The sequence below is a fragment of the Neophocaena asiaeorientalis genome, unplaced genomic scaffold (assembly GCF_003031525.2).
Source record: "Neophocaena asiaeorientalis asiaeorientalis breed wild unplaced genomic scaffold, Neophocaena_asiaeorientalis_V1.1 scaffold180, whole genome shotgun sequence".
NCBI lineage: Eukaryota > Metazoa > Chordata > Mammalia > Artiodactyla > Phocoenidae > Neophocaena > Neophocaena asiaeorientalis.
Genome location: NW_020173697.1, coordinates 186,199 through 254,646, shown reverse-complemented (window position 1 = coordinate 254,646; position 68,448 = coordinate 186,199). Strand labels below are relative to the sequence as shown.

Below are 68,448 nucleotides of genomic sequence, written 5' to 3'. Positions count from 1 at the left end.
AGCTGCTTGTAAATTTTTGAGATTAATCCTTTGTCAGTTGCTTCATTTGCAAATATTTTCTCCCATTCTGAGGGTTGTCTTTTGGTCTTGTTCATGGTTTCCTTTTTCATGCAAAAGCTTCGAAGTTTCATTAGGACCCATTTGTTTATTTTTGTTTTTATTTCCATTTCTCTAGGAGGTGGGTCAAAAAGGATCTTGCTGTGATTTATGTCATAGAGTGTTCTGCCTATGTTTTCCTCTAAGAGTTTTATAGTGTCCAGCCTTACATTTAGGTCTTTAATCCATTTTGAGTTTATTTTTGTGTATGGTGTTAGGGAGTGTTCTAATTTCATTCTTTTACATGTAGCTGTCCAGTTTTCCCAGCACCACTTATTGAAGAGGCTGTCTTTTCTCCATTGTATATTCTTGCCTCCTTTATCAAAGACAAGGTGACCATACGTGCATGGGTTTATCTCTCGGATTTCTATCCTGTCCCATTGATCTATATTTCTATTTTTGTGCCAGTACCATACTGTCTTGATTACTGTAGCTTCGTAGTATAGTCTGAAGTCAGGGACCCTGACCCTGATTCCTCCAGCTTCATTTTTGTTTCTCAAGATTGATGAAAGCTCCATTCTGCTCTAGTAACCAAATCTTTACTCTTTCTTAGAACTGGATATACATACTTAATCATGTGAGAGATTCCAAGGAGCACATGGTTACATGACACTTCTAGTCCCCAGCCGTGGGGGTAAGTTCTGAGATGCCGCATATGATTAATTTAAGAGGAAAAGATGGTAGCCAGCCAAAGTTATTAATTCCACATAACTGGTGTGAGATTTACGTGCCCATCCTGAGACTGAATGCAGGGCATGTATGTGTCTCCTGTTTATAAAAAGGTAATTCTGAGGAAAGAACCCATTCAGTGCTTAAAGAGTTACCTAGGAATCGATTTCCTTTATTCTCATTTCTCTTCTTGATTCTATTGCTACTATGTCTTCTAAAAATCAATCATTAGAAATTTTAATTTGATGTCCTTACGATAGCTCTTACTTTATTACAGTGAAGGGAAAAGGCAGAAGAAAGCCTGTCTTCAACTTTCAGGTCATCATGTTCAAATATTTAAGACAATCCAGGTAGCAGAAAGCAGCAAATAAGTATTTTTCTGCTTGGTATTGACAGGTAGGCCTAGAGCAGCCATGCTCCAGTTCCCACCTTTATGGCTACCAGAGTCTCTACATCTAAAAGTACCTCTTTATCTTTCTCTAGTGCCTAGAATTCTTACCTGTAGGATCATTCCTTGTTTGCTTTTAGACCTTATCCCAGCAGGTTACTTTTCAGAATTCTTAATACAGACTATTAATAAAACATGCTGTTCATATGCAACTTAAATCACGTGCCAAGCTTAGAATGTAATATGGTTGGCCCTTGCCTATCTGGCCCTGGCTGTGTGTCTTTTTTCATTGGACAGGACATACCTGGACCAGATCAACTGGAATCCTTACAACAGTTTTAGAAATAGAAATGAAGTTAATATCTTTCAGGATGCCAGACATGTAGGTATAAAGGTAGAAGCATGGGAGCTATTAGTGGCCATATTTTTCTACTCTGTGGACAGGACAAGCCAGGATGCAGTTACCACTGTGGTATTTGAGTCAAACAAAAGCATGAAGGATATGCAAGCTCCAACAGATATACCTGGATCTAAAAGGAAACAAACAAAACAATACAAAATCCAATTAAATGGTGAAAAAAATGCAGCTAAAGCCTCAGGTGGTAAAATTCCATTTATCCAAATCAGATGGAAATATATGCTAAAGGAATGTCTGAAGCCTGCTTTCAGAGGCAGGAACGGTATCAGTCTGTACGTCTGCTGTCCCAGACCTTTCATCCTGACCCCAAATCACACAGGTCAGTAGCAACGTTGACACACTGAGATGACAATACCAGTTCTTCTCTGAATCACAAAACAATCTCCTTGAAGAGGTTTAAAGTTAAATATAGACATGGTTAAGTACATACTTTGGTATTAATGTAGGAAAAATATGCTCATATTTGGTAGTAAATTATTTATAGTTTTAATATGTGTAAATTATTTATTGATGCTATGATGGTTGATTGCATATGTCAGCTTGAGACTTGGCTCGGGTGCCCAGCTGTCTGGTCAAACACCAGTCTAGATGTTGCTGTGAAGGCATTTCTTAGATATGATTAACATTTAAATCAGTAGACTTTGAGCAAAGCAGAGGACCCTCCATAGAGTGGATGGGCCTCAGTTGAAGGCCTTAGGAGAAAAGACTGAGGTCCTCCAAAGAGGGTGGAATTCTGCCAACCGCCCCACCCTCAACGTGCTCCCTGCCAGACTGCTTTTGGACTCAAGGCTGCAGCGTGAACTCTTTTTGGAACTACCATCTGGTCAGTCTGCCCTTTGGACTAGCCAGTTCTCTCTGTCTCTCTTTCTCTCTGTGTACACACTGCACACACACACACACGCGCACACACAAGCTATTGGTTCTGCTTTTCTGGAGAACCCTGACTAGTACATATTTATAACAAATGACTCCAAAACTTTGTGGCTTAAAGGCACAAATATTTATTATCTCACAGTTTCTGTAGATCAGGAATCAAGGTGCAGCTCTGCTGAATACCTCTGCCTCAAAGTCTCTTCAAGGCTGCAATCGAGGTGTCAGCTGGGGCTGCAGTCTCATTTGAAGGCTCAACTGAGGGCAGGGAGAGGGTGGTTCTGCTTCGAAGTTCATTCACCTGGTTGCTCACGAGATTCAGTTCCTCATGGTTTGTTGATCTGATTGTCCCAGCTCCTCGCTGGCTGTTGCCCGAAGGCTTCCCTCTGTTCCCTGCCACATGGGTCTGTTCCCTGCCACATGGGTCTTCCATAGGGAAGCTCACAACACAGCAGCTGGCTACCTCAGAGTGAGCAATCAAGAGAGGTAAGAGGTCACCAAAGACAGAAGGCAGTTTTTTCATAACCTCATTTTGGAAGTAACATAGCATCTCTTCTCTTGCATTCTGTCCACTACAAGTCACTAAATTCCAGCCCTCCAAGGGGAGGGTATTGCACGAGAATGTGAATACCAGGAGGGGAGGGTCATGGGGGGCCAGCTTAAAGGTTGCTACCACATTTAGCTTGTTAGAGAATCTGACAGTTGAGGTTTTTAAATTCTAATTTAAAATCATAATTAAAGAACTGATTTGAACTTGGAATGTATGTTGCAAAACGAGAGACTTTTCTTCTAAGATTGTAAAGACTACTGAGATGCTTGAGGGGACTTCAGATTTATCATATTTACGAATTTAATATATTAGGTTTACTACAGTAGTGTAAATACTTGAGAAAGTACTTGGGGGAAACTTCACTTGTCAGGTCGGATCAGGCAACAAATGTATTAATCTTATGGATGCATCTAAAATGTTGAAGGCAATTAAATTAACTCATTTGTGAGAAGCCTGTGTGTTTACTGAGTTCTGTAACTTGAGTGACTCAAAGAGCAGTCAAAGACCAATTTGAAAGTTATTGTTAAATTTTACTAAATTTATAAATAAAAGTATATGATGTATATACATATATATATATATATATGATTAAGGGCTTAAGGGAAACTAAGTTTTAGAATTTTTTACTTTAGTAAATTGAATATCAATTGAAGGGAATCCCAGTAGCTGTAATTTGTCCTTTCTTTGAAAAAAAATTAATGCCCTCAGAGAAAATGAAATCCGACATTGATAAAAGCAAGTCTTCAGAGAGAGAAACAGAGAGAAGATTCAAATAGATGAGAAGAAATGGGCAGTGACGATATTTTGGAGATCTTGGTCCCAGGTGTTCCTGCCTGCCATCAGCTGCATTCCTGCCGTCGAGTTCTGGAAGACACCTTGATGTCCTTATAATTGTTTTCTCTTGAAACCAAGAGCCCAAACTCATGTTTTTCCCTATAATCTCTTCTGCAGAAATGTAATTTGTGAAACACACACTGGAGACACTATCATCTCTAATAATAGTAACTATGAGAGTCAGAAAACCTCTCCAGGATGGGAATGATGAGACACTGTTTCACTCTTGATCTGCCATCCTTTCTTCCCAGATCTGTCCATTTCCCTGTTTATTAAAAATAAGTAGATTTGATAGTTGAGCCCTGCCTCATGTGGCTGTGGAGGAAATAATCAATTTCAAAATGTGCTGAAAAGAATGATTCTGGTTCAAGGTTGCTGATGTTACTGTTGCATTTCAGTGATGCTGATGATGCTTTTATAAACTCTGTGGTTTTTTTAAACTTTGAGCTGTCTTCCTTGTCACTGCTCATTTCTCATGTGGCACTGCTGATTCTGATTCCTAACTGTGCCCCTGTCTGTGTTTACCTCTTCATCTCCATGGTTACTGCATGTACTGAAGCCTCTATCATCTCTCCTATGGAATTTTGTGATATTTTCCCACTAAGTTACCCAGATTTTCAGGTCAGCTTTTATCTATTCCATTCTGAAACCACCCCAAGCTCATCTTCTCAAACACAAATAAGTCCATATTACTTCTTCTCAACGTCCAGGAAAGGTCCCCAACTGCCAAAATAAAGTGCAGACCTCTTAGAATGACTCACAGGATGCTTTACACCAGCTTTCAACCCTAAGTTTTATGCTGAAATCATAAGGAACTGATTTTAGTTTGTTGAACCAATTATGCACTTTCCCTCTCCTTGGAACATCTTCCTCCAAATTCTTAAAAATCTGTCAAGGCTGGGCTCAAGTGTCTCCTTTTTATGAAGTCTCTCCTCCCCTGACCCACCCAAGCAGAGTTTCCGTTACAATTTTCCCATCCACCTTGTACAGAAATCTGTTACAATCTTTATAGCATGGAATTGTAATTTTTTCCTCTACATGTTTGCTTCCCAAACATGATTGTGAGCTCCTTGAAAGCAGACACATAACTTATTCATCCTTGGCTGCTTGGTTTCTAGGGCTGTGCTTGAAACAAGGAGGTTATTCAGTAAACGTATGTGAACTGAAGGTAGATCTATTACTATTCTTGGAATTTACAACATTAAATGTAGTTTAAATTAAAAAATTCACTCAGGAAATACCCTACTTCAGAGCACTAAGAAAATTATTTAACTTTCCTTACAAATTTCTCTTCTATGGGTAGAAAGGACTGGTTTAGACTGTAACAGAGCACTAAATTAAAGTAAAGCAAGATTGTCTCTTTCTTGAGATAGAGGGACAGGGAAGAATAGAAAAGTACTTTATTGCTTTAGTTTTTTACATGCAGGTCGAAACGTCTCCAAAGTAAGATTTGTCACAAATAAGCTGAAACACAACAGGGTTGATTGACTATATTTAAGTTAAACAAGGGGGAGTTTAAAGAAGGGCTAGTTTGCCCCTTTATTTACATTTTGTTTCGGTGTAAAGGGGGAGAACACAAGCAGGGATGGACTCAGGGAAGCTTATGACTGAGAATTACTTGGGCTGACTCAACTTCTTCTCTCTTCTATAAAATGCTTAAGGAGCCATGAAGAGGTGAATGAAACAAGATACTAGCATTTGCCTTAGAAACATCTAAAAGTGAGGAGCCTATTAAAGGAGAAAGTCTTAGAAATAGAGTCACAGGTATAGAAAACAAACTTACGGTTCCCAAGCGGGGAAAGGGGGAGGCAAGGATAAAATGGGAGAACTGGGACTGACACATACACACGACTATATATAAAATAGATAACTAATAAGGACCTTCTGTAGAGCACAGGGAACTCTACTCGATGCTCTGGGATAACCTATATGGGAAAAGAATCTAAAAAAGAGTGGATATATGTATACGTATAACTAATTCACTTTGCTGTACAGCAGAAACTAATACAACATTGTAAATCAACTAGACTCCAATAAGAATTATTTTTAAAATGAGAAAGTTGTATTGGAAATCCTCTTGTGTCTGCATTTCTACCCAATCAAGTTGTGCGTTTGCGTGTCTGTGTGTGTAGAGCTCTCCAAATAGTGTTATCCTGCTTAGTTTTTTGTTGTTGTTGTTTTTTTTTTTTAAGTTTTGAATATTTTACAGCAATGACAAGAAAAATAGGATTGCTCAGAGTTCAGCAATCCTCATTAGTCACTCACCACAACTGGTAGTTAGATGAAAAAGATAATGGGAAGCAGGGACTAAGCAGGACTCTGTCATCCTGTGTGTGAAATGATGCTGAGAGACCGAGCAACCCAGCAACCCTGGTGCCTGACTTGTTTTGGACGTTTTAGACGTAACACAAAGAAAGAGTTTGGCAGGGATAAAGCCCTATGGTGGACGGGCCGTTTTGGGTTATGACTGATCACCCCTCACCACTAAGCAGTTCAGGTGAACCAACATGTAAAAAAGCACTTAACTATGTGATAAGCACTTAACCAGCGAGGTATTGGGCACCATGGAAAGGCCTGCTTTTCTGTCTTAGGTGCTGTGATTATAATAAGAAAAGCTTATTCATTGTTCAGTTGCATCTGAATCAACAATGATTACAAACATCTGTATGCAGATAATTCAGAAATCGATTCCTTATGCTTTTATACTAGGCTAAATATGAAAACCATGTTTCTCTGAAATTTATCCAAATTTTTTTCCTAGCATCTTTACCCTAAAACTTGCATCATCGCCACCCCCACCCCCCATTTTAATTTTCTTCCACTTGCAGGGATTCTATCCAAAACATCCCCTGGCACATTCTCCTTCTCCTTTCAATATAGAGAAGATTTATAGATGAGGATAAAAAGGGACGAGAATAAGCAAAAGCTGGGGTGGGGTGGGGCTGGGTTTGGGGAAGCCTATAATTTGATAAGGATGAGCTCAGATAAGGCAGGACTGGTGAGTGGTGGTCAGATTGGGAAAGGTCTGGAATGTTCGGCTGGAGGTCTGGACTTCATGCCTCTGGAAACAGAAGGCAGAGGTTCTGAGCCGGGGAGTGACCCAGTTAGAGCATGTGTTAGGTTACACCACATCAGTATTTCGGGTTAATAGACTAAGACAGATACTGGGGACTTAAGAGCAGTTAATGAGAAAAGTAAAATTACTTTAGCACACGTAAGATGTTATGAGAACTTGATTTGGGGCAGTAGAAGTGGGTCAGAGGGATGAGGAAAACAAAAGATCAAAGACCAGAAAGATGCAACTTTCTGACTCAGTTTCGTATAAGGCAGCACGTTCATCCCCATAAAACCCTAGGTGTCTGCTTGTGTTGTTCCTGTGAACTTTCAACATCCCCTCACTGGTAAGACATAGGAAGTGACCAAAAAAATCATTTTCACCATAATACTTGAGCAGCCATTAGATAAGGGTGATAAAGTTTACTTAAGAAAACAGTGCTCAAAACATCCTCCTTGCCAAGAAAACCTCCCCCCCTCCCATCCCCATGGGCAGGAAGAATGGAGCAGGCCATTAATCAACTAACATTTTGTGAACCTTTTGCCACGCAATCTGAATAAAGTAGTCTTTGGATTTATCCAAAATTAGGCAGCCGCCGTGATTCATTTGAAAAGGTCCCTGCCGTAGGCTGGAAGTAGGCACCTGACTATACGATGGGGAAGCAGCAAAGTAGGTACACAGTTCTGGAAAGCCTCCTACCAAATACTTCATCTATTAAATAGATAGGGGAAACCAGACATTAAAAAAGTTAGAAAGGAAGCAAAATAGTGCAGGAATACCATAGTGACCTTTTGTGACTAAGGAAAAGTATCAGCATTATCATGGATGGTATTTACTTTGTATAAACTAAACTGCAAAGACCATTATATAGTGCATAGAATAGAAACAAAAGTTAAAGGAGATTTAAAGCGCTTTTGGTCCAATTTCCCACTTAGGTAGAAATGCTGTGCACGATATCCCGAATAGGTGGCTCACTGGTACCAGCCTCCATCATCTCAATGAGCAATGAATTGTCTGCTTCCAGGGCAAACGTATTTCATGTGGAGTATCCTAATTCTGATGGTACCTTATACCACATCCCTTGGACCTCCACTTATTCACAGTTCTGTTCCTTGGAGAAAACTATGTCTATTCTGTCTTCCTTACAATAACTCAAATGAGAATTTTTGTCCTAACTGCAGGGGGAAACCAAGGGGGTTGTCAAGAGAAGTGTGGGATGACAAATTACGATTTGCTCACTCAAAGACCTATTTGTGTTCTATTGGGTCCACCATTATATGTACTGTTTTTTCTTCTTTCCTTTGGACTCATCAGCTAATTATTATTATTAAGATCTCTTCTCAATTAGCTTACTGGTTATACATGATTTATCTTATATATTACCATAGGCATGCTTGATTTATTGATATCTAATATTAATTAGTGGTTTTTAACCAAATTTTAGAAATTACAGATACCTTAGAGCACCTTAACTCTATTTACTCTTAACTTCTGTGCTTTCATATATGTTAAATCCTGAAAGTCAGTAGTTTCATTGCTTAATAAAATAAATACTTATTTCTATTTCCTCACTTCCCTTTCCTTTTCCAATATCCTTCATATCTCCCTGCATTTCTCTTTCTCCATCTGGGGATCCTTTCCGCTGCCTGAAAAACTCCTTGATTGTATTTCTTTGAATGTGGATCTGTTGTGATAAGTTCTCCCAGTTGTTTGTTTGTTTGTTTGTTTTTTCTGGAAATATCTTTATTGCACCTTCAATTTTGAAAGTTTTTTTTTTTTTTCTGCATGTAGAACTCTAGGTTTTTTGTTTGTTTTGAAACTTTGAAACATTATTTCATTGTCTTCTGACTTAGGCAGTTACTGGTAAGAAGTCAGTTGCCAATTTTATTTTTGCTCCTTTGCTTCCCTCTGGCTGGTTTTAAGATTTCATTCGGTCATTGGTTTTCAGTGGGTTTTACTATCTATTTGGCAAGGCATGCTTTTCTTCTTGTCATTTGTATTGATTCCTGAATCAGAAGCTTGAATTACTTTTGGAAAATTCTTGGACATTGGCTTCAAATGTTGCTCCTACCTCAATTTCTGTTTCCTTCTTTTCTAGGACTCTAATTGCACCCATGTTAGACTGTTTGAAGGTCTATATTTCCTTTATACTGTTTTCCGTATTTCTCATCCCCCTTCCTCTTTTTGTTTCCGTCTAGACATTTTCTGCTGACCTATTTTCTTATTCACAGATCAGACTCACAAATCCTCTCTTCAGCTATGTCTAATCTTTAATTTCATCTATTGTTTTCTAAATTTCCGTTATTGTATTTTCAGTTCTAGGACTCTTATTATTTCTAGTTCTTTAGCAAAATTCCAAGTCTTGTCATCTAATTTTTAAATATACTAATCATAATTATTTTAAAGTCCGTTTCTGATGACAGCCCTTAGGGACTGTCTTTTAAAATACATTATTATTTTATCACTATCTGTTTTTATGTATATTAATTTGTATTGGAATGCTAGAAATCGTGTATGAAAAGTTATGGAAGCTTTGGCTGATAATTTTTCTCCAGAGAAGGTTTTTAATAGCGTATGGCAGACCAGGAGAATAATATTATATCAGTTAAATCTAATATGATATTAAGCTGATTTGAGTCTGGGTTTTCGTCTTCATAAGGCCTGGTCTCTATTTCTGGTTTGCCCTTACTTATAAAGTATAACCTTTTGGGGGCCTCAGATGAAAGCCTGGGCTATTTTTTATTACCTCACCACCATAATGGGAACTGGCTCTTACTGTTTTCTCCCTCACGTAGTGATACTGATGAGAGCTATGCTTAGCTTTTCACCAAGTTTGCCTGTCTGTCAAACCAAGCTGCGAATGGCTTGGGGGGAAACTGGCTCAGATCGTTGGGCTTTCTTTTCTGTATATCCTTTCTTTCCACAATCCTTTCCTCCTAAGTCCTGGCTGTTTGATAGTCCTAAGCGCCATTTCTCCGCGCCATGTAACTCTTTTAAGTCTGTTCTATTCTACTTCTCTGCAGTTTAGCAACCATGCTCTGCTCAGTAAAAGCATCTCTGTGCTTTTACAAATCGGTGGTGTCTCAACAGAAAAGAGCAGAAACACCATGCTCATTTCAGTGGGTTTATCTTCTCTCCAGCATCTTGGTCCCTTAAATTCTGATTGCCTGGATAGCTTTCCTATGCCATCAGTGAGACGATTTTTTTTTTTTTTTTTTTGCATTCAGTCAAGCTTTTTTTAGTTTTCTTTCTTTCTTCCTTCCATTTCCCCCTCTCCTCTTTTCTTCTTCTTCTCCTTCTTCTCCTTCTTTCTTTCTTTCTTGAAGCCCATCAAAGCCAGAGGCTACTTGGTAATTTTTATGCTGTTGAACATACTATATATATTTTTTTTCTGGTTTTAGGAATTTCTCATATTTTTCTATACTCTGTTTTTAGAGACTTCCTGCATTAGTTAGCATTTGTTGCATAACAAAGAGCCCATACATTCATGGATTAAAACAACAATTTATTTATCTTGCAATTCTGGAGGTTGGTGATTTGGGCTGGGCTCAGCTGCTTTGAGTCAGGCTTGGCTAATCTTTCAGTGGGGCTCACTCATGTATCTGCTGCCGGCTGGGGGGATGGCTGGGAACTGGCTAATAGGAGGTTTTGGTTCTTCCCTATGTGATGTTAGCTTCAGGCTTGTTCATGAGGTGGCGGGATTCCACGCACAAGAGCAGAAACATGCGAAGGCCTCTCCCGAAATCACACAGTATCGATTCTCCTGCACTGTTGTGACAAAGGAGGTCACAAGGCCAACCCACATTCAGGGTTGGAGAAATAGACTCCACCTCTCATTGGGAGAAGCTGCAAAGAATTGTGGCCACTTTTTGGTAGTCTACAAAGCTAAAGTCATCATTAATTCTAATAATTTAAATTTCTTAGACTTTTGCTCATTGATAGTCACATCCATTGCAAACAATGATAGTTTTATCTTTTCCTTTCCAATGTTTTACAATGCCATTTCCCTTCATTGCCTGATTGCACCGGATTGACCATTCAGTACAATTTAAAATAAAAGGAGAGAGAGTGGACATCCTTGATTTGTTCCCAATTGCAGAAGAAAAGATTTTGAAAAACTTTTCAATATTAATATGCTGTACTTTGTGGATACTTGTTTTTTTTCTGCATATATTAAAATGATTTTTAAAGTTATTTTGTTAATATGATAATTTCACTGATTCAATTTGAATATTAGACCAAATTTAATTACTATATTAACCAATTTGTTAATTTCTGTTATTTTTTGATGTGGAAGAATTTTTTGCTAACTTATTTAGAATTTTTGTGTTTATTGTGGCACAAGTGTTATTGAACTACACTTTTAAAAATAATGTCTTTGGGGCTTCCCTGGTGGTGCAGTGGTTGAGAGTCCGCCTGCCGATGCAGGGGATGGGCCCAAAAAAAAAAAAAAAAAAAAAAAAAAAAGTCTTTGGAAGGTTTTGGTGAAAATTAATAAAGGAAAACCTCACTAAGATGGAGTCAGGAAGCCAGAAGGGGGAGCTCTCAGGCAGTACCACCTGATGTCAATTACAGGAAGCATTGTCAATTGCAGACCCCAACAGAAGAATCATCAACAGGAAAGAATCATCCATCACAGGAAAAGATGTACTTGGTGTCTCCTACAAGAAATTGACTACCCCAGCAACTCAGCCAGTGAGAAACCGTCATCACCCTGAACTCTCACTTTTCTCCGATGGACTTTTTTCAAAATAACCCCTTCCATTTTGCTCCTTTTCTCTCTAGAAAATAACATTCCTCTTTGTTGTGTGTTGGACTTGCCTATGGCTTTTGCCATAGCTTGCTTTTCCTGAATTGCTATTCCTCTGCTATTCCCGAATAAACCCATTTTTGCTGGTAAAATAACTGTTTTATTTTTAAGGTCCGTATTTGAAATCAAGGTTATAAATTGGGAATTGGCTTCTTCTGTATTCTGGGAGAGTCAGCGTAACATTGGAATTGCTTCCTCCTTAAATATTTGAGAGAATTAACCAGTGAAGCCATCTGGGTAAAGACTTTCTTTATGGGAAGTATCCAATTATAGATCAAATAAATTGGCTAGTTTGCAATCTCTTTAGTAGTCATCTGACTAATCCAATTTTCTTTCTCTACTTGTGTCCATTTTAGTAAGTTGTATATTTCTAGGTATTTTCCCAGTTAATGTATTTACTATTGCAATTTGTTAATAATATCCTTGTACTATCTTTTCATTTTCTACAGAACCTGTTTTTATTCCTGAAGTTGTTATTTGTGAATTCTCCTTTTACTACCAATAGTATGAGGTGTTTTACCCCCGTTTCACCTAATTTAAACTCTATCGACAGGGTGCTACTGAGTGAAAGAGTAACAGCTCTAGCTAATAGTCATTTGATAAGTTTGAGTTTATTAGTTACAGTTCTGGAAGGAGAGAAATGGCACTCTCAAACTGGGCAATTTGAAGAGAGCTGAGTAAAACATTTATTTATAAAGTTACCTGTGGTGTTCAGGGAAATAGCAAGGGGGAGTGTAGGACCCTGGGGTAGTAACTGCAGGAGATTATTACCACCCAAGGACCTGGAGAAGAGAATGGTTACCAGGCTGTAATGTGAGTAGCTATAGGGGAAGGACTCCCAGACAGATGCTGATACCAACAACTCAGGAATGAAGCCAAGGAAATATACCCTGACCTCACTTTCCTCTGGTCCTCCAACCTCTTTTGAGAGCCTCCTGTTGACTGAACCAAATCAGGTGCTGACAGGCAAAGGAGTAGTTAGTCTTTATATATCAGCAGCCTGGGAGGGCAAACACAAGATATTCAACACATTTTGGATAGCCATTTTGTTATACTTCTCAGCAGTGTCATTGGCTTAGTAGGTCAGTACTCAGTGAGGCTACAAAACTGGAGGAACTTGTTAAGCAAAGATGAAACATTTGACAAGTATATTGTCTCCCCTGCCTACTCAGGCTAATTTCTAGATGAAGAGGTTGGAAGACAGAAAGCTAGTGGTTACATTTAGCAAGGAATAGAACTAGCAGTTAAGCTTAGGCTGATATAGGTTAGTTGGCAGTAAAAATGGAAAGAAAAGGAGAAGAGAGAATCCAGAAATTTGGAGCCTTTTGGATTGAAAACTCAAATGGTTTTAGACTCCAAATATGAAAAGGTAAGATTCAGAAGTGTTTTCTGCATTAAAGATCCATTAAAAAAAAAAAAAAAAAAAAAGATCCATTAAAGCAGAGTTCTGCCACAAACTACTAGTGTAGAGTTCCCTCCAAGCTGGCTTACCTCAATGTAACTACCCTTATGTTGAAAGAAGAGAAGGAATGGGGGGAGGAGGTTCAAAGAAATATATCAGCCTGAAGGATTATGACTAGTAATTATGACTATTCAAGATATCTGGGTGTTTTTCAGGCAAATGAAATCAACTGGAAGCAAACAGAGCAGAAGCCTACTCGTTTTTTTGAATTGCTCAGCTAAAGAAATCACACGCCAGACTGAAAAAGCCTTTAACTGTTTAAGACTTAAAGTAAACCTTGGGTTTTGAAACTTGCATTGACAGGATAGCATGTGTGAAAACTACATCACTTCCCAGAAGATCTGGTACCAAAAAAACCCCTCAAAACCCAAAAAAACAAACAACCCACAGAGCCAGAGTCCCCCTCCCGCTTAGGGCAAAGCCAGAGTCCCCCTCCCCCTCCCCTTTCCGGCACAATGGTGAAATCATTAATCCCAAATTGAAGACTGTAGGAAAGTCAAGAAAGTCCCCACTTCAGGGCAGAGACCTCACAATGCCTACTTGTAGGGTTGTACCATGGCTATTGACCAGTGATCCCATTCTTCCCTTTTCTAAATGAGAGATTTGATTGTAGATTTTCTCTCTGCTCATGACTATAGAGTGTGTGCTCAGGCCAGATAAATCATCCCTTGACCATGAGAAGCCACAGTATCCTAAAGGAGAGGGCAGTGCCGCTATTGGAGATCTGGATTTGAGTTGGGTATAGTAACTGCATGGGATTTTAGGATGTTTCCCTGGAGTGGGAGCGAATGTATTCAGTGTGAGGAACACGGGATTTATAGAGACAGTAGATGTGGCAAGGACAAAAGATGTGTTTGTCCCTTGAAAATTCATGGGCCCTTTCTGTTGTGTAGAGTTGTTTCTGGGAGGCATGTATGTGTCTGCATTTCTCAGCATCTAGATAGGACTTTTAGACTAGCTCTCACCAGTGGGCTATGAGTAAAATAATGAATGTTATTTTTGGGCTGAAATGTTTAAGAAGCAGGTATACGTTCTCCATTTTTTCTTCTCCAGTCCACTGCCTGGAATTGAATGACTGCAAAGGTCTAGACGGTGGAGCTACAAGGCAAAGCAGGCTAAACCACCTTGTGGAAATATGCTCACTGTATACCAGCATTGGACTCTGTGAGCAAAGAAAAACAACTCTGTTGTGTTAAGTCATAAATTTCAAGGTTTATCTGAATCCTCTGCTACTCATACTCAATGATTACAAAGTACACAAAGTTCTATAAATTACTTTGTGGGTCCAGGAACAAATCTATATCTATATCTATATGTTTCTCTCTACATATCACACATATATAAATTTAAGGGCAAAGAAATAAAAATTTACTTAAGCTTATACATTTAGATTTTAGATAATGGTGTCTGATTAGCATGCAATTGCTTTAGGGCAACCTAAATCTAGGAATTTACCAGTTTATCCTCTTACAATTTAAACTCAGGAGGTTGAACCCAAAAATGTGATAGGATTTAATAAGACAGTCAACGTGTTTTAATATCATTGTATCCTTCACAGCATCTATACAGTGATGGAGAGACAGTATTTCTTGAATATAAGACAAAGAAGACAAATGATCTTAAGGATTAGTGATAGGAATTAATAATAAATCCATGCATCATTATGCCTAAATGCATAGGCTGTTACATACATGCAAGATGACTGTAAGGTCACTAGCTATTGTGGAATTAGACCCCAGAATATTGCACCATTATATTATTATGGAGTTAGAGTGATATCTTTACTCATGACTTTTAAAAGCAAGTTGGCGCTAAAGCTCAAATCTATGACTGTAGCAGGGAACATATCCAATGTATGTCATGCCTGTCATTTGCCTGTTTATTCTCAAATCCATTCCTTTCCACTCCACTGCTTGGCTCTGTATCACGAGGGGCTGACCCTGCAAACTACATTTTCCTGACCCCCTTCTCAGCTGGGAGACACTGACAGGAATACTGAAGGGCAGGCAGATGGGAGATTTCCTCTTACCTTCATTTAAGGTGGCATCCCTGGCAGGGCAGGTGGCATCCCTAACACCCACGGGACAGCCCCTGCTCTGTAGTCACAACTTTGCATGGCAGCCTCCCTGGTGGTTCCTGGTGGTACTGATATCCTGCATCCCACCAGTTCTGGAGGTGGTGGTGCCTTCCTGCTGCTGCCGGATTACTTCATCATCCCATGTTTGTCTCCTCAGTTCTTCCAGTACCGTTGTAACTGGTTCCTCATATTAGAGTCCTTCAGACTTGAATGCTGTTCTCCAGAGAGGACCCTAATCAATATATGTGTGCACTAATGGCTACATAGAACACAATATGTAACACAACTTGCATATATAAACTTATCAACAAAATAACTTTTCAGTGATTATTTGTTATATGAGTGAATATATGTATGGAAGGGTTACTTGAAAACTGGGGGTAGGGGGAGACATTTTAATGTTTCAAAGTTAAACCTAGAAATCCCTATTAATATTTTGTGTAACTGTTACCAAGTCCAAGCTTGTACTGCTCACCGCAGGACAGGCCAATAAATCGAGAGACGACTTGTTGGGGCAAGGAATAGCGACTTTATTTGGAAAGCCAGCAGACTGTGATGATGCTGGACTAGTGTCCCAAAGAACCATCTTACCCCGCTTAGATTTCAGGCATCTTTTGTACTAAAAGGGGAGGGGGTGTGGTTGGTTGTTGCAGACTTCTTGGTGCTGGAATCCTTTGTTCTTGCAGCTGTCCGCAGAGGTCAGCTCGCGATGCTCCTATAAGCCTCCAACAAGACAAATGTTATTCTCTGTTCTGCAACTTTTTATCTCTAAATGAATGGAAAAGTGTTACACCTTCAAAGGTCGGAGCCTTGAGAATGGGCTATCCTGTATATTCTTTACTAAAAGGTGCAGAGCCAGCATGACTAAGCACAGGCAATAGAACACAAATGTTAGAACTAAACGGAAAGACTTAATAAGGAGTCAGCTTTGCTCTTCTCTGTTACATAACTATATGCCAAGGAGGAAATTTTAGTAAGAGGTATTAGAAATCGTGCTAATAAATTTGAATGGAGCCCTAGAATTAAAATGGTAATGCAGTCATAAATTCAAAAGAGAAGGAAATCTAGAGGCAAAGATTACAGCCTTTATTAAAGCAAGTATCTTTTCAACCCTTTTCCACTTTGATTCATAATAGGAAATATATTTTATATTGAGAATGAGTGCAATCATATATGCATGAGATTCCTGCTATATTTCCTATTCATTTTCCTCTAGCATATCCTACCCAGTGTGACACAGTTTGAAAACATGGGTCTCGGCATATTACAGGAACCGTGATCATCTTTGAAAGTGTATCCAAAGGATTAAGGCATCACTCATCCTCTGCTCACTCTTTCTTTGTCTTCCTGCATAGTGGCCAGCTATTGTTTTGGTTATCTCAGCGTGTGTTCACCTGCTGTCCTCTTGGAAACTATCCCTCTCCTTTTCTTAGTCCATAGGGTTCAGGTCAACTTCCTGCCCACCTCTCCTGTCCCCCCGACTCTCCAACTTGACCAGCTCTGGGGGAAGCATGTCATCTAGTTTTGGTCAAGCAGAGAAGCCATCTCTGTGACCACAAGGAATGTCTCAATAGTTGGCGCATAAGCTAAGATAGGCCAATGGACTCTCTCACCAAAAACACTTTCTTGTTTGGCCAGACTGGAAGCTGGTGAGAATCAGGGATGGATCCTGGGAGCCATCAGATGGAGAGAGCTGCCTAACAGAGACGCCACCAAGAGGGAAGGCATGGAGGGACGATGACATTTGTGATCCTGGATCCGCTCATTTTTCCTGAGCACCGGTAAACTAAGTTCTGAAATTCTAATGTAAGTAAAAAGCTATTTACAAATGATACTTAATTTGTGAAATGACTTAAATTAGAAATGTATACTTTCAGACCTCTTCAGTATCCCAAATTTATAAACAGGGCAAAATTAGACTGAAATCATCACATAATCACTTGTATTTTAAACGGTACTGCAAATATTTAAAATTATGTTTATAATTTTGTATAGTTGTGTTGAATATTTCAATGGCATTATCCAGTCTCTTAATCTTTTTTCAGTGCCAACATATTTTTAGTTTGCTGCTTCATTTATTAAGAAAAATAGGTATTACATTAGGGTTTTCACTGAAAAATTCGATTAAGGAAATTAAGACTCCCCCCGCTGCAAATTTAATATTTATTTTTTTCTCAGCCAGTAAATAGAGGTACCCTATTGTTGTGGTCCGTGCGTGGGTTGGAAGAAGAGTTTCCAGACACAAAGTATTTTAGATGAGAGTGAGTTTATTGAGAACAAAGAGCAGAGTTAGTGAGGGGCGCTGCGAATACAGGGGTCGACTTCCTGATGGACCAGGGAGAGCCGACCCCCTTTGTGGGCTAGTAGCCAACTTCTATAGCCTCAAGACAAAGAAAATTCCTGCTGGCGGGATGGCATTAGGTGATTGGTCAGGATGCTACATGGTTGCTACATCGTGAATATTTTACCTAATATGGACTCGAGGGCTGTCCGGTTTAGGTCCGGAGAGCCCATGGCAACAGTCGCTATGCGGGCTCAGTTAATTCCGGAGATTTTTGTCCTGTGCCCTTGATACAGGGCTCTACACCTAAAACATTATAGATTTATTTAAAGCTATTTATATAAGATACATTTTAATGTAAAAATAACTTTTAAAAATGTAATGCATTTTTTTTCAGTTCTACTCAGTATGTGGTTTTAAATGTCTGCATAGTTTATTGATTTAAAAACAATAATTCAAAGCACAAAGTATATTGAAGGCCGGCAGTGCAAAGACTTATCCGCAAATGAAAAGTTTAAGCTATAGCTTTGAACATTACCGTGGAAAAAAAGAGTTGAGATAAATGATATTCCTCATACCTATATCATCGACTGGTTAGTTACTGCCACAAGGTATGAACAAGTTTGTGCCTAATTTTACAACTCCTCTTAGATGTTCACTACTTGGTGTTTTTCAAAGACGTTATGTGGACATCTAGACAACAGTCACTCATATTCAATGCACTCCTTAGAAGTGAAGGCAGCAGTTCTCTGTGGCAGAATTAAAACAGAGCAAGATCTGACAACCTGCCAATATCGCTGGGAAATCCTTATTAATCTCACGTGGATGGATTTTGCTCCCACCTGGGAGCTTTGGAGTTAGCAGGCAGAATGTGTTACTTCTACAATATTTCTATGAAGAAATGATTGATTTGGAAATCTTGTGCTTTCACTATTATTAGCATTAATTATTGCTTGCAAATCGTGTTACCCAAAGCAGGTGCATTGAATGAGCCTATCTTAAAATACCTGACAGGGAAAATGGCAAAACATCACACCTATTTTTACCTCTTGTCATTACCGCTTTGAAAACACAAAAGCATCTTCAGTTGAGGTGTTGACAAAATTGGTTTCCCTCTCTCAGTAGCTATACATAGAACACTAAGTAACTTCTGAAGATTAGAAAAAAAAAGTTTTATTGAAAAGTAGGCATTTTTGAAATTGGTACAAATAAACAAAGAAGTAATCTGAAAAAAATTACATTTGTATTTTTTTCTTAACAAGCTTGTTTTAGGAGCACTAACTATCCTTTTTGCTATAACTATTAAGAGTTTAATTCCTGAGATTTTTGTAGTCAAAATTCTTAAAGTAAGCAGAGAGGAAAGAAATGTTTTCCCCAGATGGGAGGCTGAACTGTGGATTAACATCTCAGCCAGTTCATTTCTGTCACTTTTCCATACATTAGATTTTTCATTTAGGATATATTCACACTGTAATTTATTCCTTACCTACAGGCCCCCAAAGGTGGCACATCCTCAAAGAGCTGAAATATTCGGCTGAAAGGTGGTATACAAGTAAAAGTTATTGTTACTAAATATTTGCCATCGTAGGTAGCTTCCTTCTTTGAAAGTGCGAACATAGAAACAAAATGAGTTTTTCACATCTGGCTTGATATAAATAACAATTCAAGTATCTCCTTTAAAATGATGTTCTGAAAAACATTAACATTTATGAATCACAAATTTAAATATATTTTCTGCAAGGCAGAATATTCCTGGAATATCCTTTGTTTTAATCATTACTTAGGCTATAAAGGTCAAAACCTAGCTTTGGTCCACGTCATATTTTTGATAGTTCCTCATTTTTAAAATCTATATACTTAACTAATCGTTTAGAAAAAATGAACATCACGTGCATGAAAGGAAAGCTTCAAACGATAACATTTCATTGAAAAAGCTGTATTCAAATGAAGATGTGGTCTAAGTCATTCGTGCTTATTTTCGGTTAAAGCTGACACATAAGATGTTCACTGAGCTTTCGTGTGAAATGGGGTTGTATCATAATCTTGAAAATGAATTCCCTTAGCAGTTGTTATCTTCATTATAGCCCCATTCAAAGTGTCATCTTCAATGAGTGTTATTAATCCACTGGCAATCATTGATGGGCTAAAAATAAAGGAAACATCAGGGTTTTAAAATTAAAGAATGAGGCATAATTATCACATCGTCTTGAGTTATTTTTGAAGTATCTATCACCTTTAACATGTAATAGGGAAATGTATATCATGCAGCTATTGCTACTTTCATTTTTTATTCAGTTAGATGACTAAATTATAAATTTAGTGGTAGATTTCCACACCCACCCTTCTGTTATTTTATAGGAAGGATTCATAAATTTATATTTATTATTTACATTGAGTAAATGATTATTTTTCCATCTTTAACCTATCAGTAGAATTTAGACTTATCAGAGAGAAATGTTTACTGGGGTAGAAATTTGAAGAATTGTAACTAACATTTATTGAGTGTCTATTATTTATCTGCTACTGTTTTAAGTACCTTACATATATCAACTTATTTGTGGACTTTCCAAAGTCCCCTAAGTTTGTTTTAGTATTATCCCCATTTTACATGCAAGAAAATCAAGGGAAGTAGAGGTTGATGGATAAGTTCATGGTGAGTGTGGTGGAGTCAGGATTAGATCCAGATGACTCCGTCCTGTGAGATGCCAACTGCTCTAACTCAGACGTGGTTCCCCAAACGTGTGTTGATCAGTTGTTTCTTAGGAAAGTGGTTGAAGTTAGGGGGGCATATTTAATTTCACAAAGGGTATATATGAATATTGCTTGGAATTTAGGCAGATAAGGTATCATTGCTTCCAAAGACAACTAAACATCACCTTTAAAAAAAAGTATCTGGGGGCTTCCCTGGTGGTGCAGTGGTTGAGAGTCTGCCTGCCAATGCAGGGGACACGGGTTCGTGCCCCGGTCCGGGAAGATCCCACATGCCGCAGAGCGGCTGAGCCCGTGAGCCATGGCCGCTGAGCCAGCGCGTTCGGAACCTGTGCTCCGCAACGGGAGAGGCCACAACAGTGAGAGGCCCGCGTACCGCAAAAAAAAAAAAAAAAGTATCTGATTATGGTTGAAGGTATTAATGATGCATTCTTTATACCTAAAAGCAAAATTCATGATGTGTCATCATATTCTATTCGGAAACCCAGAGAAAGTATTTTTTTTCAGAGATTTTGTCAAACCAAAACTTTGAAGCTTGCATGAGTTTCTCAAATTTAAAAGCTAATTTTTTTTCCTTTCGATTGCTTATGTCTAGATAGCACTTTGCTCCATTGTATAAAGGAAGATAGGTATAGTTTTACTTACTCCAAAATTCCATAGTATTTCATCATATCCTTGATATGATCCGTGTATTCTATATATTGTCCCATGTTTTCTTCATTTTCAATGGATTTGAGGATGGGTGTATTAACAAAGCCCGGGCAAATGGCATTCAGTCTCACACCACTGTTCATGAGATTAGCAGCCATCTGCCAATTGGAAGTAGAAGGTTGCAGATTTCAGGAGTTTTGTAAATGTATAACAGGATAAACTGATAATTAAAGCTCGTTAAAAGTGCTGATGTGAAAAGTACTAGACAGCTGTCCTTCTAGCTATATAATGATGACAATGGTAAGGCTGACTGGTGGCAGAAAGTGAAAGAATACATAACTAAAGTGCTGAACTAATTCTTGCAAGCCTCACCTAATTACTTTTTTAAAATATCAATATTACTGGGCGACTCCTGAAAATACTTGATTATCTAAAGTGCTCTTATCTACTGAACACTGCAGGCAGCTGAAGGTAAGAAGCTGAGGCTTAGGATTGATATCCCAAGTTTCCTTTGAAATTGGGGTTGTATTTTAAAGAGAATACTTACTTAAAAAATACTGTTAGTGGAAAATTTTAGGACTTTGATTGATTCTAAAGACACTCTTAGTAATTTGCACTATCTGGAAGACAATTTTAATTATTTTTAGACTAACCTTCTTTGGCTTTTATTTGAACTATTTATAAAACAAAATGTAAGTCAGTTATTTGTGGATTCCATTTGCTTTCTTGCTAACATTTATTCATAATCCCCCTAATCAATACTTGTGGTGCTTTCAAGGTTTTCTGTGGACAAGCACAGAGTAATAAGAAATTTGAGTTGCCCGATGTGGACCAAGGTCAAATAAAATGGTGCTCTGCTTCCTTGTTTCAGCTCTTACACCATGAACAAGTGTCCTTTTCGCGGTACTTGCCCATGTTTTTCTCATCTTTGTGCTTGTGTTGGTGATTTTGCTATCTGAAATGTCTTCAAGGCATAGTGCTGAAGTGCTGTCTAGTATTTCTAAGTGCGAGAAGGCTGCAATGTGCCTATGGATAAAATACACATGTTAGAGGAGCTTCCTTCAGGCATGAGGTATAAATGCTGTTGGCTATGCTAATACAATACATATTAAACACAATGCATATTAAATAAGGTGTCTTTAAATAGAAATATACATAAAACTAGGCTATGTGTTGATTGGTTATTCAAAATGTTGTAGCCAGAGGTTCAAAGGAACTTAACCCTGAATTTCCCCTATGAGCAACAGTTTAGTACCCTCTAATTCAGTGTTTGCAAGTGAATTTATAGAACATAACTAACAAATAATGAGCATCAACTGTACAGGTGTCCAGTCTTATAACTGTAAATGCAACAGTTCTGGTCTTCGCTTTGTGTTCATTAAAAGTTGAATTAAAGATTAAGTCTTTGCAAATTAAATTAAAATTTCCAAGCAATTTCAATTAAGAGTGTGAGAGCTGCCAATCTGCCTTTTTGACTGAACATTTACCGTTCACCATCTGCTTTCTCTATCCCTAGCGTTTCTTGTTATCAATGATTTCCTGTTCATCTGGCCCCTCTCTCCATTTCACCTAGACTAACCACTGTAGAGGTCTCCCAACTGCTCTTTCCTTTTCTGCACTTGTCCTCTCTCATACATTCTTTCTGAATCTCTCTTTTTATGTCTTATTTTGTTTTTTTTGGCCATGCCACGCAGCTTGCAGGATCTTAGTTCCCCGACCAGATATTGAACCCAGGCCCTTGACAGTGAGAGTCCTAACCACTGGACTGCCAGGGAATTCCCATACATTCTCTAAAGAGCAGATAGAATGGTCTTCTTCAAATGGAAATATAATCTTGTCAGTCCTGTGCAAAAAAAACCCATTGACAGCTGTATTTAGAATAAAATCCAAGCTCATGACCCTGACTCATAAGCCGCCTTTCGTCTGGCTTCTGCTTACATCTCCAGTCAATCACATGCTCCGTTCCCCTTGCTCATCAGGCTCCATTCAAGCTTGCCCTTTTTTTTTTTTCAGTTATTATAAAAAGGCACTTCATGCTATCAATGCATGTGGTCAGTAAGTTCTAAAATAGTTTCCTAAGCTCTGTACACTTTCACCCTAGGTCTCCATGGAGACAGCATCCTTGACAACCCTATCAGGTAAACTCTGGCCGCACCCCTCCTTCCATTCTCCACGCTCTCCCTCATTTTTACCATATCTTCAGGGACAAGTAACACCTGGAGCATACTGTATATTCCATTTAAGGAAGTCTTAAGTTAATGATTTTTAAATTTGGAGTCAATTTCAAAAAAAAAAATAAGGAATATCTTTCCATTTTTTACCCTTAAGGATATTTTTCAGTAACCTATGTTTAGAATCTACTTCATTTTAAAATTATCTATTCTAGGGACTTCCCTGGCAGTCCAGTGGTTAGGACTCCGTGCTTCCAGTGCAGGGGGCACAGGTTTGATCCCTGGTCGGGAACTAGGATCCCACATGCCGTGTGGTGAGGCCAATAAATAAATAAATAAAGTAAATAAATAAGATGGCTAATTTCATGTTAAAGTAAAATAAAATTATCTGTTCTATATTTAGTCCTTTACATGATCTGAAAACTATTTTTTAATAATAAATATTGAAGTAGAACTTATTTTTCTATCTTTAATCCAGATGTATTGAATTCTGACCCTGTTCCCCTCTACTTCATAGAACTCATGCGTCACATATGCACAGAAAAGAGAAAAAGAGACACTGCGGTCGTTGTATCCTCACCGCTGCCGAGCGTGTGAATCCAATTATGCCATGTTTGGAAGCACAATAAACAGGCTGTTGTGCAACAGGCATCAGCCCTGAGACAAACAAATAAAAAACAAAAACACTTTTATTAAAAAAATGAGCAGACAAACCCCAATACTTACTATGAAAATGAATAATTTGTGCCTGTTCCATTTTAAGATTAATCTAGAAAATACACTAAGGTAATCACTGGACAGTTTTGTAAAACTCACTAGTCCAGGCATAGTTTATTCCTCCTATAACCTCTACTATACTGTCCAAAACTTATGGTCAGTAAGCTACCGCCTAGGGATGTAGCCAAGAGTGATACATAAGTTTTTCTGCTTCCCTGATGAAGACAAGAGAAGTCAGTGTTATCTAAAACACCGAAAGAATCATCTTGAAATCCAGTAAGTTACTATCTGATTTTCAGTGTTTATGTCTGGATTTTTAAAAAGTGTATATTCTTTATTTTTTAAGGCTTCCAAATGGCTGAAGGACTTTAAACTGCTTAAGCGGGATCTGGAGAGTATTATTTGTCTTCGTTATAAGTTAGTAAGCATTTCCCTGTCACGAATTGCACTGAACAATGCCGCTAAGTGTTTAAGAAAATTAAAAGTGAATTAACTTCTTTTGATTCTGATCTGTAGCAGATGCCTAGATCTTCTCATCCCATGACTTAGGAAAAGAAAGTCAGAAATAAAAATGTTTGATCCTATTTTATTTCCTTTCATAATTATGTACTCAGTAACAGAACTCAAGCAGCTTTAGAATTGGCTTAATTTTCCATTTACACACAATAGTAACTGCTCAAAACTATGATTAAATCCATGGTGTGGAGAAAAAGTGGTACTGCAGCAGGTATGGCATCTTTCCCCCCCTATCTCCCAGCCCGAAGTTACCCACTCCCCGCTACCAGAAGAAACAAAACAAGAAAAACTGATTTTTTCTGTAGTTATTATCACTATCAAGCTTACTTCTCATAATGGTCAATTCTCTGTCTCAATCAACAGTGAAACTTTTAACTAGAGCCATTTGTACATCTTGGCTTTTAACTAATTTCTTGAGTTAACACGTTCTACCATTTTTAAAATTTGTGATTTCTCCAAGGAAGAGCGATCCCTGATTACTTTAATGTTATTAATGTCAAATGTCATGATTCTACTAAATGATTCTGCTGAGATGTGGTCATCTCCACCCAGCTAACTAGTCCCAGAACCCCACCGATGGTGAGCGTGTTGTACCAAAGTGCAGTAATAATGGCGGACCTTAACCACTCCCTGGGTGCCTGCCAGGTCTCAATTTATGAAGTACGTTTGCTCAAGAGCAGTTTAAATCCCTGGGGATGGTAGATGGCACAGAGTGCGTCCTCCCAATGATCTCAAAGTACATAACGTGGTTCTCTTTTTGTTTTGTTTTCTTCTTCTGTTCGTAGCGAGTGTAAGTTAATTAAGTTTGTCAGTGTCAGTCAACAAGAATTCAGGATGCCTCCACAGGGTGAACAGGTGTATTAGCAGATCGAGATAAAGACGATAAACAGGTGCAGCCAGGCGTTGCTGCTTCTTGTTCTTGTAAGTTAGTCACTATTCTACCCGCTCCTTCAATGTTTATGAGACCAAGGTAGTGGTTGTAGGTGGCATTCACGGACAGCAGGAAATGCAGAGTGAACCTGAGTCAGAGATGAGCTGTTGACAGCCACAGAAAACACAAGGATGTCAAAGATGAATGGGAATGAATTTCTGTTACGCATGTGGAGGCACTGAACTTCTGAACCCAAACTGGTTCAAAGTGTCACAGCAGCAAAAGAGAGCAAATACTGTTGTGTTGGTTCTGTCTAAGAAGCCAGCTGCAAAACACATACTTTCCTTTAAAGGGAGAATTGCAGATGCAATCAGAATTTGTTTGCATTTTTAGAGTGGCGCTTAGCTTTATGACTCCCATGGCATTCCAATGACATTTTTCACTGCAGTCCTGCAGAATGTTTCCTCTTGCATTGCTTTCACTCTCTGACATTAGATCAAAGGCTGCATAAATCCATTTCAGACATTCAGAAATCAAGCATCCTTTTAAGATATTTTTCCAGCTTTTTGGTATAACTGGCATACAATAAACTGCATATATTTAAAGTGTGTGGTTTGATACGTTTTGACATAGGTCTACACCCACAAAACCACGACCACAATCAAGATATGAACACAGCCATCCCCTAAAAGCTTCCTTGTGCCCCATCATCCTGTCCTTCTGCGTTTCCCCTCCCCCTAAGCAACCACTGATCTGTTTTGTGTCACTATAGATTAGTTTGCCTCTTCTAGAAGTGTACATAAATGTAATCATACAGTGTACACTTTTCTGTCTGACTTCTTTCACTCGGGATAATTCTTAGGGGATTCATCCATGTTGTAATGTGTATCAATAGCTCATTTTTCTCTCTTTCTTCCTTTTTTTTTTCTTCTGAATGATATTACACTGTAAGGATATACCTATCAATTGCATATGCATTGCTCTTTTGATAGATATATTCAGTTTGGGGGTCTTATAAAAAAAGAGAATTCTGTTTTTCAATTATTTTATTTAGGCAAGTTGTAGTTAATTTAGTTAAGTAGAGAGTTTTTCTTTATCTCCCCAGTACATGTAGATTTTAACTGTGGCTCCTTATGTTTCAGACAGGCAAAGATGTGTGGGATTTTGTCCCCAACTTGCCAACTGACTTTCAGTGTAGAAGTTTGCTCTCTCTCCCTCAGTTTGCTGCTTTGAAAAGGGAGGCTAAAGGGAGAGAGAAAAGGGTTTTATTTTTGTTTTTTTTTTTTAAGGCTTTTTTTAAGGTTTTTCTTTTTGACAATGATTTTAGTTGGGGTGGAAATTTTTCAGAAATCCAACATTTTCTATTGGGTCTCACGATCCATTTCTCCCTTCCAAGTATAACATTACTGCTGTTGTGGTCAACTTCAGTATCGTATTGTTTAGCCATACCTCTGTTACCAACCTTAGACCTGCAGCACCAACATATAATGTTTCCATGTGCTTCAAATAAAAACCTGTTCTGAGGCTAGTAATAAGGGTCAGCTCAGAGAATTGTTCAGGGTGTGTCTGATATGACTCTGGGGACACCACTCACGTGGTAGTTTGTGGAGATTGTGCCCCACAGTGTTCCTGCAGTTTACAACCTGCACAACTATACATGGCAGCCCTCCATGGTAGAGGAGGATGATGGGGCAAGAGACTAAGAAGGATGAACCAGTGGAGGTAGGAAGAAAACAAGCTAAGCATCATGTTGCAGAGATTAAAGATGGGACTATTTTAAGAAGCCTAGAGTGGTTACTTTTATCATGTGCAGAATCAAAAGAGAATGGCTTTTCTTTGGGATAGTAACATCTCAAAATCACTCATCTAAAAATAGTAGCCTTCTTGGTTTCACTTCCTTCTCCAGCTACCTCTCCACTGCTCCACAGCTCCCCCTAACCAGGCTTTCCTCTGACCAGTCCAGTGCAACAGATCTTGTGGCGGTTGCCAGTGACGGGCGTCTGCTAAGGCTAGGTCTTCATCTTGCTTGATACTTTGCTCACTAGCAACCAGCACAGTTCATGATGTTCTCCTTGAAACACCTCCCTCCTTACGCTGGTGTCCTGCCACCTCACCCTCACTAGCATCTCCTACTCCTCGACCAGACCCACAAAGAGGCTGGGGGCCCAAGAGCCCATCCTGCTCCTCTCTGCTTTTCTATGTGCACTCTTTCCTTAGGTGACCTTATCCCCTCCTATGGATGAAATTCATTCTGTCCATGTCTTCTTCATTCTCATTCTCTCTCTCTCTCTCTCTCTCTCTCTCTCACACACACACACACACACACACACACACACACATAATTTTCAAATTTAAATTCCAGATGTCCAGCCAAGATCTCTGTCTTGAGATGGGAAATTTAGTTTTCTTCCCTTAAAATACAGTGTGTGCTAATTCAAAAGGTTTTATAGGAGTGAATTCATTTTAGAAATATGTGTTTGGTACCAAATAAGTGCCAAATATAATGAAAATATGTTTTAAATAGTTAGTTGAAATGTATAAAACCAAGGGGAGGATCACCATTTGGCCAGAATGTTATTTCTTATACTACTTAACCATTTTAAAATGTCCTTTTAATTGAATTGGTCGAGACAGATTATAGCACAGTAGTTTGGATTTTGGGTGCCAGACTGGCTGATCTCAAATCTTGAATCCACCACAATGAGCTCTGTTACCTTTGGAGGGGTTACTGCTGCCTACCATGGTGTTTTTCCTCTGTGAAATAGAGTAGTAATAGTAGCTATTCTGAGTCCTGAATGAGCTAATTTACATAAAATACTTAAAACTGTGCCTGACACATAAAAAGCATTACTATTTGCCATTATCTTTATATAGATGTAATCATTTTTCCTAAAGATGAAACATCTCAAGTCTTATTTATTGTTTTATTTACCTGTTTATCCACATCGTACCTTTTTATGAAAATGTGTCTTTTGCACTAAAATGCCACAAATCTGGTTACAGCATCCTAACTGGGTTTGGTTTCTGAACCTTGGCAAACTGTGGACTCTCGCTAATCCTAATTCAAAAGTATTACAGAAGTGCATCCATTTAAGAACTATGTATTTAGTTACTTTAAATACAAAGGATATTGATGTAGTATTTTAAATCTGCTCTATTGAGAGCCCCTGGCACAGGGCTAGGGTAGAGCTTTGATATCTGACCATCCAGATCACCCCGTCTGACTTCACAGGGAGTTCTGCCAGGATAGTGACTACAGGCCCAGTTGTTGGAATTAATTTGGATTTTTAAAAATCTTGCAAATTAATTCCCATATGCACAGCAACATGATTTTGTCTTCATGTTAAAGGATTTAAGAATAACACAACAAAGGACTGAGACCATGAGAGAACAGTCTCTAAAAAAATGTCATTTTGTTTGATGTGGGGAATCCTTAATTGTGCTTAAAAATGGATGCCTTATATTTAAAAAGTTAAGAATAGATTTTCAATACTTATTTATTCTGGGCCCAGCACTCTGCAAGTTTACTTAAAGAATTGTGAAATGGCTCTCTCCAAAATACAATACGTGTAATTTAGTTGCAGGTTTATGTCCGTCCTAACTGTAGATTAAGAAAAATAATATCAACAGAGGGAGAAAGTCTACCCACGAAACAGAGAAATATTTTCTACAGCCACTCAGGATAATAACACCAAATGGCACCGACTGATGGGATAATTATGAAAAAAATTTTAAATACTTGAAAATGACACATGTAATTATAGAACAAATAAAGAAGGCATTTGGAAAAGTAAAATATCATTTCCCTTTCCACATTAGTTCCTCTATCTTTAATATTCTTTCTACCTGTATTTACAAAAGATAACTTTAATATCTACATTTCACAGGAGGTAAATCGCTCAAAAAGTTTTTGTGCAAAAAACTGAAATCTGCTCGGATGGCAGTTGTACTGAATCCTTAAACATATTTTCATTTAAATGGATAGAAACTAGGTAAGATAGACTATACAGAAGTGCTAAAGAAATTCAACTTAGGAAAGGAAATTGAGAATCTAAGGATACTGATCTTTGCATGATAAAAACTTGAGTTCAGCAGCTGTGCTAAAAAGCAGGGGTCGAAATTCCTCACATTTTCCTTAAAATCAAAAAAGAAACGGTCTACCCATCTTTCTGTGGTTAACCAGCACTTCTCTAATAAGGGAAAAAAAGAGAACTGGTGAGAATCCGTTTATCTATGTTTGTGCAGAAAGTGGACCAAAGTAACTGGTGGACTTCCTTATTAGATGCGTTTCCACACAGCAGAACACCTTATCTGATGCTGCTTTTTCTCCCCAGTCACATGCTTGCCGATAACAAATTATGTCTTAAAGTATGACCTGACATAAAAAGTGGGATAAACTTCCACAGAACGACTACATCTTTCTACCTTCCAGAAAGGTAACCCCAGCAGCACTTTCCAGGGATTGTTAATTCTCAGAAAGTTGTCCCTAAGGTCCCATCACAATCCCCCTTCCTAAAAGTTCAGTTATCCCCTAGGCTGTGATCAGAGGAAACCAAGATGAGCTTTCTCAGCCACTCAGAGAATGTCCCTGTGCAAACTAGAGGCTGGTTCCTCAAAGAGTGGGTCAAGGATCAGCATCAGAATTGCGGGATCCACCCCAGACTTACTGAGTCAGAAGAATCTGCCTCTAAACAGAGCCCGCAGGTAATGTCTCTCATGTTGAATTCTAGAAGAATATTCATTTTCTTAATAGTCTTTATGGCTAGGAAACCCTACATCTTTTATCCATTCCTCAAAAGGCCAATTTATAAATATTTAGCCTTTCCTACTGATTCCTTTTAGTATGTGTCTTCTTAATAATTTTAAGCCATAAGACAGCAAAACGGACACCACGAAGACTTTCGCTGGTACTAAGCGAGGGAGGTGGCCCACGTACTCAGAGCCGTTGACATCTGACCAGTTAAGATCCAAATAATGCAGACTCAGCCACTGTACGATATACACTAAAATAGAGCAACATACAATTGCTTTTATTACTACTGCTAATCGTCACCACCTTTCCCACGTACGCAGCTTGTTTGAGATGAGTGGTTCCACTGTAAATTGGAGATAATTAAACAGACTTCTACTGTAGGGATTTGTAAAAGTTCAATGTGATATCACAGAGCCAATAGTTTATCACAGTGCCTGGAACTTGGCACTTGCTAAATATGTTACTCCCTCTTCTTTAAAGCAAAAATAGTTGCAGAGGGTTGTACCACGTGATTACCTGAAATTTCTGGCCTGCTGTGACATTCCAGTCCAGCTGCTCTTCAGGTCATGTGAGTTCTAAAGCCTTGTACCTCTCATCGTGCTTCTGTTTCACCTATGCCACGCTGATACTGCCATGTTGACGAAACACTGACGTATAGCTCTTGGGGTAGAAACTTTGCCAGTTACTTTCATAGCCCCATTTCCCTTCTGTCCACGTTTAACACGTTTGGTTAACTTGAATGTGTTATTTAAAGTGGTAACTTGAGCTCTTCTACTGTAACACAAAGTAATTACATAGTTGTCGATACAACTTAGAGCTCAAGTGAGTATGTCACTGGGCTGGGTTTAAGACATGCTAAACAAGTTCTAAGATTTTCAGGTATTTTCTTGAGACTCTAATGTTTTCAATTCAGAGCAGATACAACCTTCGTGGTGTCACTCACCAAATGCTACTGAGTGACTTATTTTTGAGGCATAGCAAACACCAAGACCTCAGTAGCTGAGCAGGGTTGGTGGGCAGACTCTTTCTGTGATGACTACTCTTCCTTTCCCACTAAGTATAGAAGCAGCATACTCGACTCCTATGGGATGCCTCATGGGAGCAGAGCTGTTTATCTGCTTTAAACCAGACTTCACTCTTCTCTCTTGTTCAACTTTTTCTTGTTTGACAGTTAAGGATGGATGTGGTAAAATGAGTGCAGGTTTATATATTATATTTATAGACAAAAACTTGTACAGAAGAATCTATATGGTTAACAGAGGTTGGAACAACTTCCAGGGCTTCCAGGGACAAGCACACCCTTCCCTCAATACACCGAGGAATCACTCTCCCCCGTAACTACTCCTCTGTTTGTTAAACTTATTAATTGCATCTGATACTCGGTCTGCGTCAGCGGTTGTTACTCATTAACTTCTCTGCCGAAACCAGTGTGTCAACTTGAGGTTTTACTATGACACTAAATGATTCCACTGGATCTGTGCAAGAGATCACGGGATGGACTCTGGTTGGGTTGAATATTACCCACCATTCCTTCAACAGAGTGAGCAGTAGGGGGAAAAGAGGGAAAGTCTGTAAGGAAGGAATATTTGGAAAACACAGAGGAAGCAAGCATGAGCTGTCTTCCTACAGATTTGTCAATTATACCTCATATAAGCTGAGGACTCAAAAAAAAAGAAAAAGAATTACTTCGACTCCAGTAACCCCTCAAAGATGTTTTTGGTCATCTGACCTCTGCCGACATGCTCCAACTTCAAGGGAACAAAATTGTTGATATTATTTCTGAGGAAAGTATGAGGATGTGAGACGTCTACATTTATCTTCTGCTACTATTACAAAATCCTGTATTTTTATCAAACTGATCTCATTATGGGAAGAACAGAAGCTCTTGGTGAGCGGATAAAATTCAAGACAATACATTTTAATTCTCTTTCTGAGATGAGGACACCTCAGTGACAAAGCCCAGGGTCAGAGGAGGGGTAGCAGGGGCTGTCTGGATTGGCCAGAGGCAACAAGGAAATGGTGTAGATGCCACAAGTATGGAGGACGGGCATTAAGAAGGTACCCAATCAAGTATAATGGACAGAGACGAACTACTGAACCACGATCAACAGAGTTACCCTGCCTGTTGGGAGAAATATCAGAGGGAGAACCACTTTGCTTTTTTTGTTTCTTTGTTTTTTTAAAAAGTAACTTTATTGGAGTATAATTGCTTTACAATGTTGTGTTAGTTTTTGCTGTATAACAAAGTGAATCAGCTATAAGTATACATATATCCCCCTATCCCCTCCCTCCTGCGTCTCCTCCCACCCTCCCTATCCCACCCCTCTAGGTGGTCACAAAGCACTGAGCTGATCTCCCTGTGCTATGCGACTGCTTCCCACTAGCCATGCATTTTGCATTTGGTAGTGTATTTGTGTCAGTACTACTCCACTTTAGACTGTTCTGCTATTCACTAGACTGTAAGAGTGTCAGAAAGGTAATTCAAAGCCAAAGTGGTCTCCTCATTGAATTTATATCCATTCATTGTTTTATCTGCACGATTAGAGAAGGATCCACACAGGGTTCCCAGTACTGGCTCTGAGATAGGTTAAGAGGAAAATTCACACCCAGGATGGGTACTGTGACAAAGCAAGCTCTTAGCCAAGAAAGCCAAGTGGACATCTAATTGTAATCCCTAAATTACTCTTCTCTATGGCATGTTTTGACTTGTGATGTTGGTAAGCTCCCCAAATGGTTCCAGGGCTTTACTCTGTGTGTGTCAAATGGGGCAATAGCTTAAGCTTTCGCTGAAGGTTTAATAAATAGTCCTGAGATTCAAGTAGTGCCCAGGAGGCCTGAAGATACTAGCACATCGCATTGGCTTAATCAAGTTACAGGAATTCAGTTTCTCTTTCTTCATAATTAGGCTAAGATAGACACAGAAAGAGACAGAGACGGACAGATTCATAGATAGAAGAGAGAGAAAATCAAGTGGTTAAGAGTAGGGGATCGCGTATCAGGCTGCTAGCATGAGAACTGCAGCTCCCCCGCTTCCCTGCATGTAAGCTTGTGCAAGAAACCTACACTACCCAGGCTAGGTTCCCTTATCTGCAAGATGAAGGTTATAGAATCTACTTCACTGTGGTGTTGAGAGTATTAAATGAGAGAACACATACGCAGTGTTTAAAAGAGTATCATGCAAACAGTGAGCGCTCAGTGAAAGCTAATTGTTACTATATATTTAAATATTTTTATTGGATAAAAGGCAGTACTACCCTGCATTTCTCTATTCATGCTCTTTGGGGCAAGTAAGCCTCTTCCGGTACAGAGGCTCTCCCAGAGAGTCCTATATTGATTCAACCCCGAGGCCTTCTCTCTTTCCTGAGATTGAAACCAGTGCCTCCAGTGATACAAGGTCAAGAGTCTCTGATGTTCATGGTTCTGCAGTGTCACTAGCCCCCTTAACTTTAAGAGAGAATTCATGGAATTATGTCTTAATCACCACCCTAGGTTCTTTTGTACATTTATATTTGTATTAACCTATTAAATATTTCTTCTTAATTCTCCAATCATTTATATATTTTTCTTATGATTTCATTTCAAAATAGTGTAGATTTAGCCGTGACAATTTGCCTTTTGGGTTCCAGCCTCTGAGAATCCAAACTTCAGCCCTCTCTGGGGCTGAATATCTCTTTTAAGTATTGCCCATGCTTTCATCTTTTATTGTACTCTTGGACTTGAAATGTTATAATTTATAAGTAGATGACATGTTAGGAAAAATAACCAGATTACCCTGAACCATTTATAGAACCAGGGCTATAATAACTCTAGGGATGGGATTTTTGTCTTGAAGCAACTCAAAATGAGATGCGGGTTTATTTTTGAGAACTTCTGAAGAGGGAGATGTCTAAGTTTCCACTCGTGCTAAGTTCACAGTGGTTTAAAGACCATCTGACAATGATTCCTGGAGGAATGAGAAAAACGCTGAGCCTCAGACACTAGTGTGGTCACCTGACTCCCCCAGTGCTACTGCAGCCAGGAGGTGGAGGACAGGATGGGGGGTGGGGGGCAAGGAACACCGATTCTGCAATTACCACAATAACTGAAACCAACCCAATGACTGAAGAAAGTCTCACTGTTTTTTGGACACGAATAGTTTAGACTTGCTGTCAATATTGGTCAGTGTTCTAAAATTTCATGATTTCACTTTAACTATTCAAGACCCATTAATGATTTTTTCCTAGAATTTTCAAAGTAAAGTCTTTCTGCTCCAAAAGTTCCTGCCAAAGGTTTATAGCTAATACGGAGTAAGACGACATCGGCTGATCGTAAATCACACTGCCCTGAATAAAACACATTTTGGATTGCCCTTTGTGGCAAGGATGATCAGCTCTCCTCTGACATCCACCTTTAGACACACAGCTAGACTACATTTCCCAGACTCCCTGTTGTCAGGTGAGCCATGAGGTCAAAGCCTATAGGAATGTGAACAGAGTGAGGTTTGCCATTGCAGGGCTGGGATTTAGAAGAGGAACCACACCTCCTCAGGGTTCTCTTGCTCTTTCTGTAGGAGAGAAAGGAGTCCCCCAGTGCCAGCGTAACCCTGGAAGCTCCACGCTGAAGAGCTTCTGCCAGCCTGGTTTCCCAAAAGACTGCGTACAGAAGAGATTCCCTTGCCCTGGGCGGATATATGAGTGAGGAATAAGCTTACGCTATGTTTAAACCATTACACCTTTGGGTCTATTTATTATTGCAGTTTAGCACTGAAGGGAGGTGGAATATGCCACCCCAAAGTATGTCACATGGGCATAAGGGTGAATTTGAGCTAAAGGCACTTGTAAAACAGCAGATGCAAAGGAGCACTTTAATCTCCCTTTTCTTCCTGAAAGCAGGACACAGAATCCCATGTAAAAGATGCTGTCCCGGTACCAGGAGAAAAGAAACCTTATCGCTGGAGATAGGAGTCAAGGCCAAGAGACATCTGTACAGACGTTGTTAAAATAACTTTATCTTTCTTTAGTCTCCCCATATATTTTAGTTACTTTCCCCCAGTTGCCTTGCTTTGTTCAACCTAGTTTATAAACAGCGAGGCCTTGCCATTTCTTTGGGTCTTCATTTTCCTGTGGGGACTCTCATGGACGTGTGAAAACCTGTACGCTTTGCCCTTGTTGATCCATCTTATGTCAATTTCATTCTCAGGCTGGGCCAGAGAGGCTGAGAAAGTAGAGATCAAGTCTGGCTTCCCCTACAGTTTATCCCAACTAACTATATATGCCATATTTTAAAATGAGGCATGCTTACTAAAATCACACAGGACTAGAGATACCTTAACTTTGTTTTAGTCCTTTTTAGTCTATCAAAGGTGCTTTTACATGTTTTACTGCTTAGGAATCTCACAGTAACCTTTGACAAATAGCAACTCTAGGAAAATATCTATACATTTTTTTAAAATAGTACTGCAGAAAGAGAAAGTCACAATTTAAGATAATAGGAATAAACTTAGAGTTTGAACTTCTGATATCATATAACAGAAAATTCCATAGAACCAGTAAAAAAAAAAAAGTAAACCAAGTTTCAATTTCAAACCTGAGTTGATAATAAATACACTTTGAAGAGTTACTTTTGTGGTCCCAATTACCAGTAAGAAATCATTATTAACATGATAATTGTCCTTACCTGCTAAAGAGGACATATTAATAATGATGCCACCTTCACCTCCATTTTGCTTGCTCATGTAATCCAAACCCAGGTAGGTTCCACTGATGACAGAAACCTAGTCCAGGGGCAGAAATGGGAAAAGCAACAGAGCTATTATACTCTGTTAAAGAGTATAGCTCTGATAAATAGCTATTATACTTTATCATACTTTATCATATGGTCACACACCACAGTTTTTATTGCTATCCCAGACACCGAGGGAGACTCCTGCACATGTTATCAATGAAAGGTTTTGAAGTGGCTGTGTTTTTTTCCAAACGCACTGACTGGATTCTCTTTTATTTGCCTAAACTTGTAGAGCTCATCACATCTCTGCAAAACTTCACTTAGTTGCCTGATCTGAGATTTTATGATAAAGGTTATATTCCAAGTGTCTTGTTACTTTCACTAATCCTCAGCATCTTCAAGAATTCTGTACATTCTTTTTCTTTTCTAAATACTGGATACAAAATGTATTCACCCTTCTTAGCACATGGTTCTCTTGTCCAACTATTCTACATCCATCTGCTCTGTTTCATTCTCTTGGATCTTGGAATATGTAATAGTGGATACCCTTGATTTCCTACACAGTTTTGATTTCCTTCTTCTATTTTGCATTCGTGTCTACTTCTTCTGCATGTAATACAGAGGAAGGTGATCTCCCCTGTTTTAGTGCAGAGAGTGATTAATCTATTTCAATCACAGAAATCCCATTCCCCTTGCCCGTGACTGGTTTAGGAGCCAAATGTGACCATTTCTGGCGAGACCTGAGAAGCAGTCCGCTGGAGGTGGAGTCTGGGCTGGGGAGGGTGATGGCAGAGGACTCTGCGGAGAAAATTGTCATCGCTCTTAAGAAAACCAGGAAGAAATGATTGCGTTACTCCTTTCTCATTGCTTCATATGGGGGCGATGGCTGGAATGAAGTTATATTGATAGCATCTTTAAGAGGAAACCACCATGATGGCTGGCAGACGGGAATGAGATCTGGGAGCTGCAGCGTCAAGCCATCCTGAACTCTGTGTCGTATGAGATCACATAGCCGTTGTACCCAGTTTGAGCAAAAGGGATTTCTGTTCCTTGGACATATGGTCTTCAGTAATGAAATCACTTAATTTTGTTCATCACTCCTGCAGCTGTCCTTTCGAAAGCTTACTCTGCTTTGCTACTCACATCCAGGTATAGGCACCTTTTCGGTTTTATCCTAACATTTAAGAATTAACCACTGTCAAAATCAACTTGTGACATGAAACGTATTTGAAACCTTGCATTCCCTTTTAGATTTAAGAACTCCTCTCCCTTCCAACTCAGACTTTTGAAAGGTGAAATTTTGCTTTTGACATCTTAATTCCTATGTCTCTCATTCTTTATAGCACTGCAAAGAAAATGATACAACAGATAATGAGATAATGAGTCTGAACCTGAGGGTATATATTGGTGGTTACCTTCTTCTTATTTTAAAAAGTCCTTTTGGAGTCTTTTTGACAAGGATCCAGAGTTGCCTCTCTACCTAACAGTAGTTCTAGCACAAAAAAAAGTAAGCTGAAGATTCTATTCACTTAAGCCATGCATCAGTTTGATATTAAGTAGGCTTAGGGAGAATGAGTAAAACCTGCACATGATTCCCTTTAAAAAGGAAAAACAAAACATTAATGGCTTATATAAGAAGGAAAAGAATGTAGATGGCTGAAATTACTGAAGTCAGTTAAATTCTGTGTGTTTCTGCCCAAGTCTCCAGCATGTCTGAACAGAATTTCTGTTTATGTGTATTGGCGCTACGCTTTTATTCTCAGGTATTTACAGCTTTGCTGACACCTGCTTTTGTGTTTTCAACATCTACAAGATGCAGCCAGATAGAAAATTTGGGAATGTTTTTAATTTTTTTTAAAAGCCAGGTTTATTTCCTGGTTTTTGATGGAGAAGGCAAAGGATTATCTTGCCATCCATTATCAGGTTAAGAACTGAGTAACTTTTCAAATAAAAGGCTTCTTAGGATAAACCTGCAAGACAAAGCCTAAGGTTTTAGCTATACATATAAGAAATTTTCACCTCTTTTCCTTTACTTTGACAACCTCTTCCATATCCCAGATCATATATTAATGGAATTGTTAGAAAAACACAGAATAAAAATGTTTCCTAAATATATTTGTGGCCTTTTGGCAATGTTTATACATTGTATAGATTGGGCCATTGTAATATCCAGGGAAAAAAAGAAAACAAAAATTACAGATATGTTCTCGCTACAGATACAAAAAAAAAGCTGGAATCTATAGCATTATTTTAGTCCATTTTGTAAAGGTATTAAAATTTTTTATTTGACTCTCAAACAAAAAAGAGGAAAATCCAAAGTCTACTTTTACTTAGTGAGGATAAATGAAAATTCAGTTATTGACAAAGTGATATAATTAACACATGCTTACTCAACATTTTTAGTTACGAAGAGACAGTTTTTATATGTAATACTGAAATTGTATAGTATTCCAAATGTTAACATACTTTTTTTTTTTTAACAAGTTAAAGCATTCTATAACTTAAAACCACTCTCATGAATTCCTCTATCCTGGAAATAATTCTCTAGTAATACAGATAAATGGATAAATGAACGTGTTTAACTCCTCTTATTAGGCATAATTTCTTCCTATTATACACACATATATGTATATATGCTTCTATAACATTTGTGTGTATGTGTGTGCGTGTGTGTGTGTATCCACTACGGAATTTTCCTAATCTGTCATTTCCTTTATTTAATTTCCCTCCAGTCTGCAGTTGCTTTTAGTTTATTTATGGTTCTTGTGCTACACTGTAATTAAAGCAATTTTTTAAAAGATTCTGTCATCTAAATCATGAAACTCTGCCTTTCAGGTTTCTTGTTTTTTTCTCCAGCCAGTTCTCAAGGGATACTAATATAGATGATCATTTTTTTCCTGAAACCTTTTCTCATCTTTTATTCTTCCATGTTCAATCTTGTAAAATTTCTGCGTATTTAGGGGGTAGATGTGATTGTCTTCCCCCTCGCAGAAGCTACTTAGAAAATTTAGCAAGCTTTCCCTAACTATAACATTTCAATGGGATCTTTAGATATGGCAGAGTAGTAGTAACAGAAAGTAGTTACTAATTTAAGGTGTAATCAACACCCTGGGAGCCAAGAAAAAGGAGTACACTTGACAACACTGTTTCTGTCCATTTCCTCAACTCTTCATTAGAGACAGTATAGAGCAGAGGGACCCACCTCGTTTAGAAATGAGATAGTGCGAATGAAGAAAATGTAGGTTTTTAGTCTCTGGACGAGAAATGCAATTTTTTGAGTGACTGCTATGTAGTAGCACCGTGCTGGATGCTTCATACAAATTATGGTTTATTGACACTTAACCAACCTTAGAGGTAAGAGGATTACCTTCATCCTTTCACAAACTGGGAAATTCAAGATCAGAGACATGAAATAAAAGTTCATGAATTTTAAATTCAGGTCTGAAGCAAATCTTTTTTAAAATCCCCAACAATAGCCATCTATTTTGTTTAATTTTTATTTGAATATACTAAAGGCGTCAATATAAGTTAGTCATATGTCCAAATTAGGTTGGAAGTCCCATCTGAGAGGGAATGAATTATTTAGGTTTATTAAAGCTTCAAAAAGTAAAATAAATACATTACCAAATGGCCTTATCAATATTCAGAGTTAAGTCTACCTCTGCCCAATGGCCAGACCAACCTTTGAGAGTTATACAAAGACTCATTCTTTCCTGAACATTCCCTGTGAGCCTGAGCAGCTATAAATAAGGCAGCTGTGGCTGACGCACAGAGGAGCCTAGTGGAAACAAAAGACTGGGAAGAGGTTTACTGTATCTCTTGTGTGGGAAGAGCAGTGGGAGCTGCTGGCTGAAGAACAAAGAAAGGGCAAGTTTGCTAAGGAGTAAAAGTGGAAGGACATATATACTGTTTGTCGTACACTGTTTGCAACACTGATGCGTTAGGAAACCATCCAAACATTGTACTGAAACACAAAAATGAATATCCACGTATGCAAAATATCATAGAATAGCAGTTTATTTTTCTAATACACTTTAATTGAACATCTGTGTATGCAAAACGACAATTTTCTGCCTTCAGAGAACTTACAGTAGAGTAGCATAAGTTATACATGTATAGAAATAATTCTAATAAAATTTAAAAACTGACATGCCTTATAAGGATGGTATAAACTATGTTGTATAAAATTTCAGAAGAGGGAAAGATAAATGGTGAGGTCCTTTAAGCCGTTACTCTCTGACATGGACAAGAACATGGAAAAATATGCAAAAGACCACACAGGGAATTGTACAAGGAGGTAAATTACATCCAGAGCAGAGTTGAAGAAAATTATTATACAAACCACACACAAATATTTGCATTATACTAACAGAGATAATCAAGTTATAAGGATAATGATTGGTCAGACTCTAATCTACTTTTGCAATGGGTGTTGTAAGTAGGAGGGGAAGTAATTTGTTTTTAAGTTATATATGGGTAACAAAGGTTATAGCTTGTTCTTTTTATGTAATATTAAATAAATGTCATCAGTCCCTGGAGTTAAGCTAAGGAGTGGCCTTTGTCAGCAGAGTTCAAAGAAAAATAAAGGCCAGCTCCAGGAGGGTGAGTTGTAACCAAACAGGGCGAATAAAATTCCCGTCTTGCAGAATTTTCTATTTGCAGATAATGCAGGAACTTTCCACATTGGAGCAGGTGTTTATTCACCTGTATATTTATTATATTAAAGCAAACATGCCCTGTCTGCTGGATGAAGATAGATAATTCGAATCCTATTACCTCTGAGACAATCTCTTCACTATTTTCATGTTTCATTATATTAACTCTAATCACTGCACATGTTTTCTGACAGCTGATTTCTCAGAAGAAAGGCACAGTAGGTGCCCATTATGAATGCACTGAATATAGGAACTTTATACCCTAGGGACCTCTATCTATAAAATATCTGTAGTTTTACTGATGAAACTACAAATAGTAGTGATGTTCTAGGGAGAGAGCTGCTGTGTGATTTGTGCTTTTTCATTAGCATAGCTTGATTAAAAAAGAAGTCTTGTCACTTTATGTGGTTTTGGAGAGAGGCATAAGTTTATAAAAACATGTTTTTAAAAATTCCTGCAGTTTCCAATTGGTTGCATATTCCAAAAAAAATTATTTCAAATCTGGCAACCAAAGGATGTAATGAAGTATGGTTCATAAGTCAGGGATAACCACCAAAGACTGTGTATAAAACGTATGGTTTTCTTACCAGCTGAAGAAAATTAAAGTGATCCAATGGAATTTAAGATAAGAATGGAAAAAGAACATAAACAAAGAAAATTTAGTGAACATAAAGTATGAACTAAAGTGGAAGGAATAAGTCCTAATAGAAGAGTAAAAATAAATATGAGTGACCTAAATTCACAAATATAAAAAGCATTTGTTTCTAGATGTGATTTGAAAACTAAGATCTCACATTATACTGTTAGCAAGACACAAAATTCACATAAAAGGTTACTTTCATTTTCAAAATAAAGAAATAGAAAAAGATACGCCTAGGTAAATGTGAATCAAAAGAAAACATAAGGTACCGATATTATTTCTGGAAATATAAAACAAATTAAAAATCACAGGTTGCAAGTGGGGCTACAACTTTAAAAAATCAAAGATCAGTAAATTATAATCACCAGCCATTTATGTAGCATTCACACTGACAGAATGACTGAAAGAGGTAGGCAAGTTGACGTTTGTCATTTGAGATATGACTACATGCTATTCAGAAACGGACAGATCAAGGGAGATAGAAGTAAGCAAAGGAATAGCTGACAGCCAAACCAAATAGAAATATTTTAAGAAAAGAAAATTAGGGCTTCCCTGGTGGCGCAGCGGTTGAGCGTCTGCCTGCCAATGCAGGGCACACGGGTTCGAGCCCTGGTCTGGGGGGATCCCACGTGCCGTGGAGCAGCTGTGCCCGTGGGCCACAACTACTGAGCCTGCGCGTCTGGAGCCTGTGCTCCGCAGCGAGAGAGGCCGCAGCGGTGAGAGGCCTGCACACCGCGATGAAGAGTGGCCCCCGCTTGCCACAACTGGAGAGGGCCCTCGCGCAGAGACGAAGACCCAACACAGCAAAAATTAATTAATTAATAAACTCCTACCCCTAACATCTTCTTTAAAAAAAAAAAAATTATAAGCTCTTATCATTTATAACAGAGAGACACAAATATAAAATTAAATTAGGTATTAACTAAGCAAATTCAATGGTATCTTAGACATGGATATACCATGACAAAGTAAGATTTAGCCAAGAGATGTAAGTATGGTTCACAGTATGAAAATGTTTCGTTTTATTTCACTACATTATTAGTCTAAAGTAGAAGAAAATCATAGAATTAACTCAGGAACAGCAGTTGTCATGTCTCTAAACACACACACACACACACACACACACACACACACATACACACACACTACACCAGAAAGATTTTGAGGGACACTTGACAAATAGGTTTTAAAGTTATTTTGAACTATAATGATATCCAGGAACACTTGACACAAATTTTAGAAAGAACTGGAAGGAGAGTGTTTGTACTTTAAAATCGTACCTTTTGTTCTGGGTCAAAGGACTTTAGGCACCTGTCAAGCTTGTACCTTATCAAAGTGGTACTCACAGATTCAGCTTTCTTGTGAGTTAGGGTAATTCTCATTACTCCTATCAAGTTATTACAGTTAAGTCATTACTCATGAGAATGTCAATTCAAGTCAAACATTTATTGACAAAGTACTATCTTCAAGATACTGTGTTGATTACTGAGAGAAGAACAAAGAAAAACATCACATGGTTCCTGTTTTTAAGGAGTTGGATGTGGTGAAGTAGGGACCACTCCCTGTGCATTTATACACACACAGCTGCCCCTCTGTACTTTACATGTGCCTGCTTTGCCAGACTAGTAAGAAAGACCTTACCAAAAACAGGGTGACCCCATGCCCCGCCCAGCTCTGACATTTGGCTTCAGCTAAAGTTTGTTACTAAACCCCAATGTCTTATGTCAAGTCTGTTTATAAAATAAGATAATCAGCAAGCTTATGATACAATGAATAAGACAAATTTTATTTCCTTATTCTACATGTTTACAATTCAAGGAAGAGCTAAATAATCATCAAACATTGTGGGAATTACACACACTCATGCACACACACACACCGGCATTCAGGATAAAAATCTTAATAATTACAGAGTCCAGCGGTCACTTTAGCCTTGTTGTCTGTTATAGTCCTGGAATTAAGATTTACTTTTTAAGTACATAAATTAAGCCAGGGGTTAGAAATTTTTTTTTCTATAAAGAGTCAGATGGTAAACATTTCAGTCATTGCACATCATAGGGCCTCTGTCACAATTATTTGATTCTACCACGGTAGCATGAAAGTAGCCAGAGATAACATGTAAATAAACGACCTTGGCTGTGTTCCAATGAAACTTTATATAGACACTGAAATTTGAATTTGGTATATTCATATATTTCTTGTTTTTCTTCTTTTTCTTATTTTTTAAACTGTTAAAACATGTAAAGCCCATTTTTAGCTTGCAGGTCACAAAAACAGGTGGCAGGCTCATTTGGCCTGAGGGCCGTAGTTTGCCAACTCCTAAGTTATACAGTAAACGTTGTTTTTTTCTGATATCTCCTTTTAATATTTTAAGACAGATTTATTTTCATAATTGAAAACCTCAAATGTCTTCCTATTTGTAAAAGGAAATGTTTTTTTCCCCAGCTTTTTATAACTTCCCTTTTTCTACATTGTAGGTCATTGTATTGTTTCCATGAAAAAATCCTTTTTTCCTTTTAAAGCATTTTGTTAAGTAATTGTAGACCATGAACATGGCTAAGACGGCTTACCAAATTAATTTGCAGAGTTTTTTCCCAGTTTTTCTCATTATTCACTCCAGCATTATTCACCAAAATGTCCAGTTTTCCAAAGTGGTCTACAACTTTCCTAAAAGTATCTAATAAGAAAAAAAGAAAAAAGACATCATAGATACGTTCTTATTTTGCACAGACACATTTATGACAGTCTGTGCCCTGAAATGAGGTTTTAATTCATCCACGCTTCTCGTGAAGGTTACACTCTTAGACGGTGACTTCCTGCCTTGCTTCTCAAGTGTGGTTTGTGAGCCAGCAGCATCAATCAGTATTACCTGGGAACCTGCTAGAAATGCAGAATCTGCGGCCACCACAGACCTATGGAATCGGAATCTTAACCGTAATAAGATCCACAGATGATTTGTATGCACATTAAAGTTCTGTAAGCAGTATCAGTGCTGTAAAGTTTAGAGAACTGAGCACCCTATGCTAAGAGCTCTTAGAAGTCAGTCTGGGCAGCCAGCATCTCTGTCCCTAAGAAGTCACGGAAGCTCTGTGGCTTAGACTATGACAAGCATCCCTTTAAAAATAAGCCATATTTTCTTCATAAAGTGTCATATTAAACAGTTACATATCCAGATCCATTATGATCATTTCAGTGCCTTTGGATATCCTAGTAAGTCTGTTTTTCATTCAGATGGTTTTATTTGATTATTGTAACTTCGATGTTTGCCTTTTCTTTTTCTATTTTGACAGCTTTGTATTGCAAGTTTGTATAACAACTGTGTTCAACTAAGGTCAAGTCTGCATAGATTCTGAGGTTTGAAGGTCCCTCATTACGTTGTCCAACCACATTTCCAGTCCTTGCCAACCCTCCTTGACCAGTTAAAATTAGGCTTTACCCCTTGGTATTGAGAAACATTATTTCTCAAAGTAGCCTTTTACATAGTTCTATTGTTTCCCTGGGCCTTTTACCACTGGTTCTAGTTCTATTACTTGAAACTATAGATAACAATTGTGATTATTCTTCCAAATGATAGAAATGTGTTCTCGGGTCTTGGGTCCAACATGAGTTCCTTGAAAAAAATAGATCCGCACAAACTTTATACTGATTGAAATAAAATTAAAGAATTATGAACAACCACCAAACATATTGAAGACGGCATGGACTAATTTGCCAAATGGATAAATTACTATGCAAGTTAGCTGCCAAAAATATTGCCAAGACTTTCTAATATGTACCCTTTACAGTACCTTTTACTGTACTGGAATGGAAAACAACAAAATATATAAAAACTGTTCATTTTTTCAAAGAATCTTTAAAATGCTTCTTAAGATCTCAAATTGATTCCAGAAAGGGTCCTCCAGTAGAAAAGGTCTAAGGAATATTATTATTGTTAATTTTTGCATTTTCATCTTAAATATATTCTACTCTTCAGAACTCCACATCCACCTTACAGGAAATTAGGTTGTCAAATATGGACGTCTGCTTGCTTCTTTACTTTTCTTTCCTCTTTTGGTGTCCACTGTATTCCTTATACTCTGCCCTTACTGGTGTATAACACACCAAATTATACATCGGTGTATTCTTCTTTATAACACACCACTGAATTTTGGGCTCAAGCAACTTACAGTCTATTAGTAACTCTTGCTGACATTTATATGCTGTGGTACTCTTTGTAATTTGCCTAAACTCTTCAGGTTGCATTTTTCATCTGTAAGTCATCTCCAAGAACTTTTTCACCTCTGTATTTTTATGATTTCAATGAAGTCTCTTTGGCCACATGTCTAAGCAGTTTTAAAAGTTGTAGGCAGCATTAAATCCTGACACTGGAAGAGCCAATGCCATGTTCTCCTAAACTGCAAATAAACGCTGATGTCCAGACAACATGTGGATTTCTCACGACCAACATGCCTTCTGCTGGTCACTCATTATGTGTCTGGTTTCCTCCTTCACAATCACTTATCCTTAAGGAATGTGTTTACAGTCAAGGTACTAATTTTAAATACTGGGAAGCAAAACAATTAAGGTTAAATGTCACCTGTGAAACTACATAAATTCAGACAGAAATAGCTTTCAGATGATCTATAGGGAATCTGTTCCCTATTCCATCAGCATGGCTGTTGGGATTTGACACGACTTTATCCCTGATGAAAACTATCCTGTGCAATCAGCAAAACTTTATCCTCCAGCAACTAGCACTATGTTTACAGGTCTCTTCTACTCGTGCTTGTAATCCATGTTATAGGTCTTTATAACATTTTCGGATTTTAATTATATAATTTCCTTCAAAACAGTTTCCCTGAACAGCAGTTGGTTTCCTTCTAACATAGAGCTCCATTTTCACTCTCTCACAGAACAGCCCAACATTTTCGAAAAAACACACATCCACGTTAAGAACAGAAGTACCAGAGTGACTTTTATGAAGATATTTTTGGTCCCTTGACTAAAGACGTGCCTAATAATTTACTTAGTCTTTCAAAAAAACTTTGTGAAATACAAATATTTTATTTTCCCCCAGAAAAACATGTATGTTTTTCATATAGATCTGTTGGGCTTCTATATGACCAAATCTGTTAATTGTCTACACCAATTGGGTCCCTGATATTTCACAACTAGATTGGTCTATTTTAAGTGAGTAGACGGAAACAGGAAAGCATGGAGGAAAGTCTGGTAGAAACTTTTCTTCTGCAATTCTAAGACTACAGCACAGCTATTATTGTTTTTAAAATATCATTTCATAGGGGAAACACCAGAGAGAGCATGTGGTTAAAAGTATCCAGTACGTCTGTGATGACAACCCTTGACCTTTCATTCTAGTACGTTCCAAAGGGAAACACTGCCACATTTGATTGTCATTGGACTCTGTGTCTTCCAGCTTTCTGGGAGAAGTTGTTTGCCATACTCGCCTAGCCTACGTTGTCTTTCCCAGTTCCATCTGCAAGTTCAATCATTTAATAATTACTGTAGCAGCACCGTCTTGGAATACACCAAGGAATCTTGATTACATTCTGTGCGGACAAAGGACTAAAATAAAAGGATTTCTCAAGCATGCTTGGCTTTTCTTGCTCCTTAGCTTTTAGGGCTACTGAGACGTCAGAGGAAACGTAACAGTCCCAGCTATCTCTTGCAGCTCAGAGGTAGCTGCTCTCCAGGAGATAGCCGGCCGCCCGCCCGCCCCAGGCTGGATCTCTGGCCGGGAGTTGCCTTCTTGTTGCTGCTTACTCAAGGTACGCTCTGCGTGGATGGATGGATTCCCCGCCCTTACCTCTTAGTTGTTCCTGATCGGCCACATCGCACTGGATGAAGAGAGTCTTCTGAGGTTCAAACTGCTCATCCAGGGCAGCTTTACACTTTAAACCTGCTTCACGATTCCAATCGACAAGCGCTACCTACAGACAAGAGGAGAGGAATCGAGATCCTGCGCGGCTCTTGAAATAGACCAACAATAAAGAGACCACAGGACGCTCCTCTTTTGGACCTGAGATGGGGCAGTTTACAGTTCGGGATCTCTCCCGGAGCGTTCGAGGTCCGCTCGAGCGCGCCAGCCTGGGCAGCTCTGGAGACTGCACGGCGGGCACCGGGGGCTCAGCCTCGGTCGCTCCTCCCATCCCCCGGGGCCCCGGGCCGACGAGGTTCGCGCCGTGCGCCCTGCCTCGCTTACCTTGGCGCCCTTGAGCAGCAGCGCCTCGGCGGAGGCTCGGCCGATGCCCTGGGCTGCGCCGGTCACCAGCGCCACTTTGCCGTTCACGTGCATGTCGCCGCCTGCGCGCGGTGGGCGAGCTCGGCGTCTCCGCGCGGCCGCGGCTTTTAAGGACCCTGCGCGCTCGCGTGCTGCCCGTCCGCGTTCTCCTGCCAGTGGGCGGGGATGAAGCTGTCAAGCAGCGCCGGGCACCCACGATTGTGTCACCTGGCCCTGAGCGCTCCGGCTCCGCGATCTTTGTCTTCCTGACTCGCAGCCAAGCCCAGATCAGAGCCTCCCCTCTGCCTGTGGCTGCCTGACTGGCGGTGGGAGGCACCAAGCAGAAAGGGTGCTCCCCAAGAAGTGTTCCCTTCAGTGCGCTGAAGACCACCCCACAAAAGAAGGGTGGAGGAGAGGCTTGAGAGCCTGGATTCCTCCTCTGCGCCCAGGTCCTCCTCTCTCCTCCCCCACCCCCCACCCCAAAGAAAAATAAAACCGGGAAAAAAAAAAACCCACAAATAAACCCAGCAAACAGTAAAGCACAATTTTAGGGCTGTTGCTTTTTTGTCTAAGTTTTTGTCTGAATTCCCATCTCCTGGACATTGGGGTGGGGATGGAGGGAGCAGAGGTCACGAACACCGTTGTGGGTTTTTTGGGGTTTTTGTTTTTCTTTCTTAATTGTGTTTTGGACAAACCTGTATAGATATTGGAGATGAAAGGTGCACTGTGCTCGGAACAGAAACCCCTGGATCCTATCATTTCAAGGCTGGAACTCTTGAATCTTGGAAATAGGAGTCTTATTGGCACTTACGTTTCAGATCAGTATCAATCCTGGGTCATCCGGAGAGTGCCCAGCAAGAATTGTCATCACTGACTGCACGGGACTCCCAGACTCGCTGTCACCCTGGTGGCGTGCTGGTTCAATGGTATGCTTGCTGGTTGAGTCATACTAGCTCTGGAGGCTCTGAGTTAAGTATGGGACGGAGGTTCCTGGTCCTCCAGGAACTTGAGCTTGAGCTGTGAACTGAGATGCATTCAGCCGGGAATATGCAGCTGACCTAGTCTGTCTGTCTGTCTGTCTTTCTCTCTCACCTGCAGGCTTCAATTCTAATTCTGTAAGCTTAATACCTGCTTGGCATTTATTTTCATGATCAAAGAAATTTAAGCACCTGGGGAGGTGGGGGTCAGGCAGAAAGCTTACACAGCAGAATGAATCCTTTGTGTACTTCTTCATCACCGGCAGACGAGGTGACTGACAGGGCAGGAATGTTTGGGGAGGTTGTGTGAAACGTATGTTGTCAGTAAATCACTGAAACAAGTCTTCACGTTGAAAGAGAACAGCAGAGGATTCAAACAAACATAGGAAACCGAAGAAAACCCAACACCTCAAGGGGCACGCACAGAACATAGAAGGAGAAAAGGAACTGTTTTTCTTTATCAAGAAAGAACACCTTAAGAGCCAGAGAAGGAGCCTCTGGAGTGACCCAGGGACATGTTGGGAAAGCAAAGTGTTGCAGCACATATGGGGAAAGGAGTTTCAAGAATAAAGGAGTTGTTACTAACACAAAGTACTCTGATAAGTGCAGGGAAGGAAGGATGAAGAAATACTTTGAATTTTTCCAGACAGTAGCCAACGTCAGTAAGTTTAGATGGCACAGAAACCAAATGGCTGAAATTTAAGGAAAACAATGTCTGATGAGAAGATGAATATTGCAGAGGCTCCAGACCAACATGATATGGAAAGCAGTAGATTGGACAGTAGTTGGAAAGATTAGTAAGCCAATAAGTTATTCTTTTAAGAAAGGAAGGGGACGGATTCAGGTTAAAAGGCTGCCAGTCACTGAGAGCAAAACCGGAAACAGGAAGCAGTACGGGGGTGGGTGGGTGAACTGGAAGAGCATTGGCTGTGGATTCACACAAAGCTGGTTCGGGTCTTGTCTCTCTGCTCCTGCCCAGCTGTGGGATCTTGGGCAAGTCGCTTCTGCTCTGTGCCTCAGATTTCTTGCAACAATGAAATTACGTCTGGCACAAAATAATAACAATATTAGTTCAACTAATTACTGCTGGGTCCTTAACAAATAATACACATGAGATGGAGAAAAATGTGAGAAACAGGTTTATTAGCACAAAGGAAGGACTGGGATCTACCCCCAACCCCTTTCCCTCCCGTTGGTTTCCATGGCCACTGCCTTTGTTCAGACCCTTATACTTTTTCCTGTGACAGCAGCAGCAGTTAGACTCCTGAATGATTTCCTTGCCCCCAGATTTCTTAGATCCAATTCGGTTTCCACACTCCTCCCAATAAAAGTTCTAAAACACTGATCTGATCGTGTTTAGACATTCTGATGTTTAAAACCCTTAAACTATCTCAACCCCAGGGCATGGCATAGAGGGCATGCCACTCCCCATATCTTTCTTGTAACCCCTCTTTACAGCCTGGGAAGCCACATCAGTTAAAACCTATCCCACTGTCCAGGCTCAGGCCTCTGCCATACAGTATCTGCTCACCTGAGTATAGTCCCCTCCTGCTTTCTTCACCTGTCTTCCCACTGAGCTGGAGAACTCTACAGTGGAAACACTTGTCACTCACATTATTGTAATTACCTTCCTGTCCCTGAGTGCCTTCAAGCTGTGTCCTGAGCACCCACGGCAGGGTCTGTGCTTAATACATGTTGAATAAAGAAAAGAACAGATAAATATAAGATATGTGTTTGAGAGAAGATGGAAAATGGTGAAAATTCCCATAGACTGTGATTACCTTTTTATATAACAAAAGTAAGACTGGAAAAAATACGTGGGTATGGCGGTTTGGAAGAAGAATGTTTTGATATTTTATATTAAATGTACATTTTGATTTTAAAATATCTAAAGGATATTATGTATAGTATATTTGAAAACCAAAAGAAGCACTCTTTACCCAGTAAACAAATTCCCCATTCCTCTGTGGTTTTTTGATAAACATTTCTCATCTTCCGTGCTCATAACATTATTTAATTTCATTTACATTAACTCTATAATTCTATCGTCAATGTAATTTGTGTAATTAAAAACATAGTTCTTAGCTAAAACTAGGTTAAATCTGAAACAAACCATCATTCATATAATTTTGTGAAAGTATTCCTATTTATAGGTTATGTTTTATTTAGTTTGTTGTACAAAGTTATCTTAAAATGAAAACAAAAGTTAACAGTCGAATTAAAAGGGATTATTTTTATTATTTTTATCCCACCCCTAGAGGGGTAGGATAGGGAGGGTGAGAGGGAGACGCAAGAGGGAGGAGATATGGGGATATATGTTTATGTATAGCTGATTCACTTTGTTATACAGCAGAAACTAACACACCATTGTAAAGCAATTATACTCCAATAAAGATGTTAAAAACAAAGGGATTATTTTTCCTTTGATGCAATTGCAGGTGTTTGATATTTACTCAGGGACTGTCATCCCATAGAGGCTAAAAGCACAGCCTCTGGAATCCAGCTTTACCGCCTACTGGCTGTGTGACCTTGGGCAAGTGACATAACTTCTCTGAATCTCAGCTTCCTCATCAGGAAAATGAGGATGACGATAGTACCTATTTCATAAAGTTGTTGCAGAGACTATACCGAATTAAATAAATGCTACATATGTAATTGGATTTGTTATTCACTACCAAACTGTGAGGTGGTTATTATTGTGGTCATTTTACAGATGAGGAGAACAGGTTTGGGGAGGTTAGGGGATTTGGCCAAGGTCACTTATCTAGAAAATAGAAGGGGCTGGCTTTGACTCCAAGTGTGGCTGACTCCTGAGTGGTACTCCTTCTTCTTCTTTTTCTTAAACTCTTTATTTTTTGAGACAATTGTAGCGGAGCAGTACTTTTCGCCATGATTGAATAGTGATTTCTTTAAGAAACACAAGTTAAAAACAGACTTAAATTCAAGTTAAAATTCAAATCAGGATTCCTTGATCACATTATATTTTCACACACACACTAGTGCTTGTAGCTCAGCCCTGACTTGTTAAGACAGGCCAGTTTCCACTTGATTTTCCTTTGTCCTGTGCCCAGGGGTGAGCACAGACATCCCAAAATGTACCTAGTCACAGGCCCCAGCTTGTGAGGGCCCCAGTCTATCAGGTGACTGATCTACCTGTGACAGATCAGTCACCTGATAGATAAAAGCTTGTTTAATTTTTAAACAATCACATATAAAGCAACACAGAAATAGGCTTTTTCCGTATTGAAACCAAAAAGCCCTGTTGAAATACGGTAGTTTCTGCTAACACCAGGGTCAAGGATTCTTGTCTCGGCTTTGCTTCTGCAAGCTACAGCAGAGGAGCTGACCACTTTGGGATATCTACTATGTTCTCGTTCTTCTGCATGTTATCTCACTGAATCCCTTTTCCAATCCTGCAAAGTAAATATTACTCCCCTCGTTTTACAGATGAAGAAACTGAGGCTCATGGAAGACAAGTAATCTCTCCCAAGGTCAGACTTTGAGATTTAGCAACACACCTGGGTTCAAACCCAAGCCTCTGCTCCTTCCAGCAAACTCAGCTCTTCGACAGATGTGCGTTCAAATGCCGTCCCCACCTTTGTGCTGATGGTATGATCTTGGCCTGGTTACTCAATGTCTATGGCCCAAAGTGCCCTGGACTGTTAGGTGCAGAGTAAACTGGCATTCTGTGAAGCACCCATTACAGGACCTGCCGTGCATACTTTGACCAATGAATCCTTGTTATTAGGTTCTTCCTTGATGTTCATATTTATTTCTGGATTTAGAGATAAAAGACAGGTAAAAATGGAAAAACAATGCTGATGAGGGTAAACTTTCGGCTCCAGAATACAGGTGAGATGTTTCTAACCTTTCATAGCGTACTAGTCTGCTCCAGCTGCCGTAACAAAATAGCATAGACTCTGTGGCTTAAACATCAGATATTTCTTTCACTCAGCTCTGGAAGCTGGAAGTCTAAGATCAAGGTGTTGGCAGGTTTGGTTTCTTCTGAGGCCTCTCTCCTTGGCTTGCCAAATGTGGGCAAAAAATTTAAATCGGTGGCTGTATTTGAGTTTGTATATCTTTATTGCTAGTGTAGTTGGATATTTTTCATATGTTTACTGGTCACTTTTTTTTATTCTATGAATTGTCAGCTCCTTCACCGTATCCATTTCTGATCATAGTTTAAATATTTTTATTTTGTGTGATAGTTACAAAGATTATGAAATTATATTTTAGAAATGCACTCTGAAGAGGTTATGCATTAAGTGACAGGGTGTTTGGAATTGTAAGTAAAATAACCCCGTAACGTGGTGGACACCAGTGAAGCAAGAATAGCCGTGAGATACAGTGAGGACTAAGCCTTCATAGCACATTCCTGGCTATTTGTATGGATGTGTGACTATCCACTCCATGTGAATATCCTCCAAAAGCTAGGATACGTCCTTGTACCAATAATTTTATTAGTCACTTAGGATGGATTTAAAAGGCCAGAGGACACCTTTGGTGTCAAGGGTTTAAGCATGTATCAGAACATCAAATTGTACGTTTAAAATTTGCAGCTTTAGGTCTTCCCTGGTGGCACAGTGGTTGAGAGTCCGCCTGCCGATGCAGGGGACACGGGTTTGTGCCCCGGTCCGGGAAGATCCCACGTGCCGCGGAGCGGCTGGGCCCGTGAGCCATGGCCGCTGAGCCTGAGCGTCCGGAGCCTGTGCTCCGCAACGGGAGAGGCCACAACAGTGAGAGGCCCGCGTACCAGAAAAAAAAAAAAATGCAGCTTTATTTGCAATAACCCCAAAATGGAAACAGCCCCAGTGTCCATTAACAGCTGAACAGATAAACAAGTACTGGTGTATCCATACAGTGGAATACTACTCGGCAATAAAGATAATGAACTATTCACAAAAATAGTGTTTATGAATCTTAAAATAATTATGAAGCATGAAGGAAACCAGGATTGTTTTTAAAAAGTAAACATGTTATGATTCTAGTCACGTGAAATTCTAGAAAATACAAACTAATTTACTGTCAAAGGAAGTAAATCAGTGGTTTCCCTGAGGGTCAGTGAGGGCAGGGAGAGATTACCAAAGGGCACAGGGTGAATATAGGGGTGATGGAAGTGTTCATTAGAATGGTTAACAATGGTTTCATGGGTTTATATGTACATCATACAAATCCAATTGTACACTTTAATTATGTGCAGTCTATAGTTTGTCAGATGTCAGTAGAACTTTTTTAAAAAATGGTTCAGTAAAAGTTTGGATCTACTTCTTTTTTTTTTTTCCAGAAACTGGAAGATTTCTCACGCTTATATTGACTTGACCTTCTGTCTCTCCATGCCTTGGGAAGGGTAGCCCTCCTTAGGGGCCGGCAACATTGGTAAGCGTAAAGATCATTTCTATCTGAGTCGACAAAACTCTGGCTGGATGATAAAAGACTATAGGATTTCCCTTTCTTCTATTTTCATTTTCTTGTCTGTGCAGTAATAGCCTTGAGGTGAACAGTTCATAGGCTACAGGAGTAAACAAACCCTTATTTGCTCTGACAATGACCTCAACTCCAGGAAATGCCCCAGTGTGATATGTACACACTCATCTCTTATAACCGTAGTCATCAAGACATCTGGGGATGCACCTTCAGAAAAGGCACTGTCTCTCTAGTTTGGTACAGTCTCCTCCAGACCCTGTGTGATTCATATCACACACAGTGTCTCTGTACAAATTATGGTTTCAGCTTGGCCCCTGTAGTCTTACCACAAGTGACTCCAGCAAACCAAATTCTGGACATCAGGGTGCATGTTCCTTTGTAGTACCTGGGAACAGCTCCCCCTCTATGTGCTGGGTGTTATGTGACATCTCTTGGGAAAAAGGGAGTCAATTCATCCTTCTCCCCAAACCACTAGAGGTTGTCATGACAACTTCCCCCTCCTCAGGGTGACTTCTGGATCCTCAAAAACCCCTGGCATCCAGGCCACAGAAGAGAACCACAAAGTTCTGTAGTCTTTCCTAGGTGGCATTTGTCAGCAATGCAAAGTAGATCAAAACTGGGAGAAGAAAAAATTCTTTGCAAGTTGCCAGCAATATCCAGACTGGCTCTTTTTTTTTTTTTAATTTTAAAATTTTATTTTATTTATTTTTTTATACAGCAGGTTCAGACTGGGTCTTCTTGGCCAAAATGGGGTCAGAGAGGAGGGAACAATGTCCCCCTAAGGTGTAGGTTAGGTGTATTAAATGCATTATTGACTTATGATATTTTCCACTTATGATGGGTTTATCAGGATGTAACAACATCATAGGTCGAGGAAGATCTTTATATTTAGCCAGTCTTTGACAAAGGAACAAAGGCAATATAATGGCGCAAAGATAGTCTTTTCACCAAATAGTGCTGGAACAGCCGAACATCCACATGCAAAAATAATGAACGGTCACAGACCTTCACAGTACCCCTTCACAAAAATGAACTCAAAATGGACCACAGACCTAAATATAAAATGCAAACATATAAAATTCCTGGAAGATGACATAGGTGCACATCTAGGTTGACCTTGGGTTTGGCAGTGACTTTGTACATCCAACACCAAAGGCATGATCCATGAAATGAAGAATCGATAAGCTGGACTTCACGAGGCTTTCAAACTTGCACCTCTAGATCTTTGGGCATTCTTCTTGCCTATCCGGCCTCTCTTGCTTTTCCCCGTTCCTCGTCTTTTCTAGAACCCACAACCCACTAGTGCATTACCTTCTTGCCAGTAACCTTTGTGCCATTGTCCGTATACTGGACCTATAATGACACAACTATCCAGCTTCTCTATTTTCAAATTCAGGCAGCTAGGGTGCTATGAGGGCAAATCATAAACTCTAACAATGCTGTCCTCTCTCTCATGCCCGATGGTAATTATATAATTCAAGCGTTCGAATTCTCTTCTAACCCCTTTATCGCTATTCTTTTCCTTTCACTGTCAGGAGGAAACCTTTTACTTTCCCTGAAAGTATAAAATGGAATTTCCTCTAATATTATCAACCTACCTGTGACTTTACTTCCTTTCTCCTTGTATCCAAATCATGCTAGCAAAGTCACTTTGGTATAAGTCTAATCTCTCCATCTGTACTTTGAAATCTAGTCCTTTCCCTCTTCATAGCAATGCTAATTCACCATTTATCTGCTTCCTTTCCCCCTTATTTTCAGTTCTTCTTTCTCTGCTAGCATCAATGCTATGCGAAAATTTTCCAGTTTCTTTTCTGTTGAATTAGAAAAAAATCTCTTGCTGTCATATTTAGTTAACGTATTTTCATATTGGTATATATTCATTATCTTAAATCCATCACTTTCTGTTCATTTTTCAATCCATTAAAAAATATATGTATGTTTTATTGTCTGTCTTCCCTACCTCTGGAATGGGTACACCACAAGGGCAAAGAGTTGGGTGTGTTTTGTCTTTGATATATTCCAAACCTGAAAAAACTCACCTTTTCTTTTGAAAGAACTGCATTTCTTGGGACATAATAGGCCCTTAATAAATATTTTCTGAATCAGTGAATGGATGGTGCTTAGTGAGCTGGGCACTGAGAGTGGGCAGATGAAACAGAACCATCTTACATTTCCGTTAAGATGATAATAGTACCCACACCGCAAGGCCCGAGCACATTTCAGTCTTGATCACATTTACTTCTCTTCCCCACTTAACCCTCTTTATCACTTACCTCTTGAAACATTTTCTTGCCTTGAGTTTCCTGACCTTGCACTCTATGCTTTTTTCTCTCTAATTTTTGAGTCTTTTCAGGATTCTTTGCAAGGTCTTCTTCTGTTAACCTGTTGATGTCAACTTCTAAATGCTAACGCCTTCTCTTGTTTTCACACGTTACACAGACTCGCTGGTTATGCACATTCGTTTCCTGGCGTCAGTTTTGTCTAAATGCAAACCATTCTCAAATCTAAAGCCCGGTTCTTGCATCTGCAATTCCATCTGCATTGATCACTCTCCCCTTCTCACCTCCAACAGGCCCCAGAATCCGGTCCTGCTCCCACGCACCATGTCTTCATCGCCCCACTTCCCCAAGTCAGAGACCATCATCATATCCTTACTATTCCTCCACCTTTTCTTTCCTTTCCTAATCATTTTTCTTATCCTGTCTATTTTAACTCTGCAATATCTCTCAGACTGGCATAAAAGCAATAGGTATGTGAACAATTTTTACTCACTAAAAATCTTAAACTTATCCATTACTGTAGAAATAATTGTACTGTATTATAATTGTCTGTTCATTGGTCCCTTTCACTCAAGAAAGTGTAAATTCCTTAATGGTAGGAATGTCCTCTGTTATCTTCTCAGCTTCTCACACCTGGTCTGGAAGTTGTGTAATTTAAAATATTTTTGGAAGGATAAGAGATTCTAGATAAATTATAATTTTAATTAATTTAATTATTTCAGTATTTTTGAGTTTAATAGTATTGAGTACACAATAGCTGAAAGTATATATTGGGGCAGTCTTTTAAAGATTTATCTTGATCGAGGAAATAATCTCGGCACTATAGATTTGAGTCAAAAATATACTATTTGAATATAATCTATTAGTGTAATAAGTTTATTATACACGTTATAAAAACTTCACATAGAATCCTCAAATAAATACTACTATAACTAAACATGAAACTCTTCCCTTGTGTGCACATATACTTTATATTTTTATTTTTTTATTAATTTTTATCGGAGTATGGTTGCTCTATAATATTGTGTTAGCCTGCACTGTATAGCACAGGGAACTCTACCTAATATACTTTAAACATTAGCAGGCTGCTGACAGATAGAAAAGTATGTTTAGAAGTAGGGAAGATTCCTTCTAGAAAAATGGTACAGATGAACCAGTTTGCAAGGCAGAAATAGAGAGATATAGAGAACAAACGTATGGACCCCAAGGGGGGAAAGTGTGGCAGGGAGTGGTGGTGGGATGAATTGGGAGATTGGGGTTGACATATATACATTAATATGTATAAAATAGATGACTAATAAGAACCTGCTGTATAAAAAAAAAAGAAGAAGAAGAAGTAGGGAAGATTCCCTAAGGAGAGACTTGCTTTGCCAAGTAATGATTACTGGCAGCGTGTCAGAAATGTAAAGAATCTGAGACATTCAAACTACAGCTTGGCCAAATTAATCTTAATATGCTGACATTGGAGTTTTTAAATACGCTAATGGCAGTTGTAACGTTTGAGAAAAAATTTGATATGGCTCGGTCACATGAAACAAAATCTTGACCCCTACACATTTTATTTTGCAATACATTTTTAAAGTGAATAGATTTAATTTTTTTTAATTAATTAATTATTTGTTTTGGCTGCATTGGGTCCTTGCTGCTGCGCGCGGGCTTTCTCCAGCTCTGAAGAGCAGGGTCTAATCTTCGTTGTGGTGTGGGTCTTATTGCGGTGGCTTCTCTTGTTGCGGAGCACGGGCTCTAGGCACGCGGGCCTCAGTAGTTGTGGCTCGCGGGCTCTAGAGCGCAGGCTCAGTAGTTGTGGCGGATGGGCCTAGCTACTCCGCGGCATGTGAGATCCTCCCGGACCAGGGCTCGAACCCGTGTCCCCTGCACTGGCAGACAGATTCCCAACCACTGCACCACCAGGGAAGTCCCAAGCAGATTTAATTTTTAGAGCAGTTTCAGGTTTACAGAAAAACTGAACAGAAAGTACAGAGTTCCTATGTAGCACAATAGAAACAGATTATCTGAGGAGGTGGGTAAGTGGAGGATAGTTTATTTGTTTTCCAGAGGAAATGATTTCTAAGCTGGGTTCTGGGAGGATGAAGTTTGGCCAGAACAAAAGAGTCATCCATCTTTAGTTTATTTTGATAATTCCAGGAGCCGTTTACACAAAGTGTATTTCATATATACAACCATTTGAAAGCCACTCCCTTTCTGTATATCCTTGATATGATTTAGGATTATAGTGGCAATGTAATCTGGGCACATGACAAATAGAAACAAGGGAGCAGGATTGAAAAGACTTGCCATGCATATGCAAATCATGATGTTATTGGCCCAACCTGCTTGTACTTTGACTTGTTTTTCTGTCACTGATGATAAATTTGTGACCAACACAGCTGGAATCCTTTAATGGTGTTGTCAGAGATTGTAAAAGAAAGTCAACTGTCACACACTGAGGCTAAGCATATGACCTTCAGTCCTATGCCAGAATAAACTGTCAAATGATTTAATGGTTGTTTGTTCAGAAATAAATATATGCACACATAGGTACAATATCTGTCCAAAAATATTCCTGATTTTTCCTTTAGGCAAATTTCTACAGAATTACAAAATGCTACAATTTCTGACAAAATTAATCCACTAAATGATTATAGATTACTTGAATTTTTAAAAAAAAATTTTCCATGCCCCCTTAGTATGTTCGGGGTGTCCGTAATTACGAATGAGAATTGGATGAAAACACTCATAAATATTTGTAGGATGAAAGCAGGAGTACAAGGCTTATAATCCAGAGAATAAAAAATGTGAAACAATATCACACTGAGATTTTTTTAAATTTTTGATATTTCCTCTAATTCCTTATTCAGCCCCTCTAATTTAGACCATACAGTCTGGACGACTGCAAATAACTCAGTCATAAGTTGATGGTAAGATAGGGGTCTTATCATCAACCTATTACTTTAGGTAATTGAAGTAATAACTCTCTGGGTTAATGTACACAGCAATCTCATGGAGAAATTTGCAGACGATGGGCATAGCTGTAATGGGCTACCTGCCTCCCATCTGAAAGACTCCACCTTTAGTCATGCTTTAAAAAGAAAGAAATACAGAGTGGCTCAAGTCATTTCCTGTGCTTCAAACATTTGGCAAAACTGAGTTCCAGGGTGGTCATAGCTGGCGTATTCAATTTGTGCAGCTTCTTTTGTCCTTAGGATACGTTGTAACGTCTGCTATTCTGCAGTGCGTATGCTAATCACGAGAGGCCTTGTCTTATTGTTGTGGCTTTTTTTCAATCTTTATATAGGAAAAATAAAACTCACATCAACCTTTTAGGGTGAATGATACGGTAGAATTATCTGTTTGCCGCCAAGTTTGGGAAAAAACACATTTTTTTTCTCTTCATTTAAATTCTAAACATATGAATTGAACACCTACGTATATGCACACACCAGGGCTGTAGGACGCTTGGGTTAAAGAACGTCTCCTTGTTCCCTAGACCATGAGGGAAGCTGCTTTTTAAAACCCAAGACTTTTTGTTAGCAAGTGAGTCACTTGTAATTTCTCTTCAACATATAGCTCATTGACAGTAGAATAGCTGTTTGTTTTATAATCACAGAAACAGCTGCACAAGGGCTCCTCTGCCTCACGGGCTCATCTTTCCTAGCTAGAGATGCAAGAAGTGTCCAGGTCTGGGAAGAAATTTCTTAAGAACTGGTACTCTAGGTATATCAGTGGGAGTTAAGGTTGTAGGGGAAGAAAAAATATCTTTTCCCTCTACCCATTTGAGGTTCACTGGCTAGGGCTCTGTCAATTAGACTGACAAAAGACTAATTGACAAGAAAAAAGCCAGCAGAAGTTTACGCACCCAGTGATGAGTAACTCAAAGGGGTGGTTAGAACTTGGGTTTATGTAGCATCTTAACAAAAGAACGATAATATTATAGAGAAATGGCAAACTTTGAGCTTCTCAGGGCAGCAAATTCTGGGAAGGCAAATATATGGCAAGATGATGGTAGATAAGAGCTAGTTTTAGCGAAGTTTGTTATATAGATTCCTCTGGTACTGCCTCTGGGCTGATATGGGTCTAGGGTTGTCTCCGATGATTATTTCCTGTTCTTCCTGGTAGAAAGGGGAGAGGAGGCACCTTAAAAAATTTGTGTACTGCTCTTGGGCAAATAATGGGAGAGGAGAGAGCTTTTCTTCTCCTGTTGCCTTCAGATCAAAACAATCCTTATGCCGAAGGGATATATTTTGGGGTAGCGTATCCTGCTACCCTTCAAGGTCATCACAAACTGTCTTCAGTAATGCAGTTCAGGAAATGTATTTCTTCATTTTATTAGGGTCTTTGCATGGAAAAAAAGAGAAATTTTATTGTCATATACACATTGATGTGTGTGTGTTATAGGAATTAAATTTCATATGAGTAAGATTTCAGGTGCATCGTTTGCTAGAGTGTCATATATGCATATATATATTAAATAGTTGTTTTTAAAACAAATTTCATTTTTGAAAACAGTTTTAGATTTAAAGAAAGATTGTGACAGTACAGAGAGTTTCCCTATACCTTGCACCCAGTTTCTCCTATTATTAACGTCTTACATTAGTAGGGTACCTTTGTTACAGTTAATGTACCAATATTACCTATTATTATTAATAAAGCCTGTATGTTATGTAGATTGTCTTAGTTTTTAGCCTGATGTCCTTTTTTTTGTTTTGTTTCCAGGATCCTTTCCAAGATACTCCATTACATTTGGTTGTCAGTGTCTCTTTAGCCTCCTCTTGGGTGTTAAGTTTCTCAGACTTTCCTTGTTTTTGATGACCTTGGGAGTCTTGAGGAATACTGGTCAGGGTTTTTTGCATATTTTTTTTCATTAATCACTCTCTTAAAAAATTACTTTGGCCCTGGCCAGTGGGTAAATTTCCCTTTGTGTAAGTTAAGGGATGAATGTCCCCATGGCCAGATCTCATTTGCAAGAAGCCTCTTTGGTATAAAAGACTAGACATTATTCCAGAATTCCTGCCATATGAAACAATATCCTCGCATTTGTTGGGGCCCTCTTTTTTCTTTTTTTTAAGATGTTGGGGGTAGGAGTTTATTAATTAATTAATTTATTTATGGCTGTGTTGGGTCTTCGTTTCTGTGCGGGGGCTTTCTCTAGTTGTGGCAAGCGGGGGCCACTCATCATCGCGGTGTGCGGGCCTCTCACTATCGCGGCCTCTCTTGTTGCGGAGCACAGGCTCCAGACGCGCAGGCTCAGTAGTTGTGGCTCACGGGCCTAGTTGCTCCGCGGCATGTGGGATCCTCCCAGACCAGGGCTCGAACACGTGTCCCCTGCATTGGCAGACAGATTCTCAACCACTGTGCCACCAGGGAAGCCCACATTTATTCACTTTTTATCAAGCCTTTTGATAGATGTGAAAGTAAATTACTGCAGTCTAACATTAGAAATATTGAAAGCATCTTACAAAATATCATACTCATTAAGAGAGTATCTTGAGTGAATGGAAAGCAAAGAGGAAAATTTCCCATTTTTTGTGTTTTTTTTTGGTAACTTTAAAAACTACCGTTATGCTCCAAGGCCAGTTGTTTGCAAGTGCCTTGGAAATAATATAACTTAAATCTACAATATCAACATAAAATAAAGCAGACATTAGCTCATGACTTTGGAAATATTTAAAAATTAAAAATCAGTAATTTCTGCAACAGCCCAACAGTTTTGTCTTTTGTTTTTCTAAGTTAGAAACATTGTGGCATCATTTGTAGCATGAATCAAATTAAATCCTGCTTATTTTGTAGTGTGTCTGTAGAGATACAAAATCATCATCAATCGGTTAGGCACTTAAATATAAGGTCACAAATTAATCATTCTTTGGAATTGGGTGTATGGACAGGGAAAGCTCCAGTCCTCTGTCCACCATTCACATGATATTTTTCCTTCTAATGGGAATATTGATGCATTTATGTGCTCAGCTCTTAGTATGTTTCCCTAAAGCATTTACCATCTTTTATTATAAGATATCTGCATTTACACATTAAAGAAGGATATGTATATTTGTAGATCCCTGCGATTAAATTTCTTTTGTTCGGGGACCATGCTAGGTCATTCTAACTCTCCCTCATATATTTAGGGAGAAATTTGTCCCTCTTTTTAAGGTTTCACCTAGGACTTTGCTCCATACAAGAGCAGATTGGATTAAGCCCTAAGGAGACAGTAATTTTCTTTTTATCAATTACACATTTGTCCCTCTGCCTCCTAAGAAAGTAGTAAAAGTTCAGAATATCTATTTTTCTGGAGTGGAGAGTCTGGAGGTTCTTCAAAGTAGTTTCACTGTGGAATGTTCCACCAAAGCCCTCCAAATTATCTATTCTCTAACCTGAGCAAGAAATGCCAGTTTGGGGTATAGGACTCTTCAGACACTTGAATTTTTCACCTTCAAACAGAAGGCTGGAAGCATTGTGGATAAAACATAAATATTCACAGAGCATTGCATTTATAAATGTGTAGTAAGAAACGAATGAGCACGTGAAACCCATAGACCACTTTCTTTCAACATCGTGAAAGTACTATCTTACAGAGATTAAAAGAATGAAAGTATTGTCTAACTCAGAGACGGGAGCTCCCTCTAACATTGTGCAGCTCCCAATTAGTAACAGCTATGTTTCCCAAGCTCAACCAACCATAGAAATGAAGGAAAAAACAAAAAAACCAAAACGCACATCTAATTGATTTCTTCCCTTATTCTGATGCCAATAAACCAATAAAATACAGCAACAGCTGGACCAAGGAACTAAGCTACAAGGAAGAGAGTTTAATAAAAAACAGCTTATTGTATTTCTTTGCTAGGCTTGTGGGATCTTAGTTCCCCTACCAGGGACTGAACCCAGGCCCCAGCAGTGAAAGCAAGGAGTCTTAACCACTGGACCACCAGGGGAGGGATAGATTGGGAGTTTGGGATTGACATGTACACACTGCTGTATTTAAAACAGATAACCAACAAGGACCTACTGTATAGCACAGAGAACTCTGCTCAATATTACGTAATAACCTAAATGGGAAATGAATTTGAAAAAGGAATAGATACATGTATATGTACAACTGAATCACTTTGCTGTACACCTGAAACTAACACAACATTGTTAATCAACTATACTCCAATATAAGATAAAAAATTGTAAAAAAGAAGTAGCAAAAATAAATAAATTTTAAAAAACAAAACAGCCAAAATGTATGGTCTCACAGTTCTGCAGTTTAGAAATCTGAAATCAGGTGGTCAGCAGGGCCATGCTCACACTGAAACCTGAAGGTGAAGCTTCCCTCGCCTCTTTCTAGCTTCTGGTGAATTGCTGCCAACTGTTGGTGTTCCTTGGTTGACAGATGCATGAGTCCAATCTCTCTGCCTTCAGGGTCACATGGCATCATTCCTGTGTGTCTCTGTCTTCACGTGGCCATCTTCTTAAAAGGACATCAGTCACGTTGGGTTAGGAGCTCACCCCTAGTTCAGTAGGCCCTCATCCAAACATAACTAATTTCATCTGCAATGACCCTGTTTCTAAATAAGGTCACATTTGGAAGTACTGAGAATCAGAACCTCAACATATCTTTCTGGAGGCAGGGGGTGGGCAGAAACAGAATACAACATGTAACACTTAATATGTTTTTTGCCTGACTTGTTTTGAAAAGTGGAGTTACATTTACAACTGTGCTACTCATTCAGTAAATCTGAGAAGGCAACATCCGGAGATACCAAGAAGAGAGACTTCCTGTCCTTAAAAAGGTTAGAATCTAGTTGAGGAAACAGATCATTTACAACTGTTGTAGGTAAAATGAAAATTCCTATAATAGCAAATTGGGCGACTGCTGTGAGAGCAGTTGATGGATGACATGTTTTTTGGCTTGAAGTGACTTTTATTTTCTTTATGCTTTAATGTTTTCTAAGTTTTCTGCAACAAACATTTATTTACCACCGAAAATTGACTTGAGAGAACTTGAGATTTTAAGCTGCCTCAAAACTTTAAAATAAAAAACTCCTAAAATAATATGCTGTCTTTTCTTCTACGATCTACCAAGATGATTCCTGAGGAATGTATAAGTAGGTTACTACGTAAGAACCTATTTCTGAATCAGGACTAATTGTGACGAACCTCTTGTGTTGTCTGCTTTATCATGAAGTCTTTGTTTCTTGTTTAGCAATAACTCAAACAGGCTTTGCAAGATGCTCAGAAATGGTTTCATGGGTGTAGCTACTGACTAAACAGGTAGGCAGAGAAAAGAATTAGCTGGCCCCGCTGGTTCTCAGAAGCGGCCCTGAATATCGTAAGAAGCCTTCATTAGGAGAGGTGCACCTCACAGCTAGTCACCCAGCTGTGGCATCAAACCAGCTCATTTCTCTACTTTCAGGATTTAATCAGTCTCAGTGCTGCAGTAATCAGTGATAAACCATCACCATCCTAATGCGATCATCTTGTAAGATTCCTCATCCAATATTGGCATGCCTTGGGCTGCAACCCTCATTACTATCGCCCAGGCTTCCTCTCACACTTTTCAACGATGAAAAACTCACTCCCTACCCCAGGCGTCTGCGTTTCTGTTGAAGAGCGCAGTTATGAAGTTGTTTGTTACGTTGAACAGCAAAATATTTCCTAGCTAGAAAAAGGTCTATTGTTCTCATTCTATCCCCCGGGATGACAGAGACCCACTCAGCTCCCCCCTTCCTCCTGTTATTCTTTCAAATACTTGGAAGCAACCATGATATTTTGCCCAGATATTCTTGTTTTCATCACAGATGTTTATAGCCTGTTCATCATGAGGTTTCAAGTCTCTTTACAGTCCTCGCCATTTTCTCTCTGGCCATTATTTGGAATTAGACCATTTCCCAGATCTGAACACGAAATTCTCGTGATATGTGTGTGGTAATGAGTAGTCCCATCAGATGGTATGGTTCCTATGAGGCTTATAGTTAAATGAAAGTGTCAACTATTTTTCAGATACATTATTATCTTACCTCTTTCTCTGTATTGTACTTTTTTAAAAAAACTATTTCTTTTGACTCAATATTTGAATTGTACTAACTCTGTGAGATCTGTTGTTATAATGTCACCATCCAAGGATACTTTGGGTGTCAAATTTCTCATGCAAAAACTTGTCAATCTTGATCAGCTTATAGCAATTTGGTTTTCCTTTGTATTTGAAAATGATAGAAGCATCGGTTATGCTTCATCCATGTCACACAATCTGTCAAGTTATACTGTAGGCTTGCGGCTGGTGCCTGTTCTGATTTCTTGATGCCAGACCAGTTCTTAAATATTTTGAATGTCACCCGCTCCTGCTTTTAGATCTACATCAAAGGAATTGAACATAGATTGAGAGCTAGATTTAACATAAAACATCAGAAACATGTGCTCTCCTCTGACATGATGGAGAAAATAAACTTATAAATGCTATATTGTCTATAACATCCACATTAAGTCAAGAGTTGGAAAAAATGATTTTAATTAGTCAATTTATCTATTTTTGAAGAGATGATAGTTACAAAAGTCACATGTTATCCAACCTTCAGGAGTACATGTGTTTGATGTTTTTTCTTTAAAGTGCATCTCTCTTCAGCAATGTGTGTTCTTTGGAGTGTTGAGTCTTTTCTGGGTAGTTTGGTGAAAACGTAAACTAATGTTCTCAGAGCAATGCGTCTCCGTCCCTATCTTCTTTCGATCTCTGTCCTTCATGCAGTTTTGAATCCGGCTACATCGTTTTACTGCCATACGTCAGTGCTTACTTCTCGTTTGTTTTCATTTCCTGCTGCCTTCAGAGCTCCACACAGTGAAGGTGCTGGATCTACCATCCATAAGACGTGTGCCTTTCCCAGGCCGATTGTTTATTTAAGGAAAAAGATAGGAGAGAGGTCCACTCTATTTGTTTGGAGTTATATAAATATGCTTAAAAAGGAGGATTTCCTCATGTATTTCCACTTCAGTCTTCCTGTTCAGGGAGAGTTTTAAATGCACCTTTTATCACTATACGCTGACAGCTTGAGTTACAGTTTTATAATTGTACCAAATATATTAGAGACGTTGGAAATCAGGAAGGTAAGATGGAATAATAATTCTGAATTTCTCTCCATATGTATTATAAACGTAGGATTATCACATATATATACACTCAAAACCAGTTTATCATTATAAAGCAGCAGATATAGTGCTATAATAGTAGCCGAATGTGGATGTAAATTATGGAAGAAGAAATTGATAAATAATTGTTATCTATATCAGTCTTATAGTTTTATTTTCCCCTTTATTTCACATTCTTCTTCATAGGGAGTTTGCTCACTAAGTTGTAGTCAAAAAGTTCTTTAAAAAGGATCATAATAGAAGAAAATTTTCAATCAGAAACTATTTTACATTCCCTTTGACATTATCTTGTGACTGAATTTTTAAAATAAACATAGAACTCAGATAACATTATTAATAAATCTTAAAATATTTTACATGATTGCCAATACAGTTCTCAAATATGTAACTAGGATGGGACATACGGTACTACAGAGAGGAGACAAACAGCAATGATTAAGATAAAACTAAAAATAACATTTTATAATAAATGTTAATATTTAATGTAATAAATAGTTAATATATACTATTCCTATAAATATGTTACATACACTTAATTTAATATTTATAATACATATATATTAATACATCTTTTTATAATGTATAATAGATACTATTTACAAGACATATATATTTAATATAATAAAATAACATGATAGTGTTTTGTGATTGATGTGTTTCAGGACCCATGTTATAGGCTTTACATATTATCTCTTTAATATGCCTCTCTATGAGGTAGGCCCTACTTTGTCTTCATTTTGTACATGGGGAACCAGGAGGAAAGAGATTAAGTATTATGTTCACAGCAAGAGAGATAATGAGAGGCCTGGGTGGGACAGAGTCTTACTTCTATTGGACTCTCACATTTGTACCTAATTTTATTATATAAAAAAGCAGACAGTTCAGAGAAGTGTTATCCTGACTTTGCAATTTGTCACAAGACCTTGATTTTTGAATTAGATTTACCTTAAAAATTATAGTTAGCTTAGAGTAATATTAAACTGATTTTGTCATTCAAGAGCAGAGAATTTGCTGAGTGATCAGCACTTACCAAGGCTGGGATTTTTAACTTGCAGGGGCTAACCTACAAAGTAAATGATTGTGTAGATAATGGCAGAGGCTCACATTAAAAACTGGGAGAGGGCTTCCCTGGTGGCGCAGTGGTTGAGAGTCCGCCTGCCGATGCAGGGGACGCGGGTTCGTGCCCCGGTCCGGGAGGATCCCGCGTGCCGCGGAGCGGCTGGGCCCGTGAGCCATGGCCGCTGAGCCTGCGCGTCCGGAGCCTGTGCTCCGCAATGGGAGAGGCCACAACAGTGAGAGGCCCGCGTACCGCAAAAAAAAAAAAAAAAAAAAAACTGGGAGAGAGGATATTTTGAAAGACTGTTTAGACAGAACTACCTCCATTCCTCTTAAAAAATGAATACTTGACTTTATAAGAAATGACTTAATAACAATAAAAAACTTGTTCTGAGTAGCTCATATTTACTATAATGTCTATTACTATTATTATCAACAAGAAAAAAAATCCAGAAGAAAATAATAATCAAACAAAAGCTATAAAATATGACCAATGTTAGTACAATAGATATCCATAGATACCATGTTTTTTCTTTATTGAAAAATCTGTACAGGCAATCATGGCAAAAATCCTTTGATAGGTACTTCCTGGTTGGTCCAGTGGTTGGGACTCTGTGCTTCCACTGCAGGGGGCACAGGTTAGATCCCTGGTCTGGGAACCAGGATCCCACATGCTGTGCAGCATGGTCAAAAAAAAAAAAAATTCTTTGATAATAAACTTGTATTAAAGGATAGATGTGAAACCACTATTTAAAATCCCCAAAAGTTAATTACCAGACTACATTTACTTTCAAGAAATTAGCATACAAATAACTTTGAGGCACCATTGTGTAGGCAGAGTAAAAATGGAGGCTGAATCATGAGATGCATGTAATTCAGTCCTTACAAGATTACATCTAGTTTCTAAGTCAGTTAATAATAAGCTTATTAATCTGCATTATAAATACCACTTAGACAATATCTGTGTTACCTGATAGAACTCTAACTTCTACTTTTTTATTACTGAGGAAATAAATGTAATTTTCTATTCAGATTGAACAATTACACAGAACATTGGAATTACTAAGAGAATAAAGACCTGAATCCTTTTATCTCAGTTTTGTCTTTTGAGCCTAACACATTATGAGAGCAGCCTAGATGCGTTGGGATTTTATCCTGTTGAGGTTTGAATTACCTTATGGTTTTTTCATTTTATAGGGTGAATTACACTGTAAAGGTGAATATCAGCTAGCTACTGGTGTGTTTTTTTTCCCAGAACACTTTTAAAGTACATTAAACATTCTAGCATAAAAAGAGTGAACTAAAAATCACCAAACTGACTTACTAACTCAGCATAATTACTTAAAGAAAAGAAGGCAAAAGTAGTAAATAATTTTAATCTAAATCATGATACCTGTAAATATAGATGGCCTTGTTAAAGAGAAAAGAAACGTATTCAAATCACCGTGAAACAGCAGAGGAAGAAAAATGTCATGGATTTAATGTT

General features: G+C 38.8%; 1 protein-coding gene across 2 annotated transcripts; it reads right to left on the bottom strand.

Moving 5' to 3' along the window:
• Positions 1–17,924: 17,924 nt before the first annotated feature.
• Positions 17,925–47,440, bottom strand: HPGD (15-hydroxyprostaglandin dehydrogenase). Of its 2 annotated transcripts, XM_024750530.1 has the most exons (7): positions 47,096–47,421; positions 46,700–46,823; positions 43,467–43,573; positions 35,554–35,650; positions 23,622–23,698; positions 20,865–21,028; positions 17,925–19,653 (listed from the first exon to the last, which is right to left on the bottom strand). In XM_024750530.1, exons 1-7 carry the CDS (start codon positions 47,186–47,188, stop codon positions 19,515–19,517), a joined length of 801 nt encoding a protein of 266 aa, XP_024606298.1. In that variant the 5' UTR covers positions 47,189–47,421; the 3' UTR covers positions 17,925–19,514. The 2 variants fall into 2 exon arrangements, with proteins under 2 accessions (XP_024606298.1, XP_024606300.1); XM_024750532.1 differs by lacking the exons at positions 17,925–19,653; positions 20,865–21,028; positions 23,622–23,698 and adding an exon at positions 26,107–26,387 and having other exon boundaries at positions 47,096–47,440.
• Positions 47,441–68,448: the final 21,008 nt, after the last annotated feature.

What these genes read in the sequence shown, in the direction of transcription:
- HPGD (XM_024750530.1), bottom strand. Translation starts at nt 47,188, where the DNA reads ATGCACGTGAACGGCAAAGTGGCGCTGGTGACCGGCGCAGCCCAGGGC. An exon ending in CGATCAGGAACAACTAAGAG is followed by an intron (nt 43,574 to 46,699) that starts GTAAGGGCGGGG and finishes TTTTCTTATTAG; the next exon opens with ATACTTTTAGGAAAGTTGTA. An exon ending in TAATATGTCCTCTTTAGCAG is followed by an intron (nt 23,699 to 35,553) that starts GTAAGGACAATT and finishes TGTTTGTCTCAG; the next exon opens with GGCTGATGCCTGTTGCACAA.